Genomic DNA, 70,518 nt, shown 5'->3' with positions numbered 1-70,518 from the left:
TCCCTTGGGCATCTTTTTAGCAAGTTTCAAGGAATTTCATTTTTTGGCCAAAATTGAAAAAAAATGCAAGGGGTTAGCCTTACATTTTATCAAAATTTGGCCAAAAATTGACTTTTCTCAAAACAATGCAGGATTTCCTTTGGAAGTCAGAGGAGCACCAATCAATACTGAAACATCCAATATTTTGAAGATTTGGGCAAAAACCATCGATTTTGTGAGAAATAAATTAACATTTTTGACTGATTTTACCCCATATTTTGGTCCATATTTTCTGTTGAAAAGCAAATCTTTCTACGAATAGAGTTGGAATGTGTTCTAGGGTCCCTTAGGCATCTTTCTAGCAAGTTTCAAGGAATTTCATTTTTTGGCCAAAATTGAAAAAAAATGCAAGGGGTTAGCCTTACATTTTTATCAAAATTTGGCCAAAAATGGACTTTTCTCAAAACAATGCAGGACTTCCTTTGGAAGTCAGAGGAGCACCAAACAATACTCAAACATCCAATATTTTGAAGATTTGGGCAAAAACCATCGATTTTGTGAGAAATAAATTAACATTTTTGACTGATTTTACCCCATATTTTGGTCCATATTTTCTGTTGAAAAGCAAATCTTTCTACGAATAGAGTTGGAATGTGTTCTAGGGTCCCTTAGGCATCTTTCTAGCAAGTTTCAAGGAATTTCATTTTTTGGCCAAAATTGAAAAAAAATGCAAGGGGTTAGCCTTACATTTTTATCAAAATTTGGCCAAAAATTGACTTTTCTCAAAACAATGCAGGACTTCCTTTGGAAGTCAGAGGAGCACCAATCAATACTGAAACATCCAATATTTTGAAGATTTGGGCAAAAACCATCGATTTTGTGAGAAATAAATTAACATTTTTGACTGATTTTACCCCATATTTTGGTCCATATTTTCTGTTGAAAAGCAAATCTTTCTACGAATAGAGTTGGAATGTGTTCTAGGGTCCCTTGGGCATCTTTTTAGCAAGTTTCAAGGAATTTCATTTTTTGGCCAAAATTGAAAAAAAATGCAAGGGGTTAGCCTTACATTTTTATCAAAATTTGGCCAAAAATGGACTTTTCTCAAAACAATGCAGGACTTCCTTTGGAAGTCAGAGGAGCACCAATCAATACTGAAACATCCAATATTTTGAAGATTTGGGCAAAAACCATCGATTTTGTGAGAAATAAATTAACATTTTTGACTGATTTTACCCCATATTTTGGTCCATATTTTCTGTTGAAAAGCAAATCTTTCTACGAATAGAGTTGGAATGTGTTCTAGGGTCCCTTGGGCATCTTTTTAGCAAGTTTCAAGGAATTTCATTTTTTGGCCAAAATTGAAAAAAATGCAAGGGGTTAGCCTTACATTTTTATCAAAATTTGGCCAAAAATTGACTTTTCTCAAAACAATGCAGAATTTCCTTTGGAAGTCAGAGGAGCACCAAACAATACTCAAACATCCAATATTTTGAAGATTTGGGCAAAAACCATCGATTTTGTGAGAAATAAATTATCATTTTTGACTGATTTTACCCCATATTTTGGTCCATATTTTCTGTTGAAAAGCAAATCTTTCTACGAATAGAGTTGGAATGTGTTCTAGGGTCCCTTGGGCATCTTTTTAGCAAGTTTCAAGGAATTTCATTTTTTGGCCAAAATTGAAAAAAAATGCAAGGGGTTAGCCTTACATTTTTATCAAAATTTGGCCAAAAATTGACTTTTCTCAAAACAATGCAGGACTTCCTTTGGAAGTCAGAGGAGCACCAAACAATACTCAAACATCCAATATTTTGAAGATTTGGGCAAAAACCATCGATTTTGTGAGAAATAAATTAACATTTTTGACTGATTTTACCCCATATTTTGGTCCATATTTTCTGTTGAAAAGCAAATCTTTCTACGAATAGAGTTGGAATGTGTTCTAGGGTCCCTGAGGCATCTTTCTAGCAAGTTTCAAGGAATTTCATTTTTTGGCCAAAATTGAAAAAAAATGCAAGGGGTTAGCCTTACATTTTTATCAAAATTTGGCCAAAAATGGACTTTTCTCAAAACAATGCAGGACTTCCTTTGGAAGTCAGAGGAGCACCAATCAATACTGAAACATCCAATATTTTGAAGATTTGGGCAAAAACCATCGATTTTGTGAGAAATAAATTAACATTTTTGACTGATTTTACCCCATATTTTGGTCCATATTTTCTGTTGAAAAGCAAATCTTTCTACGAATAGAGTTGGAATGTGTTCTAGGGTCCCTTGGGCATCTTTTTAGCAAGTTTCAAGGAATTTCATTTTTTGGCCAAAATTGAAAAAAAATGCAAGGGGTTAGCCTTACATTTTTATCAAAATTTGGCCAAAAATTGACTTTTCTCAAAACAATGCAGGACTTCCTTTGGAAGTCAGAGGAGCACCAATCAATACTGAAACATCCAATATTTTGAAGATTTGGGCAAAAACCATCGATTTTGTGAGAAATAAATTAACATTTTTGACTGATTTTACCCCATATTTTGGTCCATATTTTCTGTTGAAAAGCAAATCTTTCTACGAATAGAGTTGGAATGTGTTCTAGGGTCCCTTGGGCATCTTTTTAGCAAGTTTCAAGGAATTTCATTTTTTGGCCAAAATTGAAAAAAAATGCAAGGGGTTAGCCTTACATTTTTATCAAAATTTGGCCAAAAATTGACTTTTCTCAAAACAATGCAGGACTTCCTTTGGAAGTCAGAGGAGCACCAAACAATACTCAAACATCCAATATTTTGAAGATTTGGGCAAAAACCATCGATTTTGTGAGAAATAAATTATCATTTTTGACTGATTTTACCCCATATTTTGGTCCATATTTTCTGTTGAAAAGCAAATCTTTCTACGAATAGAGTTGGAATGTGTTCTAGGGTCCCTTAGGCATCTTTCTAGCAAGTTTCAAGGAATTTCATTTTTTGGCCAAAATTGAAAAAAAATGCAAGGGGTTAGCCTTACATTTTTATCAAAATTTGGCCAAAAATTGACTTTTCTCAAAACAATGCAGGACTTCCTTTGAAAGTCAGAGGAGCACCAATCAATACTGAAACATCCAATATTTTGAAGATTTGGGCAAAAACCATCGATTTTGTGAGAAATAAATTAACATTTTTGACTGATTTTACCCCATATTTTGGTCCATATTTTCTGTTGAAAAGCAAATCTTTCTACGAATAGAGTTGGAATGTGTTCTAGGGTCCCTTGGGCATCTTTCTAGCAAGTTTCAAGGAATTTCATTTTTTGGCCAAAATTGAAAAAAATGCAAGGGGTTAGCCTTACATTTTTATCAAAATTTGGCCAAAAATGGACTTTTCTCAAAACAATGCAGGACTTCCTTTGAAGTCAGAGGAGCACCAATCAATACTGAAACATCCAATATTTTGAAGATTTGGGCAAAAACCATCGATTTTGTGAGAAATAAATTAACATTTTTGACTGATTTTACCCCATATTTTGGTCCATATTTTCTGTTGAAAAGCAAATCTTTCTACGAATAGAGTTGGAATGTGTTCTAGGGTCCCTTGGGCATCTTTCTAGCAAGTTTCAAGGAATTTCATTTTTTGGCCAAAATTGAAAAAAAATGCAAGGGGTTAGCCTTACATTTTTATCAAAATTTGGCCAAAAATTGACTTTTCTCAAAACAATGCAGGACTTCCTTTGGAAGTCAGAGGAGCACCAATCAATACTGAAACATCCAATATTTTGAAGATTTGGGCAAAAACCATCGATTTTGTGAGAAATAAATTAACATTTTTGACTGATTTTACCCCATATTTTGGTCCATATTTTCTGTTGAAAAGCAAATCTTTCTACGAATAGAGTTGGAATGTGTTCTAGGGTCCCTTGGGCATCTTTTTAGCAAGTTTCAAGGAATTTCATTTTTTGGCCAAAATTGAAAAAAAATGCAAGGGGTTAGCCTTACATTTTTATCAAAATTTGGCCAAAAATGGACTTTTCTCAAAACAATGCAGAATTTCCTTTGGAAGTCAGAGGAGCACCAAACAATACTCAAACATCCAATATTTTGAAGATTTGGGCAAAAACCATCGATTTTGTGAGAAATAAATTATCATTTTTGACTGATTTTACCCCATATTTTGGTCCATATTTTCTGTTGAAAAGCAAATCTTTCTACGAATAGAGTTGGAATGTGTTCTAGGGTCCCTTGGGCATCTTTTTAGCAAGTTTCAAGGAATTTCATTTTTTGGCCAAAATTGAAAAAAAATGCAAGGGGTTAGCCTTACATTTTTATCAAAATTTGGCCAAAAATTGACTTTTCTCAAAACAATGCAGGACTTCCTTTGGAAGTCAGAGGAGCACCAAACAATACTCAAACATCCAATATTTTGAAGATTTGGGCAAAAACCATCGATTTTGTGAGAAATAAATTAACATTTTTGACTGATTTTACCCCATATTTTGGTCCATATTTTCTGTTGAAAAGCAAATCTTTCTACGAATAGAGTTGGAATGTGTTCTAGGGTCCCTTAGGCATCTTTCTAGCAAGTTTCAAGGAATTTCATTTTTTGGCCAAAATTGAAAAAAAATGCAAGGGGTTAGCCTTACATTTTTATCAAAATTTGGCCAAAAATTGACTTTTCTCAAAACAATGCAGGACTTCCTTTGGAAGTCAGAGGAGCACCAATCAATACTGAAACATCCAATATTTTGAAGATTTGGGCAAAAACCATCGATTTTGTGAGAAATAAATTAACATTTTTGACTGATTTTACCCCATATTTTGGTCCATATTTTCTGTTGAAAAGCAAATCTTTCTACGAATAGAGTTGGAATGTGTTCTAGGGTCCCTTGGGCATCTTTTTAGCAAGTTTCAAGGAATTTCATTTTTTGGCCAAAATTGAAAAAAAATGCAAGGGGTTAGCCTTACATTTTTATCAAAATTTGGCCAAAAATGGACTTTTCTCAAAACAATGCAGGACTTCCTTTGGAAGTCAGAGGAGCACCAATCAATACTGAAACATCCAATATTTTGAAGATTTGGGCAAAAACCATCGATTTTGTGAGAAATAAATTAACATTTTTGACTGATTTTACCCCATATTTTGGTCCATATTTTCTGTTGAAAAGCAAATCTTTCTACGAATAGAGTTGGAATGTGTTCTAGGGTCCCTTGGGCATCTTTTTAGCAAGTTTCAAGGAATTTCATTTTTTGGCCAAAATTGAAAAAAAATGCAAGGGGTTAGCCTTACATTTTTATCAAAATTTGGCCAAAAATGGACTTTTCTCAAAACAATGCAGAATTTCCTTTGGAAGTCAGAGGAGCACCAAACAATACTCAAACATCCAATATTTTGAAGATTTGGGCAAAAACCATCGATTTTGTGAGAAATAAATTATCATTTTTGACTGATTTTACCCCATATTTTGGTCCATATTTTCTGTTGAAAAGCAAATCTTTCTACGAATAGAGTTGGAATGTGTTCTAGGGTCCCTTGGGCATCTTTTTAGCAAGTTTCAAGGAATTTCATTTTTTGGCCAAAATTGAAAAAAAATGCAAGGGGTTAGCCTTACATTTTTATCAAAATTTGGCCAAAAATTGACTTTTCTCAAAACAATGCAGGACTTCCTTTGGAAGTCAGAGGAGCACCAAACAATACTCAAACATCCAATATTTTGAAGATTTGGGCAAAAACCATCGATTTTGTGAGAAATAAATTAACATTTTTGACTGATTTTACCCCATATTTTGGTCCATATTTTCTGTTGAAAAGCAAATCTTTCTACGAATAGAGTTGGAATGTGTTCTAGGGTCCCTTAGGCATCTTTCTAGCAAGTTTCAAGGAATTTCATTTTTTGGCCAAAATTGAAAAAAAATGCAAGGGGTTAGCCTTACATTTTTATCAAAATTTGGCCAAAAATTGACTTTTCTCAAAACAATGCAGGACTTCCTTTGGAAGTCAGAGGAGCACCAATCAATACTGAAACATCCAATATTTTGAAGATTTGGGCAAAAACCATCGATTTTGTGAGAAATAAATTAACATTTTTGACTGATTTTACCCCATATTTTGGTCCATATTTTCTGTTGAAAAGCAAATCTTTCTACGAATAGAGTTGGAATGTGTTCTAGGGTCCCTTGGGCATCTTTTTAGCAAGTTTCAAGGAATTTCATTTTTTGGCCAAAATTGAAAAAAAATGCAAGGGGTTAGCCTTACATTTTTATCAAAATTTGGCCAAAAATTGACTTTTCTCAAAACAATGCAGGACTTCCTTTGGAAGTCAGAGGAGCACCAATCAATACTGAAACATCCAATATTTTGAAGATTTGGGCAAAAACCATCGATTTTGTGAGAAATAAATTAACATTTTTGACTGATTTTACCCCATATTTTGGTCCATATTTTCTGTTGAAAAGCAAATCTTTCTACGAATAGAGTTGGAATGTGTTCTAGGGTCCCTTGGGCATCTTTTTAGCAAGTTTCAAGGAATTTCATTTTTTGGCCAAAATTGAAAAAAAATGCAAGGGGTTAGCCTTACATTTTTATCAAAATTTGGCCAAAAATTGACTTTTCTCAAAACAATGCAGGACTTCCTTTGGAAGTCAGAGGAGCACCAAACAATACTCAAACATCCAATATTTTGAAGATTTGGGCAAAAACCATCGATTTTGTGAGAAATAAATTAACATTTTTGACTGATTTAACCCCATATTTTGGTCCATATTTTCTGTTGAAAAGCAAATCTTTCTACGAATAGAGTTGGAATGTGTTCTAGGGTCCCTTGGGCATCTTTTTAGCAAGTTTCAAGGAATTTCATTTTTTGGCCAAAATTGAAAAAAAATGCAAGGGGTTAGCCTTACATTTTTATCAAAATTTGGCCAAAAATGGACTTTTCTCAAAACAATGCAGGACTTCCTTTGGAAGTCAGAGGAGCACCAAACAATACTCAAACATCCAATATTTTGAAGATTTGGGCAAAAACCATCGATTTTGTGAGAAATAAATTATCATTTTTGACTGATTTTACCCCATATTTTGGTCCATATTTTCTGTTGAAAAGCAAATCTTTCTACGAATAGAGTTGGAATGTGTTCTAGGGTCCCTTGGGCATCTTTCTAGCAAGTTTCAAGGAATTTCATTTTTTGGCCAAAATTGAAAAAAAATGCAAGGGGTTAGCCTTACATTTTTATCAAAATTTGGCCAAAAATTGACTTTTCTCAAAACAATGCAGGACTTCCTTTGGAAGTCAGAGGAGCACCAATCAATACTGAAACATCCAATATTTTGAAGATTTGGGCAAAAACCATCGATTTTGTGAGAAATAAATTAACATTTTTGACTGATTTTACCCTATATTTTGGTCCATATTTTCTGTTGAAAAGCAAATCTTTCTACGAATAGAGTTGGAATGTGTTCTAGGGTCCCTTGGGCATCTTTCTAGCAAGTTTCAAGGAATTTCATTTTTTGGCCAAAATTGAAAAAAAATGCAAGGGGTTAGCCTTACATTTTTATCAAAATTTGGCCAAAAATGGACTTTTCTCAAAACAATGCAGGACTTCCTTTGGAAGTCAGAGGAGCACCAAACAATACTCAAACATCCAATATTTTGAAGATTTGGGCAAAAACCATCGATTTTGTGAGAAATAAATTAACATTTTTGACTGATTTAACCCCATATTTTGGTCCATATTTTCTGTTGAAAAGCAAATCTTTCTACGAATAGAGTTGGAATGTGTTCTAGGGTCCCTTGGGCATCTTTTTAGCAAGTTTCAAGGAATTTCATTTTTTGGCCAAAATTGAAAAAAAATGCAAGGGGTTAGCCTTACATTTTTATCAAAATTTGGCCAAAAATTGACTTTTCTCAAAACAATGCAGGACTTCCTTTGGAAGTCAGAGGAGCACCAAACAATACTCAAACATCCAATATTTTGAAGATTTGGGCAAAAACCATCGATTTTGTGAGAAATAAATTATCATTTTTGACTGATTTTACCCCATATTTTGGTCCATATTTTCAGTTGAAAAGCAAATCTTTCTACGAATAGAGTTGGAATGTGTTCTAGGGTCCCTTAGGCATCTTTCTAGCAATTTTCAAGGAATTTCATTTTTTGGCCAAAATTGAAAAAAAATGCCCTTACATTTTTATCAAAATTTGGCCAAAAATTGACTTTTCTCAAAACAATGCAGGACTTCCTTTGAAAGTCAGAGGAGCACCAATCAATACTGAAACATCCAATATTTTGAAGATTTGGGCAAAAACCATCGATTTTGTGAGAAATAAATTAACATTTTTGACTGATTTTACCCTATATTTTGGTCCATATTTTCTGTTGAAAAGCAAATCTTTCTACGAATAGAGTTGGAATGTGTTCTAGGGTCCCTTGGGCATCTTTCTAGCAAGTTTCAAGGAATTTCATTTTTTGGCCAAAATTGAAAAAAATGCAAGGGGTTAGCCTTACATTTTTATCAAAATTTGGCCAAAAATTGACTTTTCTCAAAACAATGCAGGACTTCCTTTGGAAGTCAGAGGAGCACCAATCAATACTGAAACATCCAATATTTTAAAGATTTGGGCAAAAACCATCGATTTTGTGAGAAATAAATTAACATTTTTGACTGATTTTACCCTATATTTTGGTCCATATTTTCTGTTGAAAAGCGAATCTTTCTACGAATAGAGTTGGAATGTGTTCTAGGGTCCCTTGGGCATCTTTCTAGCAAGTTTCAAGGAATTTCATTTTTTGGCCAAAATTGAAAAAAAATGCAAGGGGTTAGCCTTACATTTTTATCAAAATTTGGCCAAAAATTGACTTTTCTCAAAACAATGCAGGACTTCCTTTGGAAGTCAGAGGAGCACCAATCAATACTGAAACATCCAATATTTTGAAGATTTGGGCAAAAACCATCGATTTTGTGAGAAATAAATTAACATTTTTGACTGATTTTACCCCATATTTTGGTCCATATTTTCTGTTGAAAAGCAAATCTTTTTACGAATAGAGTTGGAATGTGTTCTAGGGTCCCTTGGGCATCTTTTTAGCTAGTTTCAAGGAATTTCATTTTTTGGCCAAAATTGAAAAAAAATGCAAGGGGTTAGCCTTACATTTTTATCAAAATTTGGCCAAAAATGGACTTTTCTCAAAACAATGCAGGATTTCCTTTGGAAGTCAGAGGAGCACCAAACAATACTCAAACATCCAATATTTTGAAGATTTGGGCAAAAACCATCGATTTTGTGAGAAATAAATTATCATTTTTGACTGATTTTACCCCATATTTTGGTCCATATTTTCTGTTGAAAAGCAAATCTTTCTACGAATAGAGTTGGAATGTGTTCTAGGGTCCCTTGGGCATCTTTTTAGCAAGTTTCAAGGAATTTCATTTTTTGGCCAAAATTGAAAAAAAATGCAAGGGGTTAGCCTTACATTTTTATCAAAATTTGGCCAAAAATTGACTTTTCTCAAAACAATGCAGGACTTCCTTTGGAAGTCAGAGGAGCACCAAACAATACTCAAACATCCAATATTTTGAAGATTTGGGCAAAAACCATCGATTTTGTGAGAAATAAATTAACATTTTTGACTGATTTTACCCCATATTTTGGTCCATATTTTCTGTTGAAAAGCAAATCTTTCTACGAATAGAGTTGGAATGTGTTCTAGGGTCCCTTAGGCATCTTTCTAGCAAGTTTCAAGGAATTTCATTTTTTGGCCAAAATTGAAAAAAAATGCAAGGGGTTAGCCTTACATTTTTATCAAAATTTGGGCAAAAATTGACTTTTCTCAAAACAATGCAGGACTTCCTTTGGAAGTCAGAGGAGCATCAAACAATACTCAAACATCCAATATTTTGAAGATTTGGGCAAAAACCATCGATTTTGTGAGAAATAAATTAACATTTTTGACTGATTTTACCCCATATTTTGGTCCATATTTTCTGTTGAAAAGCAAATCTTTCTACGAATAGAGTTGGAATGTGTTCTAGGGTCCCTTGGGCATCTTTTTAGCAAGTTTCAAGGAATTTCATTTTTTGGCCAAAATTGAAAAAAAATGCAAGGGGTTAGCCTTACATTTTTATCAAAATTTGGCCAAAAATTGACTTTTGTCAAAACAATGCAGGACTTCCTTTGGAAGTCAGAGGAGCACCAATCAATACTGAAACATCCAATATTTTGAAGATTTGGGCAAAAACCATCGATTTTGTGAGAAATAAATTAACATTTTTGACTGATTTTACCCCATATTTTGGTCCATATTTTCTGTTGAAAAGCAAATCTTTCTACGAATAGAGTTGGAATGTGTTCTAGGGTCCCTTGGGCATCTTTCTAGCAAGTTTCAAGGAATTTCATTTTTTGGCCAAAATTGAAAAAAAATGCAAGGGGTTAGCCTTACATTTTTATCAAAATTTGGCCAAAAATTGACTTTTCTCAAAACAATGCAGGACTTCCTTTGGAAGTCAGAGGAGCACCAATCAATACTGAAACATCCAATATTTTGAAGATTTGGGCAAAAACCATCGATTTTGTGAGAAATAAATTAACATTTTTGACTGATTTTACCCCATATTTTGGTCCATATTTTCTGTTGAAAAGCAAATCTTTCTACGAATAGAGTTGGAATGTGTTCTAGGGTCCCTTGGGCATCTTTTTAGCAAGTTTCAAGGAATTTATTTTTTGGCCAAAATTGAAAAAAAATGCAAGGGGTTAGCCTTACATTTTTATCAAAATTTGGCCAAAAATTGACTTTTCTCAAAACAATGCAGGACTTCCTTTGGAAGTCAGAGGAGCATCAAACAATACTCAAACATCCAATATTTTGAAGATTTGGGCAAAAACCATCGATTTTGTGAGAAATAAATTAACATTTTTGACTGATTTTACCCCATATTTTGGTCCATATTATCTGTTGAAAAGCAAATCTTTCTACGAATAGAGTTGGAATGTGTTCTAGGGTCCCTTGGGCATCTTTTTAGCAAGTTTCAAGGAATTTCTTTTTTTGGCCAAAATTGAAAAAAAATGCAAGGGGTTAGCCTTACATTTTTATCAAAATTTGGCCAAAAATTGACTTTTCTCAAAACAATGCAGAATTTCCTTTGGAAGTCAGAGGAGCACCAAACAATACTCAAACATCCAATATTTTGAAGATTTGGGCAAAAACCATCGATTTTGTGAGAAATAAATTATCATTTTTGACTGATTTTACCCCATATTTTGGTCCATATTTTCTGTTGAAAAGCAAATCTTTCTACGAATAGAGTTGGAATGTGTTCTAGGGTCCCTTAGGCATCTTTCTAGCAAGTTTCAAGGAATTTCATTTTTTGGCCAAAATTGAAAAAAAATGCAAGGGGTTAGCCTTACATTTTTATCAAAATTTGGCCAAAAATTGACTTTTGTCAAAACAATGCAGGACTTCCTTTGGAAGTCAGAGGAGCACCAATCAATACTGAAACATCCAATATTTTGAAGATTTGGGCAAAAACCATCGATTTTGTGAGAAATAAATTAACATTTTTGACTGATTTTACCCCATATTTTGGTCCATATTTTCTGTTGAAAAGCAAATCTTTCTACGAATAGAGTTGGAATGTGTTCTAGGGTCCCTTGGGCATCTTTCTAGCAAGTTTCAAGGAATTTCATTTTTTGGCCAAAATTGAAAAAAAATGCAAGGGGTTAGCCTTACATTTTTATCAAAATTTGGCCAAAAATTGACTTTTCTCAAAACAATGCAGGACTTCCTTTGGAAGTCAGAGGAGCACCAATCAATACTGAAACATCCAATATTTTGAAGATTTGGGCAAAAACCATCGATTTTGTGAGAAATAAATTAACATTTTTGACTGATTTTACCCCATATTTTGGTCCATATTTTCTGTTGAAAAGCAAATCTTTCTACGAATAGAGTTGGAATGTGTTCTAGGGTCCCTTGGGCATCTTTTTAGCAAGTTTCAAGGAATTTCATTTTTTGGCCAAAATTGAAAAAAAATGCAAGGGGTTAGCCTTACATTTTTATCAAAATTTGGCCAAAAATTGACTTTTCTCAAAACAATGCAGGACTTCCTTTGGAAGTCAGAGGAGCACCAATCAATACTGAAACATCCAATATTTTGAAGATTTGGGCAAAAAGCATCGATTTTGTGAGAAATAAATTAACATTTTTGACTGATTTTACCCCATATTTTGGTCCATATTTTCTGTTGAAAAGCAAATCTTTCTACGAATAGAGTTGGAATGTGTTCTAGGGTCCCTTGGGCATCTTTTTAGCAAGTTTCAAGGAATTTATTTTTTGGCCAAAATTGAAAAAAAATGCAAGGGGTTAGCCTTACATTTTTATCAAAATTTGGCCAAAAATTGACTTTTCTCAAAACAATGCAGGACTTCCTTTGGAAGTCAGAGGAGCATCAAACAATACTCAAACATCCAATATTTTGAAGATTTGGGCAAAAACCATCGATTTTGTGAGAAATAAATTAACATTTTTGACTGATTTTACCCCATATTTTGGTCCATATTATCTGTTGAAAAGCAAATCTTTCTACGAATAGAGTTGGAATGTGTTCTAGGGTCCCTTGGGCATCTTTTTAGCAAGTTTCAAGGAATTTCTTTTTTTGGCCAAAATTGAAAAAAAATGCAAGGGGTTAGCCTTACATTTTTATCAAAATTTGGCCAAAAATTGACTTTTCTCAAAACAATGCAGAATTTCCTTTGGAAGTCAGAGGAGCACCAAACAATACTCAAACATCCAATATTTTGAAGATTTGGGCAAAAACCATCGATTTTGTGAGAAATAAATTATCATTTTTGACTGATTTTACCCCATATTTTGGTCCATATTTTCTGTTGAAAAGCAAATCTTTCTACGAATAGAGTTGGAATGTGTTCTAGGGTCCCTTAGGCATCTTTCTAGCAAGTTTCAAGGAATTTCATTTTTTGGCCAAAATTGAAAAAAAATGCAAGGGGTTAGCCTTACATTTTTATCAAAATTTGGCCAAAAATTGACTTTTCTCAAAACAATGCAGGACTTCCTTTGGAAGTCAGAGGAGCACCAATCAATACTCAAACATCCAATATTTTGAAGATTTGGGCAAAAACCATCGATTTTGTGAGAAATAAATTAACATTTTTGACTGATTTTACCCCATATTTTGGTCCATATTTTCAGTTGAAAAGCAAATCTTTCTACGAATAGAGTTGGAATGTGTTCTAGGGTCCCTTAGGCATCTTTCTAGCAAGTTTCAAGGAATTTCATTTTTTGGCCAAAATTGAAAAAAAATGCAAGGGGTTAGCCTTACATTTTTATCAAAATTTGGCCAAAAATTGACTTTTCTCAAAACAATGCAGGACTTCCTTTGGAAGTCAGAGGAGCACCAAACAATACTCAAACATCCAATATTTTGAAGATTTGGGCAAAAACCATCGATTTTGTGAGAAATAAATTAACATTTTTGACTGATTTTACCCCATATTTTGGTCCATATTTTCTGTTGAAAAGCAAATCTTTCTACGAATAGAGTTGGAATGTGTTCTAGGGTCCCTTAGGCATCTTTCTAGCAAGTTTCAAGGAATTTCATTTTTTGGCCAAAATTGAAAAAAAATGCAAGGGGTTAGCCTTACATTTTTATCAAAATTTGGCCAAAAATTGACTTTTCTCAAAACAATGCAGGACTTCCTTTGGAAGTCAGAGGAGCATCAAACAATACTCAAACATCCAATATTTTGAAGATTTGGGCAAAAACCATCGATTTTGTGAGAAATAAATTAACATTTTTGACTGATTTTACCCCATATTTTGGTCCATATTTTCTGTTGAAAAGCAAATCTTTCTACGAATAGAGTTGGAATGTGTTCTAGGGTCCCTTGGGCATCTTTTTAGCAAGTTTCAAGGAATTTCATTTTTTGGCCAAAATTGAAAAAAAATGCAAGGGGTTAGCCTTACATTTTTATCAAAATTTGGCCAAAAATTGACTTTTGTCAAAACAATGCAGGACTTCCTTTGGAAGTCAGAGGAGCACCAATCAATACTGAAACATCCAATATTTTGAAGATTTGGGCAAAAACCATCGATTTTGTGAGAAATAAATTAACATTTTTGACTGATTTTACCCCATATTTTGGTCCATATTTTCTGTTGAAAAGCAAATCTTTCTACGAATAGAGTTGGAATGTGTTCTAGGGTCCCTTGGGCATCTTTTTAGCAAGTTTCAAGGAATTTCATTTTTTGGCCAAAATTGAAAAAAAATGCAAGGGGTTAGCCTTACATTTTTATCAAAATTTGGCCAAAAATTGACTTTTCTCAAAACAATGCAGGACTTCCTTTGGAAGTCAGAGGAGCACCAATCAATACTCAAACATCCAATATTTTGAAGATTTGGGCAAAAACCATCGATTTTGTGAGAAATAAATTAACATTTTTGACTGATTTTACCCCATATTTTGGTCCATATTTTCAGTTGAAAAGCAAATCTTTCTACGAATAGAGTTGGAATGTGTTCTAGGGTCCCTTAGGCATCTTTCTAGCAAGTTTCAAGGAATTTCATTTTTTGGCCAAAATTGAAAAAAAATGCAAGGGGTTAGCCTTACATTTTTATCAAAATTTGGCCAAAAATTGACTTTTCTCAAAACAATGCAGGACTTCCTTTGGAAGTCAGAGGAGCACCAAACAATACTCAAACATCCAATATTTTGAAGATTTGGGCAAAAACCATCGATTTTGTGAGAAATAAATTAACATTTTTGACTGATTTTACCCCATATTTTGGTCCATATTTTCTGTTGAAAAGCAAATCTTTCTACGAATAGAGTTGGAATGTGTTCTAGGGTCCCTTAGGCATCTTTCTAGCAAGTTTCAAGGAATTTCATTTTTTGGCCAAAATTGAAAAAAAATGCAAGGGGTTAGCCTTACATTTTTATCAAAATTTGGCCAAAAATTGACTTTTCTCAAAACAATGCAGGACTTCCTTTGGAAGTCAGAGGAGCATCAAACAATACTCAAACATCCAATATTTTGAAGATTTGGGCAAAAACCATCGATTTTGTGAGAAATAAATTAACATTTTTGACTGATTTTACCCCATATTTTGGTCCATATTTTCTGTTGAAAAGCAAATCTTTCTACGAATAGAGTTGGAATGTGTTCTAGGGTCCCTTGGGCATCTTTTTAGCAAGTTTCAAGGAATTTCATTTTTTGGCCAAAATTGAAAAAAAATGCAAGGGGTTAGCCTTACATTTTTATCAAAATTTGGCCAAAAATTGACTTTTGTCAAAACAATGCAGGACTTCCTTTGGAAGTCAGAGGAGCACCAATCAATACTGAAACATCCAATATTTTGAAGATTTGGGCAAAAACCATCGATTTTGTGAGAAATAAATTAACATTTTTGACTGATTTTACCCCATATTTTGGTCCATATTTTCTGTTGAAAAGCAAATCTTTCTACGAATAGAGTTGGAATGTGTTCTAGGGTCCCTTGGGCATCTTTTTAGCAAGTTTCAAGGAATTTCATTTTTTGGCCAAAATTGAAAAAAAATGCAAGGGGTTAGCCTTACATTTTTATCAAAATTTGGCCAAAAATTGACTTTTCTCAAAACAATGCATAACTTCCTTTGGAAGTCAGAGGAGCACCAAACAATACTCAAACATCCAATATTTTGAAGATTTGGGCAAAAACCATCGATTTGTGAGAAATAAATTAACATTTTTGACTGATTTTACCCCATATTTTGGTCCATATTTTCTGTTGAAAAGCAAATCTTTCTACGAATAGAGTTGGAATGTGTTCTAGGGTCCTTTAGGCATCTTTCTAGCAAGTTTCAAGGAATTTCATTTTTTGGCCAAAATTGAAAAAAAATGCAAGGGGTTAGCCTTACATTTTTATCCAAATTTGGCCAAAAACTGACTTTTCTCAAAACAATGCAGAACTTCCTCTGGAAGTCAGAGGAGCACCAAACAATACTCAAACATCCAATATTTTGAAGATTTGGGCAAAAACCATCGATTTTGTGAGAAATAAATTAACATTTTTGACTGATTTTACCCCATATTTTGGTCCAAATTTTCTTTTGAAAAGCAAATCTTTCTACAAATAGAGTTGGAATGTTTTCTAGTGTCCCTAAAGAATCTTTGTAGCAAGTTTCAAGGAATTTCATTTTTTGGTCAAAATTGAAAAAAAAAGCAAGGGGTTAGCCTTACATTTTTATCAAAATTTGGCCAAAAATTGACTTTTCTCAAAACAATGCAGAACTTCCTTTGGAAGTCAGAGGAGCACCAATCAATACTCAAAGATTCAATATTTTGAAGATTTGGACAAAAACCAGCAGAAAAAAAATAACAGTTGTGACTTATTCATTTATTTATAGTTACTCGACATTTTCGTCGAAATTCTATTCTGAAAAGCACGTCTCCCCAGTACTGGAATCGGGTCGTGATGTACGGTCCCTTAGGCATCTTACCTAGAAATTGGAAACAATTCATTTTTTTGGGCCAAAATTGAGAAAAAAACGCAAGGCGTTGGCCTAACATTATTAATAACAGTTGGAGAGAAATTTGACTTTTATCGGAAGGTAAGGGGAGAATATATCATGAGTTGGTCGCTAATGATGGTATCCTGTAGAACAGAATGGACAAAAAAAAAAAAAACCACAAATTGTTATTTATTTCAATGCATAACTTTAATTCATATAACTTTTTATTGAGTTTGCAATTGAACCCCAGATAATTGAAAGACAATTTTTTGCTTTAAAATGAACTGATGCACTGCACAATAATTTCAGCAAACAATTTCACGAATGGCAAATAAGAAAGGTAAAAGCAAATGTTTTGGCATTAAACAGATCATAGAACTGCTCTGAACAGTATCATTTAACAGTTTTCAGGCAAGTTATTAGCTTAATTCCTTGTTGGAAATATTACTAGATACACAGCAAATGGGTAGTTTACAATAAATCTAAAAGGGTTAGTCGGTAATGAATTTAACTGAATGAGAAAGAAATATCACAAGTGCGCCTTTAATTTCACATACCTTTAGTTTGGAATGTGCATTTATAATCAATACATCCTGTATATTAAAAAATGCGAATATGTTGTTAGTTTTTATTATTGCTAAAATCAAATAGTACATTTACATTTTCAAACATGAATTATACACACATTTCCTTTAAAGAAATGAAATCTACTTCAATTTTGCAGATTCAAAAAAATAAGAAGAGGCTTCGGTTAATCGCGCTTCAAAACTATTTATTTTTTTTGCAGGAACAAGCGATTATAATCAGTTTTGTCCTTGAGCAGGATATATGACCACAATAAGCAAAGTCTTCAAGCTTTCACTTGTGTAAAGCAAGCATAAAATGTGCAAAGTATCTAAGGCAGTTATACATTAAATGGTAGTTACCAGTGGAATAATAGCAGGAGAAATCCCGCAAAATTGAAAGTCCCAAAGAAAAAAAGAGATTGTTTCAATAACAAGCCTTTGATTGGTCACTGCAAATACGATCATTACTCTTTTTTTCTCAAACATTTGAAGGTATGATGGAAAAAGTCAATTTGAGAATATTTACAATACGGACTTCATTTCCTCAACTGGCTGATATCGCCAAAAATCTGAAAAATGATAATATCAATTAAAGATTCTTATATTTTAATCCTGCATTAAAGGGAATGTACATCATTGGCTTTTGCTGTAATTTTCAGAAATGAACTACTTGAAGGGTTAGTATAATAGATAAAAATATTGTAACACTGCCATGTTTGAAGATTTGTGTTCGAAAATGCTGGAAAACTCCCAAGAAAAACGAATTTTTTTCAAGTAGTCTGGTTCCCTGACTCCACTAAGGATAAAATGGATCAATTTATAGATGCCGGAAAATTGTAAGGTAAGGGAACCAGTGTAGCTGGCCTGCACCCGTTCATGAACATGTTACCAATAGCAAATAAAATTTGGACTGAAAAAATGGTAAATTTGAAGCAGAAGTTGAAAAATAGTTAGGTTTTTCCAACGGTGATCGGCCGACCACTGTTGGAAATGTATACAAAAATACCAATTTCTTGAAAATGACTTCACACCAGGAGCCATAATTTTACAGAATGCTTTTGACTGTCATTTACCAACATCCAAGTAAGTTATTTCGTAAAAACTTGATAGTTTTATTTTTCGATGTTTGCAAATGTTGTATATTCCCTTTAAACAGTGATGTAGACATAAGCCGGTTGCAAGATTGTATTCCATTCCAGTTTAGGATTTTGACACTTAAAGTGTAATTTGAATCCGTACTTTCTCAAATTTCACTCACTTTTTTTCGTCCTGTTGGGGAGTTCCAGGGTAGTGCCCCTCGGCTGGGGGGAGGCTCGTCTTGGGTCGGGGGATTACCCGCTTGGTGCGGGGAATGCCCTCCCAGGGGTTGGGGCTATGAGGCGGGGAATAACTCTCCTGGGATGAAGGATCACTCCCCTGGGGTAGGGGATTACTCCCCTGGGGTGGGGGATCACTCCCCTGGGGTGGTGGATCACTCCCCTGGGGTGGGGGATCACTCCCGTGGGGTGGGGGATCACTCCCCTGGGTGGGGGATAACCGCCCTCGGTACTTGGGTGACAGCTACCCTGGGGTTGGTAATTACTCCCCTGTGGTGAGGGATAACCCCCTTGGGGGGAGAGATAACCCCCCTGGGGTGGTGGATAGCTCCCCTGGGGAGGGGAATAACTCTCCCAGGTCGAGGGATTACTCCCCTGGGATGTGGGATTGGTCGAGGGATTACTTCCCCGGGCTGAGGGACTATTGATACGGGCTGGTGGGTTACTCCTCTGGAGTGGGAGATACCCCCCCTGAGGTGGGGGATTGCTCCCCTGGGATGGAGATGGGTAGCTCCCCTCGGGTGGATGAGTACTCCCCTGGGGTAAGCGATTACTCTCATGGGGTGTAGGATTACTCCCCTGGGGTGGGGGGTAGCTCTTCTGTGATTGGGGATAATTCCCCTGGGGTGGGGTTTGTCCAGGGTGAGGGGGCGTGACACACCCAACGGCTCCGACAGCCTGCATGATTTTACGCTGGAAGAACATGAGGACCTTCATGGCCACTTTCATTGGGGTCATTGATATGATGTAGCTCTCGGGTGATTGCACGAGGCAGGCTAGCTCCCAGCCCCGCTGGCCCATCTCAACCACCACGGAGTCCCAATTGGTCTTGGCTCGGGTGCCACCACTATATGAGACCTGCAAAAAATGAAAAAGAATTGATCAGCTTCAGGGCTCATTTAAATTGTATGGTCAGGTACTAATTTGGTTTAAAGGGTATGGTGTAATTAAAGTTAGAGTACTAACTTAAAACTTGGTATTATAAGAGGTCAGGGTATATACTGATAATATTTTATCTCTTTTAATGTAAATAGTTAGACTTCAGTTCTATTTAAGGTCAAATACTGATTGAGACTATGCATGGTGACATTGAGGTAAGGTGTGAGTCTAGAATTGGTGTCATTATAGGTCAAGTACTAACCGCCCATTTGTGTTCGTATTCCACAATGGTCCCTTCCCATTCTTGAACCTCGCCGTGCATCTTAGATTCTTCCTTCTCAAAGAACCAGATGGAGTTTAGAGTCGAACGCTCCGACAGGAAACCTGAAAATAGGGTGGGGGAATTGAATTACATATTAAAAAAAAATTAACATTTTAAATTCTTTTCAACATTTTCAGGTCATACTGAGACATATACATTTAAGATTGGTTCGGCAATGGACATGGTGGGCAGGGAAAGGGGAAAAGAGGTAGGCAAGAGTAGGGCAAGGGGTGGGGCACGAGGTGGGGCAAGGGGTGGGGCAAGGGGTGGGGCAGGTGATGGGATGAGCAATAGAGATATCTTTGTCTTTAAGCTTTGTCAAACTTAAACACTTTAAGTAATATGTGCAGGCAGGTTTAATGGCAAAATGGTCAGTTGTAAAAGGGATCATTCTATGAATTTGGAGTCCGCTTTTGTTTTTCCTGTCCCTATTACACCTAACACCTATGATTTGATAATTCTGATGCACTCCTTAAATGTAGTTTTACCCCAAAAATGATTATGAGTAGCAAACCACCTTTCAAACAAATAAAAAAAAATTGTGTGAAGCCTTTCTTAATGATACGTGAATGCCAAAGTTTGACCCTAAATTTATAGAACCACGCAGAGAAGCCACATGTATCTGCCAATAGTTCTCCTTCTGTTTATGCTTTACCTTTGGACGTTTCGGAACAGTCAAAATTGATCTCCACTAGTTTCCAGCCCCTCTCTAAGAAAGCGTTAAATTGGCCAATGAAGTCGGAAGGGTACACCTTGATGTGCGACATCTTTAGTTTGAACTTCACCGGTACGCTGATGACCTGGTAGACGTAGATCTGTGGGTTCGGGTGCAGCGGCATGTTGAAGAATAGATCCACACCTTGCACTGAAGAATATTTAGCAAGAGGCAAAAACAACTTAGACAATTGCTTGCCAATAATCTTTGGCAGACCAGAAAGTCTCATTTTAGGACATTATACAGGGTGAGTCAAAAAACGCGGAACCCAAACCCCCAAATTATATTTCATATTTGAAACACTTTTGGATGACAAAAATACTGAAATTGGTCAATCCGTTCTAAAAAAATCATCATTTAAACACAATGACCCTTAAACCTGTCTCGTCCAAAAAAAATGCGTTTTCAACAATCGTCGTCACAATTGTCTTCAAACATCACCAGCGATGAAATCTTAGTTTAAACATTAACAATATGCAACAAAGTCCTTTTGAAGGCCCGTCTTTTAAAAAATAAATCATATTGTTTGCCTAACCAGGGTTGTTAATCAAAATATTGTGTGCTACAGTTGGTGACAGTTGTTGAAACAAGTATTCCGTGTCATTTTCTTTGTTGTTCCAAACAGTCAAAACAAACAATACATTTATTTTTTGGACGAGACAGGTTTTAGGGTCATTGCGTTTAAATGGTGATATTCTTTGAACGGATTGAGCAATTTCAGTAATTTTTTTTCATCTAAAAGTAGCTTTTTACATTGGCTTTCCAGTCATTATTATTTTTGGTGCTACACATTTTTTAAATATGAAATACATTTTTGGGGGTTTGGGTTCCGCTTATTTTGGACTCACCCTGTATATGCTCAATGACGCAGTCGGTCAGTCAGTCAGTCGGTCAGTCAGCCAGATGACAAAAGGTTTGCTTTTTGGGGGGTCCAAGACAGAAATTGATTCATAAGCAGAGAGTTACAATGTAGAGCCCAGGAGTGGGAACATGTAAGATCAGCCCAAAGTTTCAGGTATGGTTTTAAACAAATGCTCAAAAAATGTAATAGTTGAGGAATTTCAAAACTTAAATTTTGATTTGATATTTTTGATTTACCATTGCTTCGGACGTATCCCCCTTTAAAAGACCTCCAACACAACTAGGGCTGGATCATAGCTCAGTTGGTAGAGCATTGATATGGTTTTCAAGAGGTTACAGGTTCTGATATTTACGCGTTCTGATATTTATGTTAATATTGTGCTGAGCCAGGTTCCTTGGTATTTTTTAAACGATTAATTTTGAATGTTGAGAAAAAGCAGCAGTCACATATCATTGGTATTTTCAATATGTAATGTACAGTGCGCTTACTTCCCGGGGTTCCTGACATTAGCACGCTGAACTCTTTGCCTTCATGGTGACCAGTCATTTCGACGCATACCAAGCGCCCGCCCTGCGATGTAAGTGCGTTTATCTAGTGGATCGCAAAACAGAACATTATCATCATTTAATTCTACAAGTGGCACATAAATTGACATTTGACTTGCACGGATAATGAAGTTTTACAGGCTGTTAAAAGACAACTAATAGTCAGGAGGCTTAGACCCAATATTTGACAAGATCGTGACCAACTGGTCCAAAGCACCAAACTTGGCAAATATGTTGTTATAGCCTTAGAGAAGATATTTTGAAGGGGTGACACCTGAAATTGTTTTGTGAAGGGTGCCTAATTTGCATAAATCGTTAATCCCTAATGTGTAATACATTATGAAGTTGGTCCACCCTCATCTGTGCAAGTTGGCACATACAGATATTTTTTTTTCACTTGGTTTCCTGGTATGTGTTGACATAATTCAATGATGATGATGCCACTTCAAGGTTGAGGGGAGGCATGTGACATGCGCCCTCTACGTCGCTAGCGGTGCAAATAGGTTGAAAATACCAAAAGCGAGTATTTAGGCCTACATCATCATCTAGTGGTCGCAACGGGGATCTCGTTCACAACGCCTCGCCATACTTTGCTCTATTTATTCGCATGCATGCACGTGTGCTGCAGGAGTCTGCGTGTGCGTTGTTGATTTGATTTTCTCAATACATGCACATGTTTTGATAAAACCGAAATTCATAGGAATAACGACCCACACCAGTTGAAACGATATTTGCGCAGTGTTCATCGTGGGGCACAACGTTGTCGGTTTGTGCTGCCGCAGTTTGCGTCGATTAATGAGAAGCGGTCACAATCGGTTAATATAATTATGTAACGTTGTAATGGCATATAGTTGTCTCTAGACTCGGTACTTCCCTGGCACCGCATTTACATTGCTAGCACATGTACCCGGTTCAAAATAACCTGGGACCATTTTTTTGTTATTATAAATTGATAAACAATATCAAAACTTTACAAATTTAGTAAATTATTATTAGCTTTATGCCATTTATGTTAGCACAGATTATACACCGTCTGGGACTCACCAAAGCTAAGCATGTGTCAAAGTGTGCGTCTGTATTTTCGACTTTCCTGCCTATTCTTTTCCCCTCATGATAGTCAGGTGGCTTAGACCCAATTTTTGATAAGATCGTGACCAACTGGTTTAAATCACCAAACTTGGCAGATATGTTGTTATAGCCTTAGAGAAGATATTTAGAAGGGGTGACCCTGAAATTCTTTTGGGAAGAGTGCCTAATTTGCATAAATCATTAATCCCTACCGTGTAATACATTTATTCCCATATTTGAGTACATTTTTTTTTTGTTTTTTTTTTGAAAATTATATTTTGGGGATTCCACTTACACATCCTTACGTCAATAACATGTTCTAAAACATTTAAGACTGACTGGATAATTATGAGACGATTCAAAATGGCTACTATTATACTCTAAAGTTGCGCTCATTAACCTTGTCTTCAGATATCATCAAGTAGTCTTGCCAAATAGTATTAATGAGCTTCAAATTCATCAAGTTACTTATTGGCACAGTTACTCGATTAAGACTTCATGGAAAATCATGTGGACAATGATAACATTGTGATATTTAGCCAAGAACACAAAAACGGGGAGCCCCTTCTAAACATTCTCTGGGGCTATAAGAATCTATCTGACAAGTTTGGTGCTTTGGACCAGTCGGTCAAGATTCCAACCGTATGCAACCTGACTATAAGAATTCATTACCTATTAGACCTCACATCAAACTTATAAATATTTGTGTGCATCTGATGATCAGACACACAAATTTGCTAGATAAAACAAAAACAATGGAAGCAGCAAACCTACATGTATAGCCTAATATATTCTTAGAGGCCATTAGCGTTGCAGCAGTTTTCCATTTAGCATCTATATTGGGCCAAATGTCATGCAATTGGTATGCAAAAAAAGGACGCTTATTAAAATAAATGTTTGTTCACCAAAAATTATTTTAGAACCAGTACAATCAAATATTAAAATAAATGTTTCTTCACCAACAATTGTTTTAGAACCAGTACAATCAATTTATAACATATACACTCAGATTTGTAACGACTCGAGTCAATGACTCGACTTGATTCACACTATTTGACTCGAGTCTTAACGAGCAACTGACTCGACTCGAATAACTGCGAATCAGATAATCCAAAAATTAATCAGATATCCAAAACATAAATATTCAAAGAACTCAAGTCACGTGGCATTGCCACTTGCTTCAAACCGCGTGCAACACCTTACGGGGGAAAGTAGTTCAAGTGAAAGACAGACAGCCCAAAGATACACGTTCCAACGTGGTATACGGGATCATCTGCGGGGATAAAGACTGCTCGGAGTCTTACGTTGGGGAAACCAAACAATCCCTAAAATCCAGGACCTACCAACATCGGCGGCCTAGCACAAACGAGGCACAAAACTCTGCTGTCTTCTTACACCTACGAGACTCTGGTCACACTCTCAGAAATGAGGATGTTGTGATCCTTGATAAGGAAGAGCAGTGGCACAAAAGAGGCATCAAGGAAGCCATCTGGGAAGGGTCGAACAACCAACACTCAACAAAAGAGGGGGGCTACGCTTCAACCTTTCACATGCATGGGACCGGGCCATTCAAGGGATTCCTAGCCGTCTCTCACGTGACCAGTCCACCGGATCACCAGTTGCCTGACGAAGTCCGATGGTTTCGGACGCAACGTCGCACAGTTGCAAAAATTAAGTAAGTTCCAGTATTTGATTCAATTAAGAAAAATCATCAACTACTACTGGATGACTGATAACATACATTATAAATATTCAAAGATCACGTTCTTTGCAAAAAGGCAAATGTTTAAGGGTTGAATTTTTGGTCAGGTACCCTGCACTTGATAAGCCAAAATCTCTTCCAATTAGCGAAATTGTGTGCTTATAGCATCTCGCGTACATACCTTCTGGTGTATGTCCGAGGTGTCCGACAGTGTGTTTGATGACGAGAAAAACTTTATGATCGTCTGTGTCTCTAGGAAACTTTTCTCAACCCGCAGCTGCCATCGCTCCTGAGACGGTGGTCTGAAGGGAAAAGAGGGGAGAACGATCAATCAAAAGAGGGGAAAATCAAATTACATGCTTAAAAACTCTTTGCATAATTACATCTATGATCAAAATGTAAAAAAAAAAAAAAAAACACCCAAAGTTGGGACCATACTTTACTTGCACATACAAAACATGCACTTGTAATAATAATAATAATTTGGGAGGCTAATCATCCTTACTCACAGCTGGTATGCTGAATTGCGAAGCACGCGGCTACAACGTGGTCGGGCCGCTGGCACGTAAAGGCGCCTATGGCTGCCGGCCACATCGACCCATATCTGACCACGGAGCACAGCCTGAGACCGAAAGTGTTTGATATTTCCGGAGGGAGGAAAACCGGAGGGCCCGGAGAAAAACCCTCGAGGCACAGGAGAGAACCAATGCACAACTCTATTCACATGCGATTCGCGGCCAGGATTCGAACCGTGGTCACCTTAATGAGAGGCGAGCGCGTTACGCACAAGTCACCCATGTCACCACTTGATATAATACTTACGCGCTGATAGGTCGCGACAGGATAGCCTGGAATGTCTTAAAGGAAGTTAAGCTGAATTCTTTTTCCTTCAAGGCACCAGGGATGGACTGGAACTGGTTCATGAGAAATCCATGAGTGTAGGGCTGGGAGATCACGTCATAGTACTCATCGATGTTTGTCTTGATGAGTCGGGCTAACGAAAGTTGAACTGCAAGAAGGAAAGCACATATTTCTAGTTCTCAAAAAGAACCTAATTCTTATAACTTCAACCTGAAAATAGTAATGTTTTTCCCGTTTCTGGGTTCCTCAAAAGTGCCCTAGGCACTGAAGCTCGAAAGCCTGAAGAAAGGGTGAGTTATAGTGCCCATAACAGGTGCACACCCCAACGTTCGTTACTAACCAACTAACTAACTAATACACATACAGACTAATGGAGATACATGAGTATTTGTAGAGCTGCTATCCGCAGCTAGAAATACTGCAGTCGATGCATGAAGCCCCGTCAGAAGCAAAATTACCAGGGCGTAAGGGACGGGTAATTTATATCCATGCAAGACAGCACTGGAACGTTTGTTACTAACTAACAGAGAAACACGACGACATGTTTAGCTGCTCAGTGTCCGCAGCTTAAAATAAAAGCCATCAGTTTGAGTATATAAACCTGTTAATGTTACCAGCAGCTTACCTTTAGCTTTCAGTTTAGCCTCGATGTTGACAAAACAGTACTCCAATGGACTACCTGCGTACGGCACGGGGTCGTCGGGGAAGCCGCTATGAGCGCCGACATGCACGCCTTCCGGGGTAACTGTTTTTGGAGTAGCATATTTGGGCCGCGATTCGTCGTTGCCCATTCTGGAAGATAGCTCAGCTGAAGTCTCTAAATCAAAGACTAGTGTGGGAAAATAAGCAAAATAACAATGATGCAATAATGAATATGAAATGACAAATATCAAGTTCACCTAATGTTGATACTGCTTTACATAATCTCACATGGAAAACCCTGTTATACAAACTACAATCTCGCGTTCGCTGGTTTCAACTGGTTCCAACTGGTTTCAACTGCATGGTTTCTAATGGTTTCAACTGGTTTCAACTGGTTTCAACTAGTTTCAACTGGTACCAGTTTAACTGGGAATTGGTGACTGGTTTTAACTAGTTTTGAACAGTTTGAACTGGTACAAGTGGCTTTGGACCACTTTGACCAGTTCAAAACCAGTTTAAACCAGTCACCAATTTCCAGTTGAAATGGAAATTTTCTCCTGGGATTTCAGCCGGCAAACAAACCACGCCCCTCGAAGGTCCAATTTCAGTCGAGCAAAGACAAAACCGGTCGGGTAAGTGTATAGTTTTGGAACGCCAAACGTACCAATTTATGATGATGTTACCGGGTAAACGTAATTTGATGATGTTGTCAATCTATTATGTGATATAGTCAATCCATTATGTGATGTCGTCAATGCATTATGTGATGTAGTCAATGCATTATGTGATGTAGTCAATGCATTATGTGATGTCGTCAATCTATTATGTGGTGTCATAATGCATTGACTACATCACATAATGCATTGACTACATCATCAAATTACGTTTACCCGGTAACATCATTAATTGGTACGTTTGGCGTTCCACGTATTTAGTTATTAAGTTAATCACACAACAACTTCAAATAGCTCACCTCCACTGGGGTAAAAAGATGGCGTCAGTATATATCCTTTACTCTATAGCACTAGCTGTTGTCACATTCATCATTCGGCATATATTCCAGTGTACTGATCAGTGTCAGTGATGTAGAAATGTTAAAGTCCACAATCCTTTTGTTTACCGACATGTATAATTATGATAAATATACCCGTTTGTTTACATGTTTGTTTGTTCAAGTTTAAAGTACAGTGGGGCAACCAGCCCGAGAAGTACGAGGGTACACCACATAAGTCTGTAAATTCCTGCGCGCAACTCGGAGTAATGTTTTGTGATCCCACAGATATTATGTATACTCCTTGCGGCCTATACTTGGAACACTGTATAAATATTTCTGGAAATCAAGCGTTCATGACTTGTAGCTTCCAAATCGGGGATTTGTGACACCCCCCCCCGGCCCCGCAAAGTCTGGATCTATTTAGCATTATACATGTACATGTATGGAGGCGGAGGTCTACATCTAGATATGGGCTTGGCAAACATCGTTTTCGGGGGAGGGGCATATAAACAACAGTTGAATCGTGCCATATTTTCAATGGGGAGCGCAGATAAAATCCTATATATATATTAACTAAATTATTTAATTAATTATTAATTATTATATAATTCATTATTAACTATATTAACTAAAAGTATACAAATGCACCCTTCTCGAGACTATTTACTTAGGGGAGACTGTTCGCGTGTACGTCACACGCTTACATTTTGCTAGTGCAATTGTTTTTCTATGGAATTTGTTTGTTTGTTTGGGGTGGTTTTTTTTGGGGGGGGGGGGCTGCTAGACAAAATTTCTGGGGGGGCTTAAGCTCCCCCCCCCCGTAGAACCGCAATTGCCCGACTAGCTTACAATAACAGTCTACCCGACAAATTTAACACAATCGGCAACATATCCTACGACACCCCTTTTCTTTGAATATTTTGACTCATGAATTATTCATTCGGTTTTATTTCTTGCTCATGCTGCAATAATATCGTATTGGTCAAGTAATAAAAAAAAACATATTTTGCATCCAGTACCAAACTTAAGTTCAGAGTGAGTAAAAAAAAAGTGACCGAATTAAAAAAAATCTTTTAACAACTTTCGGTTGCCCCATTTCATACAAATGACACATGATAGAGTTGAGTATTATGTGATTGACTAGTAACTGTGTGAATTGCACATAATTTGCATACTCTATTTCCGAGTTATGTCTATTTTAATAAAAAAGATCACAAAATGCAGCTATCCACAATAGATCGTGAACCGTTTACAAACTGATGCACACCATTAAATACAATGAAACATGGACGTTTTCCCACCTCAATGAACGAAACAAAACTTTAAAGGAAAAACAGACAAAAAAAATCGGTATCAGCATTGTGTGAGAAATAAATTAACATTTTCGACTGATTTTACCCCATATTTTGGTCCAAATTTTCTTTTCAAAAGCATATCTTTCTACAAATGGAGTTGGAATGTGTTCTAAGGTCCCTAAAGCATCTTTCTAGAAAGTTTCAAGGAATTTCATTTTTTGGTCAAAATTGAAAAAAATGCAAGGGGTTAGCCTTACATTTTTATCAAAATTTGGCCAAAAAATGACTTTTCTCAAAACAATGCAGAACTTCCTTTGGAAGTCAGAGGAGCACCAATCAATACTCAAACATCTAATATTTTGAAGATTTGGGCAAAAACCATCGATTTTGTGAGAAATAAATTAACATTTTTGACTGATTTTACCCCATATTTTGGTCCAAATCTTCTTTTCAAAAGCAAATCTTTCTACAAATGGAGTTGGAATGTGTTGTAACGTCCCTTAGGCATCTTTTTAGCAAGTTTCAAGGAATTTCATTTTTTGGTCAAAATTGAAAAAAAATGCAAGGGGTTAGCCTTACATTTTTATCAAAATTGGGCCAAAAATTTACTTTTCTTAAAACAATGCAGAACTTCCTTTAAAAGTCAGAGGAGCACCAATCAATACTCAAACATTCAATATTTTGAAGATTTGGACAAAAACCAGCGATTGTGTGAGAAAAAAATTGTGAGAGAAATTTGACTTTTATCCGAAGGTAAGGGGAGAATATATCATGAGTTGGTCGCTAATGATGGTATCCTGTAGAACAGAATGGACAAACAAAAATACAAAATCCACAAATTGTGATTTATTTCAATGCATAACTTTAATTCATATAACTTTTCATTGAGTTTGCAATTGAAACTGAGACATTTCAAAGAAAATTTTTGCTTTAAAATGAACTGATGCACTGCACAATAATTTCAGCAAACAATTTCACGAATGGCAAAAAAGAAAGGTAAAAGCAAATGTTTTGGCATTAAACAGATTATAGAACTGCTCTGAAACAGTATCATTAAACAGTTTTCAGGCAAGTTATAAGCTTAATTCCTTGTTGGAAATATTACTAGATACACAGCAAATGGGTAATTCACAATAAATCTAAAAGGGTTAGTCGGTAATGAATTTAACTGAATGAGAAAGAAATATCACAAGTGCGCCTTTAATTTCACATACCTTTAGTTAAGAATGTGCGTAATAGGTATGTATAATCAATACATCCTGTATATTAAAAAATACGAATATGTTGTTAGTTTTAATTATTGCTTACTAAATCAAATAGTACATTTACATTTTTCAAACATGAATTAAACACATATTTCCTTTACAGAAATGAAATCTACTTCAATTTTGCAGATTCAAAAAAATAAGAAGAGGCTTCGGTTAATCGCGCTTCAGAACTGTTTTTTTTTTTGCTGGAACAAGCGATTATATTCAGTTTTGTCCTTGAGCAGGATATATGACCACAATAAGCAAAGTCTTCAAGCTTTCACTTGTGTAAAGCAAGCATAAAATGTGCAAAGTATCTAAAGCAGTTATACATTAAATGGTAGTTACCAGTGGAATAATAGCAGGAGAAATCCCGCAAAGTTGAACGTCCCAAAGAAAAAAGGAGATTGTTGCAATAACAAGCCTTTGATTGGTCACTGCAAATACGATCATTACTCTTTTTTCTCAAACATTTGAAGGTATGATGGAAATAGTCGATTTTGAGAATATTTACAATACAGACTTCATTTCCTCAACTGGCTGATATCGCCAAAAATCTGAAAAATGATAGTATGAATTAAAGATTCTTATATTTTAATACTGCATTAAACAGTGATGTAGACATAAGCCGGTTGCAAGATTGTATTCCATTCCAGAGTTAAAGATTTTGACACTTTATGTGTAATTTGAATCCGTACTTTCTCAAAGTTCACTCACTTTTTTTCGTCCTGTTGGGGAGTTCCAGGGTAGTGCCCCTCGGCTGGGGGGAGGCTCACCTTGGGTCGGGGGATTACCCACTTGGTGCGGGGAATGCCCTCCCAGGGGTTGGGGCTATGAGGCGGGGAATAACTCTCCTGGGATGAAGGATCACTCCCCTGGGGTAGGGGATCACTCCCCTGGGGTGGGGGATTACTCCCCTGGGATGGGGGATCACTCCCCGTGGCTGGGGGATAACCGCCCTGGGTACTTGGGTGACAGCTACCCACGGGTTGGTAAATACTCCCCTGGGGTGGGGAATTACTCTCTTGGGCCAAGGGCCTACTCCCTTTGGGTGGGGGATTACTCCCCTGGGATAAGGGGTTATTACTCCCCAGGGGTGAGGGATTACCCCCTTGGGTTGAGGGATTACTCCCCACGGTTGGGGGATAGCCCCCCTGGGTACGTGGGTAAAAGCTCCCCTGAGATTGGTGAATATTCCCCTGGGGCAGGGAATAACTGTCACGGGTCAAGGGCCTACTCCCTTTGGGTGGGTGATTACTCCCCTGGGGTAAGGGATTACCCCCTTGGGGTGAGGGATTACTCACCACGGTTGGGGGATAACCCCCCTGTGTACGTGGATAATAGCTCCCCTGGGATTGGTGAATACTCCCCCGGGGCAGGAAATTACTGTCATGGGTCGAGGGACTACTCCCCTGGGGTAAGGGATTACTCCCCCGGGGTGAGGGATTAACCCCTTGGGGTAAGGGATTACTCCCAAAGGTTGAGGGATAACCCCCCTGGGTACGTGGATAATAGCTCCCCTGGGATTGGTGAATACTCCCCCGGGGCAGGGAATTACTGTCATGGGTCGAGGGACTACTCCCCTGGAGTAAGGGATTACTCCCCTGGGGTGAGGGATTACCCACATGGGGTGAGGAATAACTCCCCCGGATTGGAGAATAACCCCCTTGGGTACGTGGCTGATAGCTCCCCTGGGGTTGGTGAATGCTCCCCTGGGGCAGGGAATAACTCTCATGAGTCGAGGGACTTCTCCCCTGGGATGGGAGATTACTCCCCTTGGACGGGGAATTACTCCCCTGGGGTGAGGGATAACCCCCATGGGGGGAGGGATAGCCCCTCTGGGGTGGCGGATAACTCCCCTGGGGAGGGGAATAACTCTCCCGGGTCGAGGGATTACTCCCCTGGGACGTGGGATTGGTCGAGGGATTAATTCCCTCATGAGTCGAGGGACTTCTCCCCTGGGATGGGAGATTACTCCCCTTGGACGGGGAATTACTCCCCTGGGGTGAGGGATAACCCCCATGGGGGGAGGGATAGCCCCCCTGGGGTGGCAGATAGCTCCCCTGGGGAGGGGAATAACTCTCCCGGGTCAAGGGATTACTCCCCTGGGACATGGGATTGGTCGAGGGATTAATTCCCTGGGCTGGGGGACTACTGATAAGGGCTGGTGGTTTACTCCTCTGGAATGGGGGATAGCCCCCCTGGGTTGGGGGATTGCTCCCCTGGGATGGAGGAGGGTAGCTCCCCTGGGGTGGATGAGTACTCCCCTGGGGTAAGCGATTACTCTCATGGGGTGTAGGATTACTCCCCTGGGGTAGGAGGTTGCTCTCCTGTGGTTGGGGATAATTCCCCTGGGGTAGGGTTTGTCCAGCCTGAGGGGGCGTGACACACCCAGCGTCTCCGACAGCCTGCATGATTTTACGTTGGAAGAACATGAGGACCTTTTGGGCCACTTTTATTGGTGTCATTTGTATGATGTAGCTCTCGGGTGATTCCACCAGGCAGGCTAGCTCCCAGCCCCGCTGGCCCATTTCAACCACCACGGAGTCCCAATTGGTCTTGGCTCGGGTGCCACCACTATATGAGAACTGCAAAAATGAAAAAGAAATGATCATCTTTAGGGCTCACTTAAATTGTATGGTCAGGTACTAATTTGGTGTAAAGGGTATGGTGTAATTAAAGTTAGAGTACTAACTTAAAACTTGGTATTATAAGAGGTCAAGAACTAGGACATGAACAGCATGCCTCATTTATTTGTGTTTAAATAGTGAGGTCAAGTGCTAAGCAAGACCCTGGTATAAAGGTTAGCTAATCAAGAGTATGGTGTAATCGAAATTGGGGTACGTATAACTTAAACCTTATGAGAGGTCAGGTACTAAATCGATCATTTAATTTGGTCGAGTACTAATTGAGAACTTGGGTGTCATGAAATCAAGCTTTAATAGTACTTACCATATTTATAATATACTGATAATATTTTATCTCTTTAAATGTAAATATTGAGACTTCAGTTCTATTTAAGGTCAATTACTGATTAAGACTATGCATGGTGACATTGAGGTAAGGTGTGAGTCTAGAATTGGTGTCATTATAGGTACTAACCGCCCATTTGTGTTCGTATTCCACAATGGTCCCTTCCCATTCTTGAACCTCGCTGTGCATCTTAGATGCTTCCTTCTCAAAGAACCAGATGGAGTTTATACTCGTACGCTCCGATGATAAGACACCAGCTAAAAATAGGGGGGGGGGGGTGGTGAATTGAATAACATATTAAATTTCTTTTCAACTTGTTCAGGTCAAAGTGAGACATATAAATTTAAGATTAGTTCGGCAATGGACATGGGGGCAGGGAAAGGGGGCAAGAGGTAGGCAAGAGGTAGGGCAAGGGGTGGGGCAAGGGGTACGTGGGGCAAGGGGTACGTGGGGCAAGGGGTGGGGCAAGGGGTGGGGCAAGGGGTGGGGCAAGAGATGGGGCAAGGGCTGGGGCAAGGGATTGGGCAGGTGATGGGATGAGCGATTGAGATACCTTCGTCTTTAAGCTTTGTCAAACTTAAACACTATGAGAAATATGTGCAGGCAGGGTTTATCGCCAAATCTGGACTCGTTAGTTGTAAAAGGGATCTTTCTATAAAAAAAATTCCTGTCCCTGTTACACCAGACACCTATGATTTGATAATTCTGATGCACTCCTCAATGCAGACTTATACAAGAATGATTATATAGTATTATATAATGGTTATAAGTAGCAAACCACCTATCAAACAAATAAAAAAAGATTGTTGAAGCCATTCTTAATGATACTTGAATGGCAAAGTTTGACCCTAAATTTATAGAACCACGCAGAGAAGCCAGGTGCATCTCCTTCTGTTTATGCTTTACCTTTGGACGTTTCGGAACAGTCAAAATTGATCTCCACTAGTTTCCAGCCCCTCTCTAAGAAAGCGGTAAATTGGCCCGTGAAGTCCATAGGGTACGCCTTGATGCCCGTCATCTTCAGTTTGAACTTCACCGGTACACTGATGACCTGGTAGACGTAGATCTGTGGGTTCGGGTGCAGCGGCATGTTGAAGAACAGATCCACACCTTTTACTGAAGAATATTTAGCAAGAGGCAAAAACAACTTAGACAATTGCTTGCCAATAATCTTTGGCAGACCAGAAAGTATCATTTTAGGACATGATATATCCTCAGTGGGGGAGTCAGTCGGGGAGTCGGGGAGTCAGTCAGTCAGCCAGAGGACAATAGGCTTGCTTTTTTGGGGTCCAACACAGAAACTGACTCATAAGCAGAGAGTAACACTGTGTGCAGAGCCCAGGAGAGGGAACATGTAAGAGCAGCTCAAGGTTTCAGGTATGGTTTTAAACAAATCCTCAAAAAACGTAATCGTTGAGGAATTTCATAACTTAAATATTGATTTGATACTTATTGATTTACCATATTGCTTCGGACGTATCCCCCTCCTAAGAGACCTCCAACTCAGGATTTGATCATAGCTAAGTTGGTAAAGCATTGATATGGTTTTGAAGAGGTTAAAGGTTCAAGTCCCGCTTTGGGTCAATGTCCTTACGCGTTCTGATATTTATGTTAATATTGTGCTGAGCCAGTTTCCTTGGTATTTTTTTTAATGATTAATTTTGAATGTTGAGAAAAAGCAGCAGTCACATATCATTGGTATTTTCAGTATGTAATGTACAGTTTGCTTACTTCCCGGGTCTCCTGACAATAGCGCGCTGAACTCTTTGCCTTCATGTTGACCAGTGATTTCGACGCATACCAAGCGCCCGCCCTGCGATGTAAGTGCGTTTATCTAGTGGATCACACAACAGAACATTATCATCATTTAATTCTACAAGTGGCACATAAATTGACATTTGACTTGCACGGATAATGAAGTTTAACAGGCTGTTAAGAAAAACTAAGACCTCTAATCAAACGTATACATATTTGTGTGCATCTGATGATCGGACACAAAAATTTGCTAGGCCAAAAAAAAAATTGAAGCAGCAAACCTACATGTATAGCCTAATATATTCTTAGAGGCCATTAGCGTTGTAGTAGTTTTCCATTTAGCATCTTTATTGGGCCAAATGTCATGCAATTGGTGTGCAAAAAAGGACGCTTATTAAAATAAATGTTTCTTCACCAAAAATTATTTTAGAACCAGTACAATCAATTTATAACATATACACTCAGATTTGTAACGACTCGAGTCAATGACTCGACTTGAGTCACACTATTTTACTCGAGTCTTAACGAGCAACTGACTCGACTCGAATCACTGCGAATCACATAATCCAAAAATTAATCAGATATCCAAAACATAAATATTCAAAGATCACGTTTTTTGAATTTTTGGTCAGGTACCCTGTACTTGATAAGCCAAAATCTTTTCCAATTTGCTAAATTGTGTGCTTGTAGCATCTCGGGTAATACCTTTTGGTGTATGTCCGAAGTGTCCGACAGTGTTTTTGATGACGTGAAAAACTTTATGATCATCTGTGTCTCTAGGAAACTTTTCTCAACCCGCAGCTGCCATCGCTCCTGAGACGGTGGTCTGAAGGGAAAAAAGGGGAGAAAGATCAATCAAAAGAGTGGAAAATCAAATTACATGCTTAAAAACTCTTTACATAATTACATCTATGATCAAAAGGTAAAAAAAAAACACCCAAATTTGGGACCGTACTTTCCTTAAGACAAAACATGCACTTGTAATAATAATAATAATAATAATAATTTGGGAGGCTAATCATGCTGGTATGCTGAATATGGTGGTATGCTGAATAACGAAGGGCGCGGCTTCAACGTGGATTCGGAGCGTGGTCACCTTGGTGAGAGGCGAGCGCTTTACGCACAAGCCACCCATGCCACCACTTGATCTAATACTTACGCGCTGACAGGTCGCGACAGGATAGCCTGGAACGCCTTAAAGGCAGTTGAGCTGAGTTCTTTTTGCTTCAAGGCACCAGGGATGGACTGGAACTGGTTCATGAGAAATCCACGAGTGTAGGGCTGGGAGATCATGTCATAGTACTCATCGATGTTTGTCTTGATGTGTCGGGCTAACGAAAGTTTAACTGCAAGAAGGAAAGCACATATTTCTAGTTCTCAAAAAGATGTGGACCAGGCCAGGAATCGAACCCGGGCCACAGCGGTGGAAGGCAAGGTGAGTGACCACTGCACCAACCCAACTCTCAAAGTTGATGAGATGTGTTTATTTTTGTGTCTTCAAATGCTTGACTTTATTATGCATTTATTCAATTTCCCTATGTAGTTTCTTTGAACTAATTCTATTTTTTTCTACTGCTTGATTTAATTCACTATCAAAAGTTGCGGTCATTCTGAACCCAGTCTATATGAGATAGATGACACTCTTGCATGTATACGTGTCTCTGGACGTTTCTACAGTCCGAAGTCCCATTGGTCCGACGTCCCATTGGTCCGACGTCCCATTGGTCCAAAGTCCATTTGGCCAATGGGACTTCAGACCAATGAGACGTAACCTCTCTGCCATTGAAATAAAGGATTTCCCATTTTTTGAATGTCACAATGCTAACTTGACCTCGATAATGCAGGCCTATCTGCCCTCCCTTGAGGGCAATAAAACTGAAAGGGCCTCAAGCAGGAGCTGGCTAAGGTGAGTTATAGTGCCCATAACAGGTGCGCACCCCAACGTTTGTTACTAACTAACCAACTAACTAATAAGCATACGGACTAACGGAGAGACCGTAGAGCTGCTATCCGCAGCTAGAAATACTGTAGTCGATGCATGAAGCCCCGTCAGAAGCAAAATTACCAGGCCTTAGGGACGGGGTAATTTATATCCATGCAAGACAACACTGGAACGTTTGTTACTAACTAACCAACTAACTAACTAATAAAACATACGGACTAACGGAGAGACATGAGTACTTGTAAAGCTGCTAGCCGCAGCTAAAAATACTGCAGTCGATGCATGAAGCCCCGTCAGAAGCAAAATTATCAGGGCGTATAAGGGACGGGTAATTTATATCCATGCAAGACAGCACTGCAATTTTTGTTACTAACTAACAGAGAAACACGACGACATGTTGAGCTGCTCAGTGTCCGCAGCTTAAAATAAAAGCCATCAGTTTGAGTATATAAACCTGTTAATGTTACCAGCAGCTTACCTTTAACTTTCAGTTTAGTCTCGATGTTGACAAAACAGTACTCCAATGGACTACCTGCGTACGGCACGGGGTCGTCGGGGAAGCCGCTATGAGCGCCGACATGCACGCCTTCGGGGGTAACTTTTTTTGGAGTAGCATATTTGGGCCGCGATTCGTCGTTGCCCATTCTGGAAGATAGCTCAGCTGAAGTCTCTAAATCAAAGACTAGTGTGGGAAAATAAGCAAAATAACAATGATGCAATAATGAATATGAAATGACAAATATCAAGTTAACCTAATGTTGATACTGCTTTACATAATCTCACTGGGAAAACCCTGTTATACCAACTACAATCTCGCGTTCGCTGGTTTCAACTGGTTCCAACTGGTTTCAACTGCATGGTTTCTAATGGTTTCAACTGGTTTCAACTGGTTTCAACTAGTTTCAACTGGTACCAGTTTAACTGGGAATTGGTGACTGGTTTTAACTTGTTTCGAACTGAACTGGTACAAGTGGCTTTGAGCCAGTTTGACCAGTTCAAAACCAGTTTAAACCAGTCACCAATTCCGAGTTGAACCGGAAATTTTCCCCTGGGATTTCAGTAACCGGCAAACAAACCACGCCCCTCGAAAGTCCAATTTCACTCGAGCAAAGACAAAACCGGTCGGGTAAGTGTATAGTTATGGAACGCCAAACGTACCAATTTATGATGATGTTACCGGGTAAACGTAATTTGATGATGTTGTCAATCTATTATGTGATGTAGTCAATCCATTATGTGATGCCGTCAATGCATTATGTGATGTAGTCAATGCATTATGTGATGTAGTCAATGCATTATGTGATGTCGTCGATCTATTATGTGGTGTCATAATGCATTGACTACATCACATAATGCATTGACTACATCACATAATGCATTGACTACATCATCAAATTACGTTTATACCCGGTAACATCATTAATTGGTACGTTTGGCGTTCCACATATATAGTTATTTAGATAATTACACATCATCTTCAAATAGCTCACCTCCACTGGGGTAAAAAGATGTCGTCAGTATATCCTTTACTCTATAGCACTAGCTGTTGTCACATTCATCATTCGGCATATATTCCAGTGTACTGATCAGTGTCAGTGATGTAGAAATGTTAAAGTCCACAATCCTTTGTTTACATGTATATGATAAATATACCTAATTGTTTACATGTTTGTTTGTTCAAGTTTACAAAGTACAGTGGGGCAACCAGCCCGAGAACTACGAGGGTACACCACATACACCAAAGTCTGTAAATTCCTGCGCGCAAAGAGTAATGTGTTGTGATCTCACAGATATTATGTACACTCCTTGCCGCCTATACTTGGGACGCTGTAGAAATATTTCTGGAAATCAAGCGTTCATGACTTGTAGCTTCCAAATCGGGGATTTGTGACCCCCGGGAACACCCCCCCCCGGCCCCGCAAAGTCTGGATCTATTTAGCATTATACATGTACATGTATGGAGGCGGAGGTCTACATCAAGATATGGGTTTGGCAAACATGGTTTTCGGGGGAGGGGCATGTAAACAAAAATTAAATCGTGACATATTTTCAATGGGGAGCGCAGATAAAATCCTATATATATTAACTAAATTGTTTAATTAATTATTAATTATTACATAATTAATTATTAACTATATTAACTAGAAGTGTACAAATGCACCCTTCTCGAGACTATTTACTTAGGGGAGACTGTTCGCGTGTACGTCACACTCTTACAGTTACATTTTGCTAGTGCAATTTTTTTTCCATGGAATTTGTTTGTTTGTTTGAGTTTTTTTTTTGGGGGGGGGGGCTGCTAGACAAAATTTCTAGGGGGCTTAAGCCCCCCCCCCCACCCCGTAGAACCGCAATTGCCCGACTAGCTTACAATAACAGTCTACCCGACAAATTTAACACAATCGGCAACATATCCTACGACACCCCTATTCTTTGAATATTTTGACTCATGAATTATTCATTTGGTTTCATATCTTGCTCATGCTGCAATAATATCGTATTGGTCAAGTAATAAAAAACTACATATTTTGCATCCAGTACCAAACTTCAGTACTGGGTGAGTAAAAAAAAGTGACCGAAATAAAATAAATCTGTTAAAAACTTTCGGTTGCCCCATTTCATAAAAATGACATACGATAGAGTTGAGTATTATATGATTGACTAGTAACTGTGTGAATTGCACATAATTTGCATACTCTATTCCCGAGTTATGTCTATTTTAATAAAAAAGATCACAAAATGCAGCTATCCACAATAGATCGTGAACCGTTTACAAACTGATGCACACCATTAAATACAATGAAACATGGACGTTTTCCCACCTGAAAGGGAAGATACATTTGCAAACATCAAAACACGAAATGATCAAATTATCACGAAATACCTTACTGAATTGTTAGAGACTGACATTCTAAAGCGTCCTTTAAAATCGTGGCTCCTGGTGTGCTGACATTTTGAAGAAAAATTGTATTTTTCCAACGCTGGTCGGCCGACCAGCGTTGGAGAAAACTTTTTTTTTTCCAACAACTGTTCCTAATTTTTCATATTTAGTTATTCTGACTTTTCTTTGCAATTTAATACACACCTATGAAGAGGTACAAGCCAGCTAGACTGATTCTCTGACCTTACAATTCCCCAAAGTGAATTAATTGCTCCGTTTCATCTTAAGTGGGGTCAGGGAACCAGACTACAAGAACATGATAGGTTTTCTTGGTTTTTCCAGCATCTACAAGCCCAAAACGTGAAACAAGTCAGTTTAACAATATTTTCTCTAACATACTAATCCTCCAAATCCATTTGTTTCTGAAAATTCCAGCGAAAGCAAATGATGTACATTCCCTTTAATGAACGAAACAAAACTTAAAAGGAAAAACAGACAAACAAAATCAGTATCAATATTTCAGGGAAAAAATGACTTGTTCCTCATATTCAAAATACAAAATCGGATAATAAACCTAATGTTTCAGTCTTAACTCAAATTATTACAATTTTATTTGTATTTGAATACGTGTGTTTAGTCCGTAATTCTCACTCGGCTCAATAGCTTCCAATGGCATTCCATGGACAGCTATACAAATAGGTTCTTTAAGTAAAACATGCATAATTTCTGATAGTATGGATCAATTTCAGTAATATTTATTATGTGCATAATAAGCATGTAGACGTACATACATGCTGTACATTTAAGAAAAAAGCGAATAAAAATCAGTCAGCTGTCAGTGTGTTATTACTTACTGTTTCAAATAATACATTTACATAACCAAATAAAAAAATTAGATACAGATATGATCAATGTCGGCAGTACAAACAATAAAGGCTATTTTTACAGATTACAAAAATAAACAAAAGGTGTTGTTTCTTTCCAACTCCGCAACTGTTGGAAGACAAACAAAATCTGGAGGAAGGAATGATCCCTGTTGGCCTTGAGCAAGACACATGATCACAATTGGCAAATTCCACAAGATTTCAGTAAGTAAAAATAAAATGCTGAAAATTGGCAAGGCTCGCTTGAAATTTTATGAATATAAGGCAGTCATAGATTACATGATAGCTATTTCAATTTTGATACAAATTTAAAAATAAAAAAAGTTTAAACAGGCACTCAACAGGTTGCGGAAAGCGCAGCAATTTATCGTCTTCAGGAAAAACACTGCAAAATGAGTCCTGAAGAAAAGAAAAAGATTGTTAGTCAAGCCTATGACTGCTCACTACATATATAATTGTTCTTATTTGTATTTACACATTTTTAGTAGATAATATTTTTGACTGAAGTACATTAAGAATACATACTGAATTCAACTGGCCTTAAAGATATAGTCCATCATTTGTAATTTGTGCATTTTGTTCGTTTGAAGCAACAAAAGTGTTCAAAATTTAATGAAGGATACTGAACAACTAACCTGATGAAGTTTCAGCTCAGCTTCAGCTGTATATTCCGAGAAAAACAGCATTCTAGGATCTCAATTTCAAATCAAAAGTTGCTGAATCATGTTTTGAATTGTTTTGAATTGCAGCTATAAGCGATGTCGCGCACTGATCCGACGAATTATAGCAACCGCTCGTGCCTGTGCGTCGTGCCAATGCTTGCGCGTGCTGCGCCGAATAACAAAACGAACTACTTATTTAAATTTCCTACGGTGCGTCTTAAGACGCACCATTGGAAAGGCCTTCTTTCGTTGATTACTTCAAAATGATAGCTTACCAGAAAGATTAATTTCACAGGGAGTTTAGTCCACTTACTATCTTTCAACCAAGTATGTATTTCAACAATAATATGCCAGTTACTTTTTCGGATGGCTGCAAATGATGGACTATAGCTTTAAAACTGCTAGATTTTTCAAAGGCCTGAAAATATCAACTCAAACATAAACAATTTTTTTTATGAAACATATTTCACAAATTCCTATATTCTAATACGGTATATTACTATGATATGTCATGTATGTACATCAACCAGTCACATGATGGTGTCCTTTCCGCTCCAAAGTTAAGGATTTGACACTTACAGTGTAAGTTGAATCTGTACTTTCTCAAAGGTCACTCACTTTTTTTTCCTCCTCTGGGGAATTTCCAGGGTAGCCCCCCTGGGACGGATCTGGATAGGGTGGGGGATTACTCCCCTGGGGTGGGGGATAACCCCCCTGGGCCCCCTGGGGTGGTGGATAACTCCCTTGGGGAGGGGGTTGCCCACCCAGAGGGGTTCTGGCAAACCCTTCAGCTCCCGCGGGTCGCAAGATACGACGTTGGAAGAACAAGATAACCTTAATGGCCGCTGTTGAGAATCCCGTGGCGTACATCTCTGGTGATTCCACCAGGCAGGCTAGCTCCCAGCCCCGCTGGCCCATCTCGCCCACCAATGGATCCCAGTTGGTCTTGGCTTTGGTGCCACCAAATGTGCGCTGCCAAAAAAGGATATGATAGTTCTTAAAAGTGAGGTCAAGTACTAACTGCGACCTTGATTTGAAGGTTTAAGGACTGAGACAATGGTATCAAATTAGAGATCATGTACTAACTGAGACTATAGACTTAAAGGCTTAATGGTATAATTAAAGGTCACACAATAACTGAAACTTTGGTGTTCTAAGAGTTTAAGTACTAAGTCAGATCTTTGTTTCATTCAAGGTCAAGTTCTATCTAAGACCTTGGTGTCATAAGTCAAAATCTAACACTTTTGTGTCTACTAACCTGTAACTGTTCTTCGGTGTCATTATGGAGTACTATCCTAAGATATTGTTGTTATGGGTCAAGAACTAACTACTCATCAAGTCTTTTGTATAGACGTCAGGTACCAACAGAGACTTTGGTATCATTACCGGCTAAGTACTGAGACTTGTGGTGTCATAAGCAGTCAAGTACTAACTGAGACTTTGATATCATTAGAGACTAAGTACTGAGACTTTTGGTGTCATAAGCGGTCAAGTAGTAACTGAGACTTTGGTATCATATAGAGACTAAGTACTGAGACTCTTGGTGTCATAAGCGGTCAAGTACTAAGACTTTGGTATCATTGGAGACTAAGTACTGAGACTTTTGGTGTCATAAGCAGTCAAGTACTAACTGAGACTTTGGTATCACTGGAGACTAAGTACTGAGACTTTTGGTGTCATAAGCAGTCAAGTACTAACTGAGACTTTGGTATCACTGGAGACTAAGTACTGAGACTTTTGGTGTCATAAGCGGTCAAATACTAATTGAGACTTTGGTATCATATAGAGACTAAGTACAGAGACTTTTGGTGTCATAAGCAGTCAAGTACTAACTGAGACTTTGGTATCACTGGAGACTAAGTACTGAGTCTTTTGGTGTCATAAGCAGTCAAGTACTAACTGAGACTTTGGTATCACTGGAGACTACATGTAAGTACTGAGACTTTTGGTGTCATAAGCGGTCAAGTACTAACTGAGGCATTGTTGTCATAAAGGTCAAGAACTAACCCCAATTTTGTGTTCGTATTCCACAATAGTGCCTTCCCATTCCGGAACCTCGCTGTGCATCATAGACGCTTCCTTCTCAAAGAACCAGATGGAGTTCATACTGGCATGTGCCGTGAAGAAACCGGCTGAAAATGGGGGAAAAATTTAAATCGGTTTGAAGTCTTCTCACGATTTCCTGGTCATGGAAAAGACGAACTGACATATCTCAAGACAGGTAAAGCCAAAGGGAGGAGGGCCAGGGTGGGAAAAAGGAGGCAAAGGGTGGGGAAAGGGGTGGGGCAAAGGGTGGGGCAAAGGGTGGGGAAAGGGGTGGGGCAAAGGGTTGGGCAAAGGGTGGGGCAAGGGGTTGGACAAGGGGTGGGGCAAAAGGTGGGACGAGGCAAGGGGGAGGAACACAGATGTAATAAATACAGATGTTTGGAAGTTTGGTTGAATCAACCACAAGTACTAAGGATGTGCATCGGAAGTGTGTACCTGACCGCTGATGTCAGGAACTGGTTCCAGATTATTGAATCGAGTACCCATAATTGGCATGACATATTACTTGGTGACTACTCAGAAAATGGCAAAAGAAAGCTTTTGAATGTCATTCATGGGGAAATTTTTAAAATGAAAACAAATCACATAGGGATGTGTGTGAATTGTTTTTGTTTTGCTGAAAGAACGCAAACATTTTTTTGTGTGAGCCGTTGATAGAACTTTACAACAGTGGTTGTGGTCAAAACTTGAAAAGTACATCAGTGATTTGAATGATTCTTGTACTAAAAGAAAGCTTATGAATTGGGCTTTCAAATCCTAGATTTTGAAAGTGCTACATACAGAACTTCACTAAAACAATAGTCCCGATATTCGGGTTTTGTGTTTTTGACTCACCCTGTATACATCTGGGGTCCACATCTTAACCGATCCCTGTTAAATCTGACATCTATAATTTTAAAAATCTGATGCACTCCTTATTTAATGCGGGCATTCTTGAATGACCAGAGGTAACAGACTAGGGACAGAAAAGATATGTCACAATTTGGACCCTTTTTTCAATGAAATTTCTATGAACTGAGAAAAGGAAGCTGTACGCTTCTACCATCCTCCTTCTTTTATGCTTACGTTGTGTCGTAAGGGAAGAGTCAAAGTTGATCTCCACTAGCTTCCAACCCTTCTGTAAGAAGGCGGCAAACTGGCCCATGAAGTCTGTCAGCACCTTGATGCGCGGCTGAGGATACGAAGACGTCAGCTTGAACTGGACCGGTACGCTAACGGCTTGGTAGACGTAGATCTGAGGGTTTGGGTGCAGCGGCATGTTGAAGAACAGATCCACGCCTTTGACTGAAGAATAACATTTTGTTAAAGACGCTTATTGAAAGACTGTGATGTTTATTTTAATCTAAAGGTTTCAAAGTGTATTTGTCTTGTTTCACTTTTTGTTGATGGTAATGTTTTGTCGACGGCGGTTCATTGTTCCCATCCTTTGGTCACGCTATTATGTTACGCGACACGTACACGCCCGGCTGTTGTTGTATTACAAACACTGCATTGGAATTGACCAATCAAACCGTTAGTCCTGATTTGGGAATGAAATGAGGTCACGATTAGTAAAGACGACTCCGATTGGCTGGCGCGCGGCTTGCATATATCTGCATGCTTAGACATATCAGACGTTATACAGGAGATTTGGCTCCGTGGATAATGGGTGGTACCCAGACTACCATGGGCATACTGTACATATGATAAAGACTGTTTAGGCGACTGACCTTCCGGGTATCGCGACCTTGCCTGCCGCAAGCCTTGCTGGAAACCGGTGATTTCGACGCATATCAAACGCCCACCCTGCGATACGACTGCGTTTATCTGGTGAATCACAAAACAGAACAAAATCATTATTTAGTGGCATATAAATTGATACCCGACTTTTATTTCCACCTACAATGAGGTTAAACAGTTGTTAACAGTCGGTTTTGAATTGAATTTTTGTCGAGTCGGGATGGGTATAGGTTTTATCGAGTTCAGATCGGTTTTGGTAAAGTTCAGGTCAGTTTGGCCTGGTCAATTTGACCCGATATACAAAACTAAAGAAGAACAGAAAAAAATGAAATTGGTAAGTCTAAAATGTATTGGAACTGGTTCTTAGCTGTCAATTTTGCTTTGCAGTATTTTTCTGTTCAGCATTTCAATTATTAACTAGGCAAAGTTCCGTGGAGTGGCTGTGCCAAAACAAACTAATTCCTAATTAGAATACGTCGTGTCAGTGAAACAAGGTCGTAACATGAACGTATTATCTCGCGCAAATATGCTCCGTGCAACTACATCGTATCTCGACATCCATTGTGTACATCCGGGTTATTTTAAGTGAGATACGACCTTTTACAATTGTAAACTTGCATTTCACGACCTTGTAGCACAGACATGACAAATAAATGTTTGCTCACCAAAGCATAGATACACTATACGTCAGTCTCCTGACGATGACTAGAGCAGTCGAAACGTAAACCAAAGACAAGTTCTTTTAGAACTTAAAACAGGACTGTTCTTATCAGAACTAAAACTACTTAGTCAAACTTGATAATAAGCAGGACAAGTTCTTATCAGAACTAAATATCTACTGAGCGAAAGTAGTTATTACCACATGGTTTTACCGCAAACCAAAACGATACTGATGCTCCACCAAGCAAAGCCTAAAATATTATTCCCGTTACTTGTTATGAAAATCTTCTTTCTTTTTTTTTGTTGCAGAGAGAAATCCTTTGCTTAGGCCAAAAAAAAAAAATAGTCGGTCTCTGGTCAGACCGAAGTTCCGGAATTGATGCGGGTTTTTTTTTTTTCAAGCTTGTATTGTACAGACAAGGTGGGTACTATTTTGCTTTTTTGTGTCCTCATTATACATGGGTGTCCTCCATAATTTGCCTTGGTGCCCTTTATCATTTGCCTTGGTGCAATTTCCCCATTCCTTGGTGCTCCTTGGTACAAAAATTTGAGGAGGCGCGGCAATAGAGGGCGCTGTTGTAGCTTCCGTGTTAATTTGAAGAAAAAGAACAAGGTTGACGCGCATGATTAAAATCAACGCGCGCGCTGACCAGAGACCGAGTATTTTTTTTTTTTGGCCTGAGCATTTTGACTTTTTCTTGGTGCTGCAAAGATTTTTTCTATATTTAGGACAGTCTTTTGTACCTTTTGGTGTATGTCCGATGTGTCAGACACTACTGTTGCCTGTGATGTGAAAAACTGAACCGTCAACTGCGTCTGCAGGAAACTTTTCTCCACCCTCAGCTGCCATCGCTCATGAGAGGGTGGCCTGTGAAGAAATCAAGCATAGAGGGAAGAAAGTGTATTAAACTATGGGAAACCAAATAACGATAGTACTGGCTAAGGAACTCTTTGCATAAATACATCCTAAAGGAAAAAAAAATGTTACAATGACTGTTGTATGTAAGGACATTTGGTAACATTTTTGTCACGTACTCGTGCTAGTTCAGTCCTCACAAGTCAATCACAAGTCAGTCAAGCCTTTAGTCACAAATCAAACCACAAGTCAGTCACAAGTCAATCACAAGTCAATCACAAGTCCATCACAAGTCAATCACAAGTCAATCACAAGTTCTTCAGTCTCAAGACAAGTATCAACCTACATGTATTCAAATGAACTGTAGGAATTTCTTTGTCATTGTTCACGCACGTACTTAAACTGTAGGCCTACTTGGGATTGACTTGGGATTGACTTGTGATTGACTTGTGATTGACTAGTGATCGAGTCGTGATCGAGCTGTAGTTGAGTTGTGATTGACGTGTGATTGACTAGTGATTGACTAGTGATTGACTAGTGATTGACTGGTGATTGACTTGTGATTGACTGGTGATGAGTAATTGTGATTGAGTTGGGATTGACTTGTGATTGACTTGTGAAAACTGACTTGGGGTTGACTAAGGATTGACTTGGGATTGAGTTGTGATTGAGTTGTGATTGACTTGGGATTGACTTGTGAATGACTTGGGATTGACTTAGGATTAACTTGGGATTGACTTGGGATTGACTTAGGATTGACTTGGGATTGACTTGTGAAAACTGACTTGGGGTTGACTAAGGATTGACTTGGGATTGAGTTGTGATTGAGTTGTGATTGACTTGGGATTGACTTGTGAATGACTTGGGATTGACTTAGGATTAACTTGGGATTGACTTGGGATTGACTTGGGATTGACTTGTGAAAACTGACTTGGGATTGACTTGGGGTTGACTTGTGATTGACTTGGGATTGACTTGGGATTGAGTTGGGATTGAGTTGGGATTGACTTGTGATTGAGTTGGGATTGACTTGTGATTGACAAGTGATTGACTTGTGATTGACTAGTGATTGACTTGTGACCGACTTGCAACTGACTTGTGACGGACTTGTGAGGACTGACCTACAACTCTGTCTCATAAAGTGCTTGACTGAAATGTTAACCCCAGTCTCCTTATATGTTGTGCTCCATATCCTGATCCAAGATGCTTATCCTAAGACATGCTTTCTTTAAGACAACCTGTGCTTCTTGTCGTGGTCCTCTTGCTTAGTCTCACTTACGCATTGACCGGTCGTGACAAGATAGCCTGGTATGGGACAGCGACTTTGTAGCTGAATCCTCCTTGCCTCATCACTCCGGGGATAGACTGGAACTGATTCATGACAAATCCCTCGGTGTAAGGCTGGGAGATCACGTCATAGTAGGCATCGATGTTGGTCGTTATGATGGGGGCCGAGAAAAATTTAACTGCAAGACAGAATGTACATATTTAATTCTTATAATGTTAAAGGATTATTATTATTTATAATTTTGTATCAGCTCCGTTCACAAGTACCCCCTCACCGGCATAGAAAGTACAGTTGGGGGTTGGGACCGACGCCATCTTGCCCGACTGCAAGTTTGCCACGACGCGCGGCCGTACCACTGCGTGTACATAGTACAAATCCCCTGGTGTACGTGCGTCACACAAAAGGAACAGTGCGCGTCAATGTCCCGCCCATATGGGACGTCGTTGCTAGGTAAAAAGGCGCCCTCTTTTGTTGGCGCATGGAGCCCATAACCTTAAACCAGTTGTACAGTTTCATCTAGTCCGTTCTCATCTACCTCATCTGAGGGTTAATTGAGGTAGTTTATATCCATGCAAGTCTGCACTGGAACATTTGTTTCTAACTAACAGAGAAACACGACGACTTGTTAAGCTTGCCTTTAGCTTTAAGTGAAGCCTCGATGTTGACAAAACAGTACTGCCACAGGCTGCCTGCGTACGGCACGGGATCGTCAGGAATGCTGCTATGAGCGCCGACCCGCTCCCCTTTCTTGGTAACCCCACCCGGAGTTTCGTACTTGGTCCGCGATTTCTCGTTGCCCATTCTGGAAGTCGATCAGCTCAGCTGAAGTCTCTATATCAAAGACCATAGTAAGGAAATAAGCAAAATAACTATGATGCAATAACGATTATGATGACATTGACATAACAACTACAATATTTACCTTAAACTGCTACTTCTTTACAAAATTGCTGGGTAAACCTGTACACTATACAAACTACAATTTCAATAACACAACAAGCTAAAGATTGTGGCAAACCATGGAGCTATTAGTGTTTAATAGCTCCATGGGCAAACAAACGTCGCCCCTTCAAAGTCCAATTTCTCTTGGGTCGAGTCAAAACCACGTGTTCAGATAATTAAAGCTTTTAAAATAGTTATTTAGATAATCACACAATAACTTGAATAGCTCACCTCCGCTGGGTAAAATGATGTCGTCAGTACAGAAGTAAAATCCTTTACTCCAGCAGTACAGTCACATTAGTCATACCACATTATCATATTCATAATCAATTTGTCATAGGCCCTGCCATATAGGGTATGTGCCATTAATATGCTCAATTTCAGATTTTCGTGCAACAGCAGTGGGGACAACCTGAAACTTGTTTGGGTACACACCTCTGATCAAAAATTTCAATATCCCCAAATAGGGGGGATGCCCACTAATTTTTTAACGTGTAGTTGATGACAGCACATATGTTAACCAACGGTGCATCAACTGTACGCTATAATGTGACAAATTTATGTGTTTATTGTGACTCGATGATAGTGTCCCCGTAGCCATTTTTCAGAACCAATCAAAATGAACCCAAAAATTAGAGGTTTTTCGGCCTGCAATTCGGTATCTGACTAGCTTGCAATAAAAGTCTGCCCCACAAATTGAACACAATCGGTAACATATCCTAAGACATCCCTATTCTATATTTTGTCTCAGATTGGAACTTCAATATTTCTTGGTTCTTGGTTCTTGGTTGGTTCTTCTCCTAAATACTCCACGTGGGAGTTTATACAGGAGGCCAGAAACACCGGGGCAAACCCCTTCTCTTTAAGCGATAAGTGTTTACTGGGTTCTTTTACGTGCATTAATACAACACACGGGACCTACGGCTTAACAGCCCATCCGAAGGACGAAGCAATAATGGTTAAGTGCCTTGCTTAAGAGCACAAGTGTCCGCCGGCGGGCTTGAACCCACGTCACTGTTGCCTCTGAAACACCAGAACATGAGTCCGGTGTTCTTAACCGCTAGGCCATGACACTCCACATGAATTATTCATTTGGTTTTATGTCTTGCTCATGCCACAATAAAATCCCAATGGTTAGGTACAGGTAATTTCATTTTTCAACAAAAATGCTAGTCAACGCTTATACCTTGTAGTTTAAATGCCTTTCGTTCAGAAAAATACGGGCAAATGACAAACAAACCTGTAGTATCTAATGTTCGGGAATGAAGGGAGACACACACACACGGTCCTCGGCTGAATAAGTGTATTCAACAACTGAATGGAGGTCAATCCATGACCTGCGATGTCATCAGGTACATAGGTATGGAGTGCCTATGATACAATATTACAAAACCCACAATTTGTGACTTCAGTTATGTAATTCTAATTTTTTTGGAGTTATCAATCTGCAACGTACAACTGGTCACCAAGAAAATCGAATGAGCATTTCCGTTAAAGATGCACCCATAAACACATAATTTCAGCAAATAACATATTTGTCAAATAAGAACTGTAATCGCATCTGTTTTGGAATAACACGTTTCAGTTATATTTCAGTTCATGTGCGTTTTGGGATAAGTTATATACCATAAGATACTCTTTGAAAATGTGAAAGCAAAGTCAATGGCTAATATTTTACGGTAACAAAAAAAGTATTTAAAAAAATATCAAGAGTTTGCTAGTATTAGTGTCACACACCATGGGTTGAAAATGTGCACAGAATAATGTTGTACATTTTTTAAAAATGTGAATAAAAAGTAGTTAGTTGTTAGTGTGTTATTACTAACTATTTCAAATAATGTATTTACATCCCAAAAAAGGAATTTAGATACAGATTTCCTCACCGTGCAGTACAAAAATAAAGGCTACTTTTACATATTCCAAAAATTGAATGAAGGTTTTGTTTCTTTCCAGCTCCAGAACTGTTTTTAGAAGAAAAAAAAAACAATTCTGGAAGAACTTGAGGAACAATCCATATTGTTCTGTAATTCACTACCTTATGGAGATGTGTGTACAATAGGGAACAAATTTAAGATTGTAAAGGTCTCCACAAGGCAATTTCAACAGTTGAATACGTCTCCACAATGTTTTAACGAAATAGATATATGGATTTTACTCAAAAACTAAACTCAAAAACTGTATTTTCTGTAAGGGATATTTGGTCCAAATTTCAGCCCAGGAAATTACTTCTGGTTAAAATAGGAGCATTTTGAAACTACATTTTCACATTCTCAAATTTTAGTACACGAGAACAAAGAGATGTCTCCACAAGGATACAAATTCCACTATGTGTGTGCTGGAGCAAGATAGGCAAATTCTACAAGATTTCAGTAGTGAAAAGTATGCATAAAACTTGGTAAAGCTCACTTGGCCTTGGATGAGTATGTAAGGCAGTTATAATTACAATGACATAATTACATGATAGCTATCAGTGGAATACCTGGGAAAAAATACTGCAAAATAAGTCCCAAAGAAAAAGAAGATTGTTTACAATAACAAGCCTATGATTGCTCACTACATATATAATTGTTATTATTTGTATTTACACATTTTTTAGTACATGATATAAATTTTGATAAAAGTACATTCGGAATACGGACTTAATAACTTCAACTAGCCTCAAACTTCTAGACTTTTCAAAGGCTAGAAAATACGGTAAAACCTAAACAACTGATATTTTTAGGCCATAAAAAATAAATTACATTGCCCTCACATGAAAAATATCAGGAGGGTCAGTCGGCCAGGATATTTTTTTTTTTGGGGGGGGGGTATAGATAGTACACATTTAGGCCTACCGTTTCTTCTAATTGATGAATAACTGGAAAGAATGGCCACTTGTTGTCGGTTACCAGTTCTGTTCTACCAGCGTACATATAGGCTACATGTACTACACGCGCCAACTATACTGTGTACATGTACATGCAGGTGATACAATGTACAGTACTAGTGTACGTGAACTATATACACCCCGAGGACAGACAGACAAGGGAGAACAACAGATTCTTTGTTGTCCTCGAGAGTTCATCTTTTGTTGAAATCGGTCCTCGGTCGTGCGTTTGTGTGCTTAGTCTATGAGAGAGTGTTATATTACAGGGACAAAGGAAAAGACAAAGCCTTGTCCTCGAGAGTAATGTAAAACACGACTGAGTGCATGTACACATGCATACAATGTATGTAGTACACCACATGCCCCAGGCCTCGGTTACACGTACAAAATACTTTAAATTCAAACTGTACTACCATTTAGGTATACATATACATTTTGTAACGAAATGTAAAATTATGGCATTACTACAAAACAGTAAGGTTCATTTAACGTTTTTTTTTTTTTCGAGTGAAAAAGACAAGAGACCACCGGAGATATTTCCAGATTTTTGGGTTGGTCGAGTGAGGGCAACACAATTTATTTTGGGGGCCTGATTCAAAGATACCGATATTTTAAAATACTGCATATTACTATGATATGTCATGTATGTACATCAGCCAGTTGCAAAGATTGTGTCCATTCCTCTGGAAAGTTCACAATTTTGACGCTGGAATCTCTCAAAGGTCACTCACTTTTTTCCAGTCTGTGGGGGAGTTCCGGGATAGCCTCCCTGGGTCTGACCTGGATAGGGTGGGGGATTACCCCCCTGGGGTTGGGGGTAACTCCCCTGGGGTTGGGGGTAACTCCCCTGGGGTTGGGGGTAACTCCCCTGGGGTTGGGGGTAACTCCCCTGGGGTTGGGGATAACCACCCTGGGGTTGGGGGTAACCCCCCTGGGGTTGGGGATAACCACCCTGGGGTTGGGGATAACCCCCCTGGGGTGGGGGATAACTCCCCTGGGGTTGGGGATAACCCCCCTGGGGTTGGGGATAACCACCCTGGGGAGGGGGTTGCCCACCCTGAGGGGGCATGGCGAACCCTCCAGCTCCCACGGGTCGCAGGATACGACGTTGGAAGAACATGAGGACCTTTATGGCCGCTGATGAGAATCCTGTGGTGTAGGTCTCGGGGGACTCCACCAGACATGCTAGCTCCCAGCCCCGCTGGCCCATCTCAATCACCACTGGATCCCAGTTGGTCTTGGCTCGGGTGCCACCAAATGAGGCCTGCACAATAAAAAGGATGTAAAAGTACTTAAAAATGAGGTCAAGTACTAACTGCGACCTTGATTTAAAGGCTCAAGTACTGAGACCATGGTAACATTAGCTGAGACCTTGGTTTAAAGGGTTAAGTACTGACCGAGAGTATGGCGTAGTTAAAGGTCATGCAATAACTGAAACTTTGGTTTTGTGAGCAGTTAACTACTACTTGAGACCTTGGTTTCACTCGTGGTCGAGTTCCTTCGAAGACCTCGGTGTCATAAGAGGTCAGGTACTAACTAAGACCTTGTTGTTATAAAGTCAAAATCTGACACTTTTGTGTCTACTAACCTCCAACTCTACTTTGGTGTCATTAGTACTCGAGTACTAACCTACGATTTGGTGTTATCAGGTCAAGTTCTAACTACTCATCAAGCTTTTTGTAAAGACGTCAGGTACCAACAGAGACTTTGGTACCATTAGAGGCTAAGTACTCACTGAGACTTTTGGCGTCATAAGCGGTCAAGTACTAACTGGGGCGCAAGTGTCATAAAGGTCAAGTACTAACCGAGACTTTGTGTTCGTATTCCACAATAGTGCCTTGCCATTCTGGCACCTCGCTGTGCATCTTAGACGCTTCCTTCTCAAAGAACCAGATGGAGTTCATACTGGAATGCGCCGAGAAGAAACCGGCTGAAAATGGGTAAAGAAACGAAAAGCGATTTTGATTTCTTCTCACGATTTACGAGGGCAGGGAAAAGGGGGAAAGGGTGGGGCAAGGGGTGGGGCAAGAGGTGAGGCAAGGGTGGGCAAGGGTGGAGCAAGGGTGGGGCAAGGGTGGGGCAAGGGTGGGGCAAGGGTGGGGCAAGGGGTGGGGCAAGGGGTGGGGCAAGGGGTGGGGCAAGGAGTGGGACAAGGGGTTGGGCAAGGGGTGAGGCAGGAGGTAGGGTGAGGCAGGGGGTAGGGCGAGGCAGGGGGTAGGGCGAGGCAGGGGGTAGGAAGACAGATGCTCTCACTACCAGTTTCAGAAACCTTGGTCCAACATAATCACATGCACTGTGAGAATGTATACAAACCAAAGGCGGGCATGCTTTATGGCCAAATCTGGAATGGTCAGTTGTAAAAGGGCCATTCTATAAATTTGGAGTCCCATCCTTGTTACATCTGACATTTTACATCTGACATTTTACAATCCTGAATGCGGTCGTCCTTGAATGGCCAACTACGAAGATCGGAGGTAACTGACCAGGGACAGGAAAAATGTCACACATTGGACCCTAAATTTATAGAACGACATAAAAGGAGGCCACAGCGTCTACCACTCTCCTTGGTTTACGCTTACGTTCTGTCGTCTGGGAATTGTCAAAGTTGATCTCCACCAGTTTCCAGCCCTTCTGTAAGAAGGCGGCAAACTGGCCCATGAAGTCTGTCAGCACCTGGATGCGCGGCTGAGGAAAGGAAGACGTCAGCCTGAACTGCACCGGTACGCTGATGGCTTGGTAGACGTAGATCTTAGGGTTCGGGTGCAGCGGCATGTTGAAGAAGAGATCTACGCCTTTGACTGCAGAATAAGTTTCATAATAAACACATTTTTTGGGCATACAAATGCTTTAGAAAAACTTCATTTCCAGAACATTTCTGTTTTTAAGTAGTGGTTTATAGTTTCTGACTATTGCATCTTGAGCGATGGCATCGACTTTATCCGCTCCGTTCACAAGTACCCCCTCACCGGCAAACAAAGTACAGTTTGGGGTGACCGACCGACGCCATCTTGCCTGACTGCAATTTTTCCACGACGCGCGGCCTTACCACTGCGTGTACATAGTACAAATCCCCTGGTGTACGTGCGTCACACACAAGGAACGGTGCGCGTCAACCAGCTAAATGTCCCGCCCATGGGACGTCGTTGCTAGGTAAAAGGGCGCCCTCTTTCGTTGGCGCACAGAGCCCATACCCCTGTAATGGTTGCCCTCACATAGGTTGGTTTTTGATATTTAAATTGACTGTCAATGCGTCTACCCCTGTCTATCACACAGGTACAAAGATGCGAGGGGGTCTGTACTGGGAGACTGCCAATATAGGACTGGATAGTTTAGTTGGTAGGACACTGGAATGGCATTCCGGTGGTAAGAGGTTCAAAACCTGCTTCATTAACATCTTTTGTACTAATTTTTTTTTTTTTTGATTTTGGAAAGTGTAATTTCCCTGTTTTTGTGTGTGGGTGTATGACTTGTTGCAATCACATAATCTGAACTATCGGCACCATTTTCAAATCATACAGTATACAAATAGACGGTTCACTGACCTCCCTGGTGTCCCGACATTGCCTGCCCAAAGCTGGGGCCTTTCTCGAAACCGGTGATTTCGACGCAGATCAAACGGCCACCCTGCGACGCGACTGCGTTAATCTGGTGAATCACATAACAGAAAAGCATCATCGTTAAATTCTACTATACATTTGTGACACCGGGGGGATCGGTGTCGAAATGGGAATGAGGGATGGCTAAAGCAAATTCTCTGATGTTATCTCTGTTGTTTTATTTCTGTAAAATGAAGAGAAGAGTAAATCATAATTAACTTCAATTTACTTCAAATCAAACAATTTTTTTAACAAAGAAAAAGAAAATATTGTTTGCTTTTAATACAGTACTTTTCTATTTAATAGCATCTCAATTACTTGGGCAAAATTTCATGAAGTCCCTGGGCAAAAAATAAATCTGCTTAGAATAAGGTCTACTCGCCATGCAATGGATAACCTAATCTATACTTGCTAAGAAAATCTCTTTTTGTGCGTAGCAGAATTCTGTGCATAACATCTCTGGACACTTTTAGCGCCGCAAAGACTTTTGCTAGGAGAGCCATTTGTACCTTCTGGTATATGTCCGATGTGTCGGACACTGTTGTCTCCCGAGTTGTGAAAAACTTAAGTATCATCTGCGTCTGCAGGAAACTTTTCTCCACCCTCAGCTGCCATCGCTCCTGAGACGGTGGCCTGTGAAGAAATCAAGCATAGAGGGGAGAAAGTATGTAGAACTATGGGAAACCAAATAACGGGAGTACTGGCTTAGGAACTCTTTGCATAATCCTTGATGACTGAAATGTTACTGTTACACAATGGCACTTTGGTAACATTTCAGTCATGCAATTACGCAACTCTGTCCTATTAAGCACTTGACTTAAATGTCAACTCCAGTTTTCTTATATGATTTTCAACATCTTCTAATTCAAGATGTTCATTGTGCTTTCCTTAAAGGTATAGTCCATCATTTGCAGCCATCCGAAAAGTAACTGGCGTAATTATTGTTGAAAAACAAACTTGGTTGAAAGATAGTAAGGGGACTAAACTCCCTGTGAAATTATTCTTTCTGGCAAGCTGTCATTTTGAAGTAATCAACGAAAGAAGGCATTTCCAACGGTGATTCTTAAGAAGCACCGTAGGAAAATTTAAATTAGTAGTTTGTTTTGTTATTCAGCGCAGCGCGCACAAGTATTGGAACGACGCACACGCGCGTGCGGTTGTTATAATTCGTCGGATCAGTGCGCGACATCGCGTATAGCTGCAATTCAAAACATGATTCAGTAACTTTTGATTTGAAATTGAGATCTTAGAATGCTGTTTTTCTCGGAATGTACAGATGAAGCTAAGCTGAAACTTTATCAGGTTAGTTGCTTAGTATCCTTTATTAGATTTTGAACTCTTTTGTTGATTCAAATGAACAAAATGCACAAATTACAAATGATGGACTATAGCTTTAAGCACTTGACTTAAATGTCAACCCCAGTTTTCTTATGTGATTTTCAACATCTCCCAATTCAAGATGTTCATCGTGCTTTCCTTAATAAGACAAACTGTTTGTCTCTGGTCTTCTTAATTGGTCCTGAATACTTACGCATTGACCGGTCGAGACAGGATAGCTTGGAATGGCATAGCGACATTGTAGCCGAATCCCTTTTGCCTCTGGACTCCAGGGATGGACTGGAACTGAACCATGGAAAATCCCTGAGCGTAAGGCTGGGAGATGATGCCGTAGTAGGCATCGATGTTTGTCGTTATGATGGGGGCTGAGAAAAATGTTGCTGCAAGGAAGAAAGTAGATATTTTCTAGAAATGAAATAACTCTGCCTCAACATACTGAAACCGATCCCGTTAGCTCAGTGGTCGAGTGGTGAGACATCTGCACTAGAAAGCAGGAGGGCGTGGGTTAGAGTCCCACCCGAGTGATTTTTTCCAACTTTCGCTCAGTAGGTAACACACTGTACACTGTGTACATACGTCGGTGAAAGGCAAAAAACCTAATTTGATTTACATCACTCCAATGCAAAATTCCATCTTAGGAAATAATTTATGCTTATTCATTTTTTATTGAATGTCTGATTTCACTGACTTATCAAAAGTTTCGGTCATTTTAGTTGCCCTTAATTCTGGCCCCAACTTGTTTTTTTTTACAAAACAGAAAAGTCAGGAGCCTGAAGCCAAAAGCAAGGACTTGTATAGAATATCCAAAAGTAATTATCCACACATCATACGACAGTGATTATTACCAAAGTTGATAGTTTTTAAACAGTGCCTTCCTTTAACTCTAACATTCCCAAATCCTCCAAAATCCTCAAAAACGGAGGATTTTGGAGGAATGAGACTACATGCATATGGCAAAAATGTGCAGACCTTTCTGGAGTTTTGAGGCCTTTAGCTGGACCTTGTGTTGTTTATGATCAGCTGAGCATAAATTTAGGCCTGGATTGTATGTGAAATCTGAAATCCTCAGCACTGCTCCAGGATGTCATCACTGGCTCTGCCTCAACATATTGCCAGTGATTGCTGGAGGATTTTGTAGGATTGAGGCAGAGATCACCCCTCCATACCAAGGACCACACTCAAGAAATATAGGAGGATTTTGGAGGATCGAGGCTGTATGCAATTTTATGGAGGCAGTTGAAGGATTTTGCAGGATTGAGGTTGCATCCTAGCAAAAAGGCCTTGGGAGTGATAGGGATAAGGTTATTAAAACATTGAGGACAACAAGTTAAATATTATAAGATGGAATTTTGCGTCGGGGTGATATAAATCAAATTTTAGGTTTTGCCCTTCACCGACGTTTAAACACTGTATACTCAGTGTGTAACCTCCCGAGTGAAAGTTGGAAAAAAACTTTTTCCCCAACTTTCACTCGGGAGGTAACACACTGAGTATACAGTGTTTAAACGTCGGTGAAGGGCAAAACCTTTAATTTGAAGTTAAATATTCCTGACATGTGATGATATCGCACTGTTGGTTCTCATACAGTGCCCTCTGAGCCAAAGTTATAACCAAGGCCAAGATTTGGCAACTTCCTTACTAAAAAAATAAATGCAGCATTTGTTTACAAGTACATGAAGCCAGTAAGTAGAAAACTCACCTTGGGTTCTCAGTGTAGCCTCAACATTGACAAAACAGTACTGCAGTGGACTACCTGCGTACGGCACGGGGTCGTTTGGGACGCCGCTATGAGCGCCCACACGCACGCCTTGCTGGGTATACCCGCCCGGAGTACTCAAATTGGACTGCGATTGCTCGTTGCCCATTCTGGACGTTAGCTCAGCCGAGGTCTCTTGATCAAAGACTAGTGAGGAAATAAGCACAGGAAAACAAAAAACAAAAAGTTTGAATACTAATTACTAGAAATTTAGCATTTGTTCCAAAACCAATGATAGGTGTTCGGGCATGGGATGTTTTGTACATCCCATGGGATGTACCTACCATCCCATGCCCGAACACCTATCGTTTGTTTTGGTACAGTTGTTTATATTCAAAATTTGTAATTCAACGTCAATGTTGTACATTTACTTACAAATTTACTCTGAGTTTGACGACCACATCGTTTTGGTTTACTTCGGGAAAAAAATCCTTCTGCATTTGATAAATTTCAGTATAAATTTGATTTATCCATAAAAGCTTTTCCCTGTTTGAAAATGTGCAAATTCATGATTGACTTAGTTCAGAGAGGATACATCATTGGGAAAAATGTTGCAAGCTAACGTCACTTTTTCTTCATCATCTCAATGAAGGTCAGTCACTGCAAAAATGATGATAAGACATAAATCTGGGACTGACAAACATGTCCAATTTTGTTAGGAAATACTTAGAAAATTGTCTTGACTCTCCATAGACTTTGTACACAATCGCGGAAGTGGCGTCAGGTTGCAACATTTTTTTCCACAGCATCTTTGGGGAACCCACTAGCCGTGTTCTGTATCTAGTCTGCATCTGTATACTAGTTAGGTGCATGGGAGGAAAAGCCCAGAAAGTGTTCTGAGGAAAACCCACGGAATCAGGTAGGGACTGAAAATCCAATCCACATATTGCCCCAGGTGGGATTCGAACCCGGGTCACAGCGGTGGAAGGCGAGGAAAGCTAGTACCGCTACGCCTGACTAGTAAAAATGAAGGAAAACATGGCATAAACATGTCACATGTGTATTTGAGATACCAAAAGAACTTCCTTTCCACAATGTCACAATGTCAGTTACATTTGACTCGACTGAACTTGCAAGAACCTGGCAAAAACCTGCCAAACGAACCACGCGGCCACGCCCCTTTCGAAGGTTCCAACTGCACTGGCTCACTCACGGAGCTTTCTCAGTCTGCTTGTGACGGTCGACGGTCGAGTCAATCAAGACCGTCTGACCGTATCGGCGTACGGATAAGTGTTCAAAATTGTTGTTTCGATAATTAAAACAACTCACCTCAACTTGGGTAAAATGAAGTCGTCGGGTAAAAAGAGAAAACGTTTTAACAGCACTTATTATGTCATTATCCATTCGTCATTCCACCTTCGTCAGTTTCCATTCTCCCAGTGTGCAAAATCCTCCGTACCCGTACCGTTTGTTTACATGCATATAGTCGGGCAACCAGCACCAACTACGACTAGTTTAATTAAAGGTAGGCAGGGAACTATGCACACATCTGCGCTATTTTTTTTTACGAGGACGCCCTCTATATATAGCGCTTTGCTGATGGAAAAATTGACTCATCGGAAAGTATATTGACATGAAGATATACGCTGTTATCAATTCTATACCCATATCTCCACAAACTTATTTGTTCTTGTCGTAAATGTAACACGTTTTTGTCTCGTTTTTTTTTATGGACTTTAGTAACAATTACGCCCTCAACGATAAAAATGGCAAGTATAACGGAGTCAATTGAAGGACATCCGCTCGTACCCGGCAAAAGGGTTTGCACTCATAACTTCGTTTGCATGACGATTTCGATGCAAACTAAATCCCCCCCCCCCTGCGAGGCAACCTTTTTTTATGTAGTGGTTTAATTAATGATGAAACAGAAGACAGAGGCGGCGGAACGCTTTTCACACTGGGCCTGGGGGCATCACCAAAAAGGGGCACTTGCTCAGAAGACAAGGCAGCTTCAGTCGGTGAGAAAGAAGAGAAAATTGTTAAACTATTTTCGTTACATTGCAAGGAATATGTTAATTCCCGGAACAATTTACTAACACCACTGAACACTTTGTAAAAATATTTGCGTTAAATTCGTTTGAAATCTTATTCCTTACTAACAAAATTACAATGTAGGCCTATTCCTGAAATAGTCTCAATATGGCCGTATTGTTCTCAAATAAGTTATTTTTTTCACTTGACCTTTTGTTGTTTTTGTGGTCAGTTCAGTCACCATTTATTCGCGTGAGGAGCACTGTTATTTTTTTACATGCCAGTTTTCGAGGGAGCACAGTTTTAACGTTGCGAGCGGCACACTAATTGTGCTTTCGAGGGGCAGTTTCCATCTCGATAAGTTATCGCAAGAGGAACACTATTGTTTTTAATGGCCAATTTTCCATCCGGAGGGGAACAATGTTCCATCCGGAGGGGAACAATGTTATTATTACGAGAGGGGTATTTGTGCTTTCGAGGGATAGTTTTCCCATCTCGAGAAGGTTCACAATCTTGTTCATGTGCGAGGGGTATTGTTTTTAAGGGGCACTTTCGCATTACAAGAGAGGAGACAGTTTTGAAGCGCAATCATAATGCTTTCATGTATGCGTTTGAGGGGTAGGTTTTTTTTTTTTTTTTGCTTTCATGTCGAGGGGGCACTTTTGTTGGCCTGCATGGGCCTGGGAAGATCCGCCCCCGGTTCCGTCGCCCCCGACAAGACATTGGTCAGTCGTTTAGAGTAGGCCCGGATGTTAAAGTTCGGATGTGAGTTTGTGGCCTTGGACAGGACAGGACACACTGCTGCAATGTCTCACCATCCACCAAAGCATGGATGAATCTGTATTATCGCTTTGCAGCCACCCGTGACAGGCGTTTACTTAGGGAATAAAATGTATTGCTTGGTCGGTTTTAAACACTCTGTTTAAGACCGGTTGGAGTCTGGATGCTGATCATAATACCCGAGCTGAAGGCGCACGAACGTCTATTCATGGAAACAATTCCGTAACAAACATGAACACTCAAAAAATCAGCAAGACAGGTAGTCAGGGTCGATTTCAATGTCTTAACAATGAATTACGATACATGATAAAGGTTATTTTGATCGATCATTAGTTTGGTTTTCTTTGATCATGCCGCCTATATATTAGTTCTGTTTCAGCAAATATTGCATAATATCATATTATTCTTTGTATAACATCTAAGTCTCGATATTTACAATAACTGTAAAGACTCTTTCGAAATATTGGCAGAATGCCGATATCCCTTTGAACGATTGACAATGAAAATAATGAAATACACTTTAAATTGACAAAAATAATTGATTGTATTATGCAAAGAAGAAAAGTGAAATCTCAATTTTAAGTGTATTAGCCCATTTTGCAAATGTTGGTAAAAATGTACATAGGCTACAACTCTGTGATTACTTGGGCTTTCTACATCCAATATCTCAAATTCTTGTTATTGGATAGTGCGTTGCGGTGCCCGGCAGCGGGGAAGGACATAATGAGCGTTCTGACGCAAAAAATCATTTTCAAGAAAATTGCATTGAAAGGTTCTGTTGTTCCCTCACAGCTATTATGAATCCAATGTTCTCACACGCGCGTATCATAAATCGTACGAATTTGAAATTTGCCACACGTATGAATCATAAGTTTTAGAACAACACTTGTATTAATTTCTGACGAAAATGTTTAACTTCATTAAAATAGAGGCAGTTTTCTGCATATGCCCTTTTGCTGGGAACATTTTGGTGGTTACGCGTTCGCGCACAAGGGCATATCGCATAATGCCTTTCTGCCGGACATACATGAAAAATGACATAATAAAGTAACATCAATCATCTACACAATACGGTAACATCAATGTCTAAACTGCAACTGCAGTGAATCCAGAACTCTGCCGCTCGCTTGGTATCGAGAGCTAAGAAGAGTGAACTTATAGAAGAGCTATAGAAAAGTGAACATATAACACCTGTGCTGAAAAATCTGCACTGGTTTGCCAGTACAGTCTCGCATCCATTATTATAAGGTCATTCTCATCATCTTCAAAGCTATCCGTGGTCTATGTCCAGCCTTCATCTCAGAACTACTTGTACCTCATCAAGGCCCCTAAGATTGTCTTCCCAGCATCTTCTCACCATGAACCCCGAAAAAAAAAGAACTATGGTGAAATGGCATTTGCATGTGGGGGCCCTAGACTTTGGAATTCTCTCCCACTGTCACTGCGATCAATAACTGACCTGGAATTGTTTAAGACCAGCCTTAAAACACATTAATTACTTGAAACGTTGTTTTCCTTAGCCATAAATTTGTTAATGAATTGTAAAGCGCATTGCAAACTCCGACGGTCCTGAAATGCGCTATACAAGAATGTGTTATGATTATCAAAAATAAATACCGAAGCTATAATACATAAAATACAATTAACTTAAGCACGCACATTTAAGAGTATGACTTTGTACACTAATATGTATTGACCTCATGTAGGACTTGCCTATATCTTCATTTGCATGTATTTTGTTCTAATTTGCCTTACATTATTGCACATTATATCGCATTTGCTTTTATCAATTAAAAATCCCCGTTTTTGATGCAACTGTTCGTTTTTGTTACAAAATATTTTTGTTCAATTATTTTTTGTTTGTTCTAAAGTCCCACAGACAATTAATTTTTTTTTGTCTAGCCCCAATAAAGAAAACCTAGCTGCTACATTCCAGCATGGGGATATTTCTCGCATTTTCCCATGCTAAGCCGACACCGGGGGTACATCCGACCCGCTCCCCGTGGATGAAGTCACGGACGAGGATGACGGCGACGATGTCGATGATGTCGCCACGGAAGAAGGCGACGTGGCTTCGGTACCGAGACTGCTGTATGACGGTGGCGGGGGAAGGTACGCGTAAGCCGGGTAGACCGGTCCGCCGGGGCCGCCCGGACCGTACATCGCATAGTTGGGGGCCGGTCCGTTGAAGTAGGCTTGGGGAGGGTAAGCTGGTTGACCCGAGGCGTCTGTGAAACCAACAAAAAAGGGTCAAATTTGAGGTGAAAGAATGACTATGACAGGACAAGCCTATAGTAGTAATGGTCCCAAGCGATTTTTCTTTGCATCTTGTGTAATAGGCCATGATTTACCCCATGATAATAGACCATTATCATGTTGCGGCCATCTTGATTTTTCCCATTCAAATCAACGTAACCAAAGCGAGGCTGGAAGGAAAAATAGTCTGGTTCATATTTGCACAAAAAACTTATCATTCAGTACTGTTATTGGATACTGGGAACATGACTGAAATGGTGACAGAATGATAAAGGTCAACAGAACTGCCCAGCTCTCTTTACCAGCCAACAACCAGGCTAATAAGTTACAGTGACGGGGAGTCAGTCAGTCAGTCAGTACAATCAGTCAGTTATCAGTTAGACAGGAGCAAAAAAAGGACACAAGGCGGAAAAAATGTCGGCAAGTTTTTGTCATCAATTATCGTACCCGTAGTTGTCACCATGACGTTCCTTGGGTGTGGATGCATTAGCCCGTCTGCTCCCAGCCTACCCACCATCGCCCCTTGGCCATGCATGACTCGCACCGTGTTGCCCCCATGGTGCCCGGGATGGTGCGGCGGGTGGATCGCTGCTACCTGCACGCCACGTAGCTGGCGCTTGCGGTAGTAAGCCCCGCTAGCGAGAGAGCAGATGAAGATGCCGAAACACAGGCAGAACCTTGTGGGAAACAAGAAACATGTTATTAATTTTGAAATTCCTGATTTGTTCCCTTGTAATAGTTATACTCCGTGAGCTTGCGAGAAATTTTCGCAACATAATCTCCACAACATAAGCAGATCCGAAGAGGGTCACAGAATTAATATGGCAATCAGACTTTGTGTAAAAGGTATTATGTAGACACTTGCTCGGTGCTGGGTCGGATTCGAACCCACGACCTTCTGGTTACCAGTGTAGATGTCTTACCACTGGACTATCGAACTTGACAATGTCGGCTGACCGGTTCAATATCAAGTAAACATGGTAAGAACTGTGACAATGTACTCGTAATAAGGGATAGTTTGGCCTTGCGGTTCGAGTTTCAGACTCATGCTCAGAAGGTCCGCGGTTCGAATCCAGCTAATGGTCACAACAGTCTGTCCTTGGGCAAGCCACTTCATCCCGCTTGCCTCTCTGCACCCAGCCTGGTACCGATGTAGCGTTAATATCCCACTCCATGAAATGTGGACTCATTGGTTGTATTGCGCATGCGTAAGTACGAGAAAAAATGATACTATTTTCAGGATCACATATGGGAGAGTGACCTGTCACGTGCGAGGGATTAACCAATAAAAAGGAGAAAGGGGTCCGATTTTCATAGGAGTCGTATCTTCATATGACACCGGCTTTAGCTGGGAGTAACCTTCGTGTACCGGTATATCCCATCCACACGGGAACAGAACGTTACAACTACAACTTCAAGCCAAGAAAACTAGAGATTCACACCGGCCCGATCAGCCAAGTGACTATAGTCGCGAAAAGGATTTTACATTTACTTAAATCGGGCCGTTTTAACTTACCAGAAATACCACAGGTCATAGACACTGTAGTAGTAATCATTGGAGAAACAGCATGAGCTTCTTCCGCAGCAATATTTGTTATTCGGGCATCTATCGGCACAGAAGAATGTCAGTAATTAGTTTTGCATTTTGGATAAACTCCGAATTTTGGCTCAAATTTATATTAGGTGCAAATATGAAAGGAAGGGAAAGTAGGTACTTATTAAAATCAAGCTGAATTTTGGATCCGTTCGTGAGCAGTATACATCTAATGACATGCCAACTGCATGCCGGGCTGGTATTGTTTGCCAGTGTGCTAAGCATCATGGAAATGTTTTGTGCTAAATGGTTTCGTGAAATTGTTCCCTTTCTCGTATTTCTGCACATGTAAACGTAAAATAAGAGGATTTTCGGTCTGCGACTTTTCCCATCCTGCTTACAATTATTATCCACCCCTCCAAATTAACACAACACCTTGTATTCTGCCACGCCCCTCATATTTCCCCTCAGATTTGAACTTGGATATCTCGACTCATGAGTTATTCATAATTTGGTTTCTCATGCTTTTTCCATGTCGCATTCAACTCGTGATTCAATACAGGCCTGGGTGTACCAAAAAAGCGGATATCCTTAAATTTTAAAAACTATTTAACATGGGTATTCCATCTTATAGTATTCCAGCATATTAATTATTCTCTTTGTATAATCAGTGAAAATACCATGGAAATCCGTTCATGCAAACCAGCGATCTAACAGATTTATACAAGGCTATGGGTTTTAATGGGACTTACACAGTTAACTTAATTTACATCAGAGTGAAAAGGCCTATGATAATCGGTCGCGGCACTGTTACATGGCCTTATTATAACCTGTTAGATCTCTGGTTTGCATGAACGGATTTCCATGGCATTTTCAACTATTATACACAAGAGTATAATTAATAAGCTCCATCAAGATGAAATACTCATTTTAAGTAGTTTTTGAGAAATTAAAGGATATCTGCTTGCACAACCTTTTGGGACACCCACGGTTTAGCAAACTCACGTGTAGTAGATGAGTTCTCCATACTGACTGTAAGAACACTGCTTCGCCACGACTGCCTGTTTTAGAAAGCATTATTGAAACCCATGAAATAACAGTTTTGATTAGAATATTCCATTTTTCACAGATTTGGAATAATTGAAATATCGCGAGTACTATATATGAGTGACGAAATATATATATATATTTTTTATCAAAACAGTAATATGACGAAAATGGAAAGGTTGGAATAGGCCGGATGATAATGTAAGATGCAGGTCGTACGTACCGTCAAAGACTGCAGAAATGTCGCACCGGCGAGAACTGACGAAGCGATAATCGGATTCATCCCGATATGATGACAAAACCTCCGCAAATTCTGTTATTTAGTGCTTGGATTTTTTTGACAAAGGATGGTGGAAACAACTGTCAAAATACGATCAACGAACCATCGTTTCTGAGGCGCCGAGAGGTGTGGAAAATGGCGACAAAATAAATCGTAATCATTCCCTGTCATAAACGATGATGCTGCACGCACGACGTGCACGAAGCATAATTAACGGCGCGCTGCGTCCGCAGGCTGTGATTGGTCCAACGGATAATTATGTTAATTTATTCACTCAATCCTCCGCATGCAAGGTTGTCGTAGCGTTTGGCAGGTTGCGTATAATAATATGCAACGGGCCTAATTAGGACAGCCATCGGTGGATGATGAGAATAATACTAATTACGTTTACTGTTTCTGTGGCAACGGGTTGATGCTGGGGGGGGGGGGGACGACGATGATGTACGGACAGGCCGTCTTCGTGAATAAATTATGAAACTGTCTGTGCGCAAAATGATCATCTTTGGATAGAATTTTCTCACAAAAGTCACTGGTTAACCCCCAAAAACTGAACAGAAAATTAAAGATGAAATAAGCATTAATTTTGAGTTGTGGGTATTTTTCCTGAATTTCGGAGGTGGGCGTATTTTTCACCCGAGTCTATAGCAGTTTATTTACTGGTCTGCAAACTTAAAGTCATACAATTCTAGTAAAAAAAAAATTAATGAAAAATCAACATAAAAAAATGTTCTTCCCTTGCCCCCCTAAAGTGGATTTCTTTCCACTCACTGCTTTTTGTTTTTGTTTTGATAAGAAAATACACAAAACAGGTTAAGTCCACTCATGCGCACTTAATTCTTTCAGCATGCGCATGTCAAAATATTAATGCAACTGACACAAACGAATCTGTGTCCTTGGGTCGGTCTGTCTACATGTACATGTCTTTTTTCCCCTTTTGATCATTGTTCTTGTGTAAAAATTGCACTCTTGCTGTTAGAAAACCTCTCGATAAACTCCTTTTTTCTTTTAGCTTTTTTTAAGGCAATCCTGCAGCCCTGCGTAAGGTACAATTAAATTGGTTTTGTATTTTAGTTTGTTGAACCTTAGCCCTTTGTAGTTTGTCCGTTTGACCATTTCCGATGTGGTTTGCAATTTTAATGTTATGACTCTTAATAATTATTACAGTCGTGTATTTTGATGTTGCCTGAAACATTATTAACAAATAGCCAATAAATAAATCAGTTTGAGTGGGGGACTGCGTTGACTACGCACACATACAGTTGTGAATATCGACTTTCAAGCGGCACATAAAGAGAAACACTGCATGCTGGGTAAAACTTTGATCAATAAAGATGGCGGACGGTATACAAGGGTTTATCGATCGGGGTGATCGATTCTGGTGATCTTCTAAAAATGCATCACATAATGATCCCAACGAGAGAGGGGACATCAGAAATCTTCGTGAAGTGATGGGAATAGTTCTAATTTGCAAAGAATCTTCGGGGGAAAAAAACCAAGAAAAGTGTGTCCCAATGAATATATAATGTTGGCGAGTATTTTGGATTAAAAGACTGGTGATCGGGCATGGATTCTCACTTGGGCTGGACAGTGTTAGTGGCCTGTTTTTGTCAACTGAGCTTTAAGGTAGGAGATAATTTTTGGAAAGTTGTACTTCGTCACAGATTGAGATCCAGAGGGATGTACTTCTTACAAAGCACCCTGTTCTATAGATTTCTGCTTATCTTTCTTGAAACCCCTTTTTTGTTGTTGTTGTGTTTTTTTTTTATAAAAGAGGGTTACAAGTAGGCCTATGTACCGTTCCTTGTTACAAATAAGTCACACCTCGCAATGTGACATAAATAACTACGGTACAATAAGAAACTTATATTTTCGTGGGTTGCAACATCTAAAAAAAAAACCCACGAATTGTATAACTTTGGTTACCGTAGCGTGCCATGGAAACCATAAAAGCGAAGTGATTAACGTTAGATGCGAACCGTCCCTAATGCCATCTGCACTCTAATTGGATGAAGGAGTCACTCTCTCCGTGTTAATGACAGGAAGCATATATCGGCTATAATGAAATGCAGGCAAACCTACGTTCTGTTGTTGATAATGTTTTGACCTCAATTATGAAATGTTTTCCCGGTTTTTTTTCATTTCTCGTCAAGGGTTGCTACGCAACGGTTTACTGCGAAGATCAGAACGGTATTATTCAGTACAGGTATAATTTGTTGGTGATCAGAATCTCCTAAATGTCACTGTTTCCTTGATTTGTTGGAGTTAATAACAATTAAAGACGAAATTATTTTCAAGTAATCAGTCAAATTCCTTGTTAAAATACACCCCACCCCACCCCCACGAAAAAAAAAAACTTCTCCACGACCCATAATCAAGTCTAACACATATGTCAAATAACAACTGAGTTACGCATTACAACGAGGCTAATTTAAACAAGTGACCGACAAGATTGTTTTCAGTAATTTATTTATTTCTGGTAATGAAACCAATGATTCCTCAAAAGCACCCTAGGCACTGTAACTCGCAGGCGTGAAGAACGCGAGAAGACAATGAGAAGAAATCACTGTTTTAGAGGTGGAAGGACTACAGAAGAACATTATGGGGAAAACCCACGGAACCAGGTGGGGACTGAAAACCAAACCCACATGTGGACCAGGGTAGGAATCGAACCACCCGGGTCACAGCGGTGGAAGTCAAGTACATGCAGTAACCACTGCGCCAACTCAACTCCATCGATCAAAAATGGATATTATAAAAACTATAAATATTCTTCTTTTGCACTTGAACAGTTGCGAGGATACTGCCTACTGCTGTGGTATTGACGAGTGCTGTCTGCTTGACAATGGCTTCAATATACTCACGTTGTGGTACTTTTGGTAAGAAACTGAACATGGCATTGTCACAGCGCCCTCAACAGAACACACTTCCGTTGAGGGCGCTGTGACACTGCTATGTGGTGGCGATAGGGATAATTGAGGAGAACTTTTAATTTTATGTTTGTGTGGAAATTGTGACAGGCAGTCTAACATTTGCCAGTGAAGCAAATAAAATACAGTAACACCAAAATTAAAATAACAGCGCCCCTGGAATCATGGGCAAAACTATTTGAGAGATTTCAAGCAAAAGGTGATAAAAATAAAACGAATTTATTAAAGAACAAAATGTGTTAATGAGTTTGCCAATTGGAAGAGCTTTATAACGATTTGATTTAAACTATAAGTAGAAATGCTTTGAATTAGTGGCCTGATTTGCTTGATGTAAAACATGACTTCTTTCTTACCATATTGAAAACTATTTTTTTCCTCTCGAAACACAGGGCATCCATCGGCCTCGGTTTCATCATCTGCATAATGGTCAGCAGGATGTTCTGCAAATCCAAACGTCACAGTCACGTGCAGGACATCAGCAGGCGGACCAATCACGATCAAGCAAATGACGTGCCAAGACTACTACAGCCGCAGCTACAGACTCCGCTCCAGCCGCTGCCACGGCCGCAGCCGGTATCACAGACGCAGCCACAGCAGGTGGTCGTCATACCAGTCGTTTGTAAGTCTCATCCCTGCAAGTACATGTATCGGTTGAAAAATTAGAAAATTGAAATGGCTATTTGGGTGTTCTTTAGTGTAGGGTAAAACTTTTGAACTAAGTTGTAAAATTTGTTTCTTTTGTATAGACAACCAGCCTCCTATGAGGGTACCGCAAGAGGGCGTCTTCAACATATCCGGTTCCGTCCTCCCTATGGTTCCCATGGGAACGACCGCACATCCCGGCATGCATCAGCAGCAAGGACGCCGCCGCGTCATGATGATGCATCCACGTCCCCCTCCGGGAGCAGAACAGCGGCAGGCTGGTGCGGGGGAGTTTGGGAGGCCTCTTGGGCCGGGATATCAACAGCCGCCGCCGGCGTACGCGCCATTACCGCCCGGTTACGTGCCACCAAATTGATTTTTTGACACTAGAAAAACTGTTCTTGAGAAGACCGATTTAACGTCTCTAATCCTGTAAAAAAAAAAAAAATGAGAGTTGTGTATGTAAAAACTTGAATTCGAATTTAGACAATTATTTAATTATTTATGATGATTGCTGTGGAGTTTACCATTATTATACTTGGATTATTATAGGGCAAGTTCGCACAAGCACTATTGTTGACTAAAGTAACTCTGTTAGGCAACGGTGGTTGACGCTAGTCGACTATTCGGAACCTATTGCATTAAGCCCATAGGTTCGACCCATGTTGGTATAAAACGGTCAACCGCATTCGTGACGATTAGACAGAAATTCTACAAAATTTATTGTGTGGTTTGCCATATTATATTCTCTGGAAAAATAAATCAGTGGAATGTCACCGTTGATGAAACACCATTGCCCATATTGATTGCTCACTAAAACTGGCTCGCGGTTTCCAACTAGAGCGCCCCCATGGGTCGAAAAGGTGCAAGCTAAAATGATCTTCCATGTTTAAAATCAAACGAAGTCAAGAACAGAACGACATGCATGAATAAAGCCTTGAGTTCTAGTTGTGACGTCTCATAATAATTTTATTTTTGAACACAGAGAAACCCCGTTTTAACATTTTAAACGGGACACATTATGACACTGACTTGAATTTGCATTCAGGAACCATGCACAAAGAATATAGCGCCCCCAATCCACGCTCTGTAAAAGTGGGTCACATGTGTTGCGTTTAACGAGAGGATGTGTTTTACAATATAGATGCAAAATAGCAAAACTGGGCTTTCGCGAACGCTACTTTGCCTCATAATTATCAATTACGTGGAGTCCTTGCCTGAAAGTTGGACAAGCCATGGACATTCTTTGAAGAAAAAAACCCCCAGAGATCCGGAATTAAGAAAAAAGTATGCCTATTGAGAATTTTCGATTTTAATGAGCGCCCTGTTCAGTGAAAACAACAGGAAGTCTCCCCTATTTGTTTGCCATTGATTTCAGCATTGCGAGAATATTTTCCATCTCTGAAATTGTAATGACTTCCGTAGTGAAATAAGCTATGTCGTGTCGAGTGACATTAGGGGCTCCGCGG

General features: G+C 39.3%; 6 protein-coding genes across 6 annotated transcripts; 1 reads left to right on the top strand and 5 right to left on the bottom strand.

The window, feature by feature from the left end:
- Nucleotides 1-18,139: 18,139 nt before the first annotated feature.
- Nucleotides 18,140-26,131, bottom strand: LOC119744594. Its single transcript, XM_038220600.1, has 7 exons — nt 25,899-26,131; nt 25,235-25,421; nt 24,594-24,714; nt 21,586-21,688; nt 20,176-20,385; nt 19,461-19,582; nt 18,140-19,177 (listed from the first exon to the last, which is right to left on the bottom strand). The coding sequence occupies exons 1-7, from the start codon at nt 26,062-26,064 to the stop codon at nt 18,335-18,337; spliced, it is 1,752 nt and encodes a 583-aa protein (XP_038076528.1). The 5' UTR covers nt 26,065-26,131; the 3' UTR covers nt 18,140-18,334.
- A 4,003-nt stretch (nt 26,132-30,134) lies between these two features.
- Nucleotides 30,135-37,013, bottom strand: LOC119745330 (extensin-like). The gene is made up of 7 exons (XM_038221618.1): nt 36,600-37,013; nt 35,339-35,525; nt 34,885-35,005; nt 34,156-34,258; nt 33,331-33,540; nt 32,554-32,681; nt 30,135-32,039 (listed from the first exon to the last, which is right to left on the bottom strand). The coding sequence occupies exons 1-7, from the start codon at nt 36,763-36,765 to the stop codon at nt 30,165-30,167; spliced, it is 2,790 nt and encodes a 929-aa protein (XP_038077546.1). The 5' UTR covers nt 36,766-37,013; the 3' UTR covers nt 30,135-30,164.
- A 3,863-nt stretch (nt 37,014-40,876) lies between these two features.
- On the bottom strand, nt 40,877-48,471 carry LOC119745332. Its single transcript, XM_038221621.1, has 7 exons — nt 47,750-48,471; nt 47,106-47,292; nt 45,715-45,838; nt 44,301-44,397; nt 43,657-43,875; nt 42,553-42,677; nt 40,877-41,517 (listed from the first exon to the last, which is right to left on the bottom strand). Exons 1-7 carry the CDS (start codon nt 47,913-47,915, stop codon nt 41,149-41,151), a joined length of 1,287 nt encoding a protein of 428 aa, XP_038077549.1. The 5' UTR covers nt 47,916-48,471; the 3' UTR covers nt 40,877-41,148.
- Nucleotides 48,472-51,428: 2,957 nt separating this feature from the next.
- Nucleotides 51,429-59,035, bottom strand: LOC119745331. Its single transcript, XM_038221620.1, has 8 exons — nt 58,882-59,035; nt 57,556-57,759; nt 56,050-56,236; nt 55,028-55,151; nt 54,465-54,567; nt 53,502-53,720; nt 52,728-52,852; nt 51,429-52,186 (listed from the first exon to the last, which is right to left on the bottom strand). Exons 2-8 carry the CDS (start codon nt 57,719-57,721, stop codon nt 51,650-51,652), a joined length of 1,461 nt encoding a protein of 486 aa, XP_038077548.1. The 5' UTR covers nt 57,722-57,759; nt 58,882-59,035; the 3' UTR covers nt 51,429-51,649.
- Nucleotides 59,036-61,777: 2,742 nt separating this feature from the next.
- On the bottom strand, nt 61,778-65,863 carry LOC119745329 (vesicular, overexpressed in cancer, prosurvival protein 1-like). The gene is made up of 5 exons (XM_038221617.1): nt 65,424-65,863; nt 65,159-65,214; nt 64,136-64,225; nt 63,067-63,296; nt 61,778-62,591 (listed from the first exon to the last, which is right to left on the bottom strand). The coding sequence occupies exons 1-5, from the start codon at nt 65,481-65,483 to the stop codon at nt 62,329-62,331; spliced, it is 699 nt and encodes a 232-aa protein (XP_038077545.1). The 5' UTR covers nt 65,484-65,863; the 3' UTR covers nt 61,778-62,328.
- A 963-nt stretch (nt 65,864-66,826) lies between these two features.
- Nucleotides 66,827-69,685, top strand: LOC119745328 (tyrosine-protein phosphatase non-receptor type 23-like). Its single transcript, XM_038221616.1, has 5 exons — nt 66,827-67,103; nt 67,631-67,683; nt 68,270-68,356; nt 68,797-69,026; nt 69,154-69,685. The coding sequence occupies exons 1-5, from the start codon at nt 67,044-67,046 to the stop codon at nt 69,423-69,425; spliced, it is 702 nt and encodes a 233-aa protein (XP_038077544.1). The 5' UTR covers nt 66,827-67,043; the 3' UTR covers nt 69,426-69,685.
- The last annotated feature ends 833 nt before the right edge of the window (nt 69,686-70,518 follow it).

This window comes from Patiria miniata, unplaced genomic scaffold, assembly GCF_015706575.1.
Source record: "Patiria miniata isolate m_02_andy unplaced genomic scaffold, ASM1570657v1 HiC_scaffold_7, whole genome shotgun sequence".
NCBI lineage: Eukaryota > Metazoa > Echinodermata > Asteroidea > Valvatida > Asterinidae > Patiria > Patiria miniata.
This window is presented reverse-complemented; position numbering and strand designations above follow the sequence as displayed.

Coding starts and splice junctions, on each gene's coding strand:
- LOC119745330 (XM_038221618.1), bottom strand. CDS start 36,765: ATGGGCAACGACGAATCGCGGCCCAAATATGCTACTCCAAAAAAAGTT. Junction 34,259..34,884: donor CTTCGGACATACACCAAAAG/GTATTACCCGAG, acceptor GTGATCCACTAG/ATAAACGCACTTACATCGCA. Junction 32,040..32,553: donor AATACGAACACAAATGGGCG/GTTAGTACCTAT, acceptor TCATTTTTGCAG/TTCTCATATAGTGGTGGCAC.
- LOC119745328 (XM_038221616.1), top strand. CDS start 67,044: ATGGATTCTCACTTGGGCTGGACAGTGTTAGTGGCCTGTTTTTGTCAA. Junction 67,104..67,630: donor TTTGTCAACTGAGCTTTAAG/GTAGGAGATAAT, acceptor TTTCTCGTCAAG/GGTTGCTACGCAACGGTTTA. Junction 69,027..69,153: donor GGTCGTCATACCAGTCGTTT/GTAAGTCTCATC, acceptor TCTTTTGTATAG/ACAACCAGCCTCCTATGAGG.
- LOC119745329 (XM_038221617.1), bottom strand. CDS start 65,483: ATGAATCCGATTATCGCTTCGTCAGTTCTCGCCGGTGCGACATTTCTG. Junction 63,297..64,135: donor TATGACCTGTGGTATTTCTG/GTAAGTTAAAAC, acceptor GTTTCCCACAAG/GTTCTGCCTGTGTTTCGGCA. Junction 62,592..63,066: donor CGTCATGGTGACAACTACGG/GTACGATAATTG, acceptor TTGGTTTCACAG/ACGCCTCGGGTCAACCAGCT.
- LOC119745332 (XM_038221621.1), bottom strand. CDS start 47,915: ATGGGCAACGAGAAATCGCGGACCAAGTACGAAACTCCGGGTGGGGTT. Junction 43,876..44,300: donor AAGGTCGCGATACCCGGAAG/GTCAGTCGCCTA, acceptor GTTATTCTTCAG/TCAAAGGCGTGGATCTGTTC. Junction 42,678..43,656: donor CTCTTCCCTTACGACACAAC/GTAAGCATAAAA, acceptor CCCCATTTTCAG/CCGGTTTCTTCACGGCACAT.
- LOC119745331 (XM_038221620.1), bottom strand. CDS start 57,721: ATGGGCAACGAGCAATCGCAGTCCAATTTGAGTACTCCGGGCGGGTAT. Junction 55,152..56,049: donor CTGTCTCGACCGGTCAATGC/GTAAGTATTCAG, acceptor ATTTCTTCACAG/GCCACCGTCTCAGGAGCGAT. Junction 53,721..54,464: donor AATGTCGGGACACCAGGGAG/GTCAGTGAACCG, acceptor CTTATTCTGCAG/TCAAAGGCGTAGATCTCTTC.
- LOC119744594 (XM_038220600.1), bottom strand. CDS start 26,064: ATGGGCAACGACGAATCGCGGCCCAAATATGCTACTCCAAAAACAGTT. Junction 25,422..25,898: donor GGCTAAACTGAAAGCTAAAG/GTAAGCTGCTGG, acceptor TCCTTCTTGCAG/TTCAACTTTCGTTAGCCCGA. Junction 19,178..19,460: donor AATACGAACACAAATGGGCG/GTTAGTACTTGA, acceptor CATTTTTTGCAG/GTCTCATATAGTGGTGGCAC.